This window comes from Callithrix jacchus, chromosome 5, assembly GCF_049354715.1.
Source record: "Callithrix jacchus isolate 240 chromosome 5, calJac240_pri, whole genome shotgun sequence".
Classification (NCBI taxonomy): Eukaryota; Metazoa; Chordata; class Mammalia; order Primates; family Cebidae; genus Callithrix; species Callithrix jacchus.
The window spans coordinates 29,983,952-30,056,040 of NC_133506.1; positions in this window are offsets into that span (position 1 = coordinate 29,983,952).

Consider the following 72,089-nt stretch of genomic DNA (forward strand, 5'->3'; position numbering starts at 1 on the left):
TGTTTTCTTTAGCGCCTGGTTCTGTTCTCTATGGCTTGTATAAAGCTTTGCCTCATAGTAGTAAAATGGCTGCAGCTGCCCCAGCCCTAATCTCTTTACACCATCCTGTCCAAAGGAGAGAAAATCTTCCTTCCAGGACCTCTAGAAGAGTAATCACTTGCCATTTCTCAGACAAGATCACATGGCCATTCTTACGCCTATCACTGGCTTAAGCCAGATGGATTCCAAGGTGACCAACCTCACTTACAATTTATACCTGCTTGGCTGAGGGAAATAGGGATATGTCGGTGGGAGACAGGAGAATAGGTGCTTGGTAAGCATCTCAAATTGAGGTGCACTACACACTCCAACCCTGAAGTCTTTTTTGCTTAACCCATTGAGTAGAGAGACCAGTGGTGGAGCTGGAAAGGAGCGGGGAAGCTATGAAAGAAATTGGCCTTCTGAAACAAGCGGTCTTCAGAGAGCAACCTCAGGAAGGAAGAGACCTCCAAGGGTGTCTAAAGTTCTCCTCAGTCCAAGAACTCTGACTGTGTGTGTCACCCACAGTAGTGTGGGAGGCGCTGTGGGAGGGGTTTCACATGAGGACTCCGGATCTGTGTGTCACCTTCAACTGTGTGGGAGACGCTGTGGAAGGGATCTTATTCATATCGGTTCTTCAAACCCTCACTCCCATGCCATGAGGTGGGATGGCTGATGGCATTACCCTTGGAGAAGGGGCACTGGGCACTGGTTGATAAATCAATTGACCTCCACCACACAGCTGGAAGGTGGCAGAGTCCTAATCCAAAAACCAGGTCTGTCCGATGGCAAATCCCATGTCCCTAACCACTCTGCTCTTCATGAAAGCCTGCACGACAAACACTACATCATCTTTGGAAAATTAAAAAAATTAAAGCCTGGAGGATGTTCATTAGGAGGGATGGTATGGACAGCTGGGGCCACAGGGCTGTTTCTTCCTCAGCAAGCATCTTGTGTGTACCTACTCTGCACTCAGGTCTCCTTCGAAGAACGAGTCTTTCCCCTGGAAGGGGACCTGCCCAGTGCCTCAAGATTTACTGGAGCCTGGGCTGGTCTCTAGGTCAAGCCCTAGGTCTCCATTGTGCCAATGAGGCTTTGACAGTGTAGGTAACCTGCAGACCCCTTCTCAGAATGATACTTTTAACATACAAAACACAGAATTACAAAGGAAACCAATTATGTAAAAATATGCTTATTAAAACATAAAAACACTGTTATATAATAAGGATGATCTTCTTTAACAAATAAATAAAGAGCTAGTGGTAGATCTAATACTGACCTAATCTTAAGGTAATGATTTGTGTATGGGACGATTTCAGATATCCGTGACAGCAGTTATCTGTGATATGAAAATACTGATGATCTTTATGGGTGATAAAATAAAACACCAATTTTGCAAATACTACCATAACTTGCTGTCACATTCATAACCAAAGCACATGCTAAGTTTCTAAGGCAAGTGAAAGAAGAGATGTAGGTTTTTCTTCTCACCTAATTCATGGACCCTCTGAACTTAGATGGAACCTTGGCACAGAGGAGTCTCCACAGCAACAGTGTTCCTGGGGAGAAGCAATGCGGATTCCATTTATAAGAAAACTTTTCTATGTAAGGTTTTTCTTTCTTTCTTTCTTTCTTTTTAAAGAGTACCTCAAGGAAGACGCTCATACCATTTATTGCTTAGAGAATATTTCCTTCCTGTTTTCATTCTGAATGAAATTCTACCTGCCTCCTCCCCAAGAGAGAAGGCTGAGTTCAGCACATGGGTCTGTGTTTTCTCCAGCTGGCCCCAGACAGCAAATGCCCACACTCAATCCCTGAGGGGAGAAAGATATTTTTGTTGGTTTAAGCAGAGGGTAGAAATCTAATAATTTGCTCACATATGAAATGTAAATTATTAGTAATGTAAATTGTTAGTAAATTTAGTAGATTTTAGATCATAGTAAAAATCCAACTGAGAGACATTCTTTTAGAATCTAGAGGTCATATACATATGTATGACGAAAGGAAATAGCATTCTTCAAAGAAGATGTTTTCCAATTTAGCCTGTATTTCTCAGATGCATTCAATTGGAAAATAAAAATTAGCATTTCTGGTGTCTTGAACTTTTCCTAAGATAGGAAAACCACTCCAGCTTGGTTATAAAAGTGGAGTCACACAGCCTGACTGAGTCCTAGTGACATTTGTTTTTTAATCCAGAACAAGGAATCCAATTATTTTATTACATTCTTAACTCAGGTTCTCTACCAAGAAGGAGTGGAAGCTAGAGCCACACAATTTGAGTCAGGATCAGGCTGAAGAAAGGAATGCATCCCTCTCCTTTAAAATATTTCCAAACTCTTCTCTTTTGCCAAGAGGAAAAGCAACACAATTATTATGATGAGGAAGGTACTTTGTAGGCACTAGATAGTTCACAACTAAAGAATGTTGAAAAATAAGCTCTACTAAAACAAATCTTAAACTTTTTCGAGATGTTAAATTATACCGAGTCAGAAATAGTATGACTCAGGATCCCTACACACAGCGTTACCTTTCTTATTCAGTGACCAGAGCACTTGGTCCATTCTTAATCTCCCTCATTCTACCTGCAAAAGACAAGACAATGGGAAGTGCTGATGCCTCTGTTTGCAGAGATGGGAATTTTAGTGTTGGGTGCATCTGGGTTAGAAACCTGACTCCACCCCACATCCACTGTCATCAAGTTGATTTTATTTTCTTTTTTTTTCTCAAAATATTACATATATTCTTAAAAGTAGGTATTTAGGAATACGTAAACATGATCATTTTCACTTAGTACATAGAAGCAGAAAAAATTATATCACTTGCCCCCTCAAAAAATATGTACATTTATGTAGCATCTGCGTAGTCATTATATCCATTTCCCAATGTGACTGATTCCTCTCCTAGATAGGAAAAGAGACAGCTGGTGTTCCCATGTCTTGAATAAAGACATGGCAGCCCAAGCAATGAATGACTTCCCAGGATTTGACATCTAAATGGTAGATTAGGGCCACAGCAGAGTCACCGCGACTCCTGGTCCGGCATTCTCCCCACACTCTATGCTAAAAGGAAAACAAAATGTAATTAAATAGCCCTTTTAACAACTGCAACTCGGAGCCAAGGCCACCAATGGCACAATCACTGAGAACCCACAGACTACGCCCAATCACACCACAGTCTGGGAACAGACCCCAGACAGCCCCTTGTGGGCCCAGGCTCTCTCTCAGTTTCTCATCCCTTTAAAGGGTTCTGTGAAATCTGACCATTTTTCATTTTCAAGGAACCAAAATTAAAGACGGTTTTAATACCACAAGTTGATTCTTACCATGGGCAGGGATGAAACTATTTCTCTTTCTCTCACTATATTTCTTGCCGAAATAATTGTGTAACAAATGTAAATTAAATATTAGCTAAATACATTGCCTCCCAATAATCCTGAGATATGAATCAGCCTTCCTTCTCAACAAAGACAGAGTTGATGCCAGAAATTAGCAAGGCAATTAGCTGCCTGTCAGTAATATTTGCCTAAAAACCATGTTCTAAATATCTGAAGCCCAGTGGAATATGTGAGAAGTGCCCCCTTTCTTAAGGAGCTCATAACACAAGCAGTAAGAAGAATCACACATGAAAAGGCCATCAGCACACACAGTGAACATCTGAGACCGGAGAGTCAGAGACAGCCCTTGACTCAGGAAGAAAAGCTCTGTCCTGAGCATCCGTTCTGAACTGGACTCTGCCTCAGAAATGCTACAAACATCCTCAGGTAACAATTTCCACTGCCTCCAGGTGAGTGTTATCATCTTCCCTGAGCAGATAGAAAACTCAGATTCTGCGAATATAAGAGACTTGAACTGGGATCTGAACAACAGTTAAGTTTTGTTTCACATCAGAGAGGATGAGGAGGCAGAGGTGTGGCCTCAGGATGATGGCCTCTAGTCCTGAGTAGACTCACTGTCATGCCAGAAACTGGAGTGCTGGATAAGCCTCAAAACACTGTCTTGCAGCTGGGAAATAGAGCTTTCTGCAATTCTTGCAACCAAGGAGGCAGCTGGCCATGCTGGAAGTGCTTAGAGAGAGTATTTCCCCGACCACACGCCCGTGAGCGCTTTCAGCTACATCTCCCAGGGCTCTGCACTGGCCCCAACAGGGATTCTCTGTCAAGAGAAATGGAAGTCGAGGAGAAGCTATAGCCTCAGTGTTTTCTTCTCTTGTGTAGGAATGAGGTCCCTGTACCATCTCAGCTGAAGCACAAGTGTGAGTTTAGCCCATCACCTTTCCGTCCCTATTCAGTGGATTAAATTTAGCCATTACGACCTAAAGCTGAAAAGGGTAAGTCAAAATTCCAAGAATAATCCAATGTTGAGTGATGTCTGAGTGGGAGGAAAAGAAGGTAAAAATAACAGATGCACAAAAAACACTCGGCTTAATAGAATAAATATATCCAAGTCCATGAGGCAAAGTGATTGAAATAAGTATCTCTCAGGATTGTCCAGGAGACCTTTCTGTGCTAACGCAACTCTTTTGCATCTACACTGCCCAGTATGGTAGCCCCCAGCCACGTGCTGCTACAGAGAAATTGACTAATGCCATTGAAAAACTCAATGTTTTACTCAAAAAATTTGAACAGATTGGACAAAATTCCAGAAAAAGTATAATTTCACAAAATCAATTCATGAAGAATTTTTTTAAAAAACTTGATTTCTGATTGTATTTAATTATAATTTTAAAAGATGTAAATAGCCACATGTGGCTAGTGTCTACAGTACTGGACAGCAAGACGGTCTAGAACTCTTCTCCCATAAGGAAAAGCACACCAGTCAGGTGACGGGGGGAGCAGACTGGGAAGCCAGGCTTAGAAGAAGTCGGGAGGGGACGGTGGAGAAAGTCATGAAGTGCTGCGAAGAAGATAATGGCTGGTGGATGAGAGTGGAGCTCATGTAACCTGCCAAAGCAAAGAGGAAGAACCTAGGAGGCAGTCCTCATTAAACATTTTAGAGGGCAGGGCCCCAAACCCCAAAGGTCTTCTCACCAGTTCACTTCACTTTAAAAACTAAGAAATCAATTTCCACATGGTAATAATTTGCCTGGTCAAATTAGCTTGGCAGAGGTTGAGCTGTGTCTGCAAGGTTAATCTCCTGATTCTGAGTTCAAATGGCTCACAATTGTTCTTCACCACTTTGGGGGAAAATAAAGACAATTTAAATTGTTAGTCCAAGAGGCTGTGTTAGACAAAAAGAGGAACGTTTCTGACTGCAGAGGCCCTAGGACCACTGGAGCCAGATTCCCCAGAGAGCTGAGGTTGCTCATTGTCCAACCTACTGCCTGGCATTACTGTCAGAAGCAGGGTGGGCACCAGGCAGAAGGTCCCAGGGAAGGTGACCACTCCATGTGGCCCCCTTTGGCTCTCTGCAAAAATTAGATGAGGCAAACCTACCACAATAGCTGGTCAGGTCTAGAAACTCTAGAACAGTGACTCTTGGCTGGGGTGATATTTCTCCCCCCAACCCCAAGACACTCAGCAATGTCTGGAGACACTTTCTGGATGTTACAAGGTGGGGAAGGGGAGCTATGGGCCTCTTATGGATAGAAAACAGGGATGCTACTACACATCTCCACAACACACAGGACAGCTCCTATCACAAAGAATTATCCTGCTCAAAATGTCAATAGTACCCAGACTGAGAAACCTTGGTCTAGAGTAATATGGGTGAATAACATTTAAATTCCCATCATGGCATTCTCTGCAATGTGGAATACAGCAAAAAAATCTTACTCTGCCAAGGACAGGAGTGGCTTCAAAGACCCTTCATATTCTTCTACCATCTCCTGTATCCCGTTCTAGCATCTGAAGGGGTCCAGAAAGACCTGATACAGAGGATTCTCTATTGGTATTGATTAGAGCAAGTCACGACATCAACAAGAGACAAACACACACATGAGACAGATTTGTGTCTCAGTCCAGAGTTCAGGTATGCCAGACGTCAGACTGCATTCCCTTCTTTACACCGACCCAATATGGATGCAGAGGCCAGTATACACCACATCGTCAAGAGAGTTGACTAAAACTGCTTTGCCGAAAGGGAGGCAGGAAAATGGAAGTGCAGCTGTAGAGAGTTTAAGAACACATAAAGGGATAATAATATTTAAAATCATGACTCGGATAAATATAAAATAAATATGTGTCAAAGATTTTATTCCACTTATTAATTAATGAAGAAACAGAGGTAAAATGTTTGCCTACACAGTTCAATAACTGAATCAGGAATGCTAAAATGGATTTTATAAATAGATGCCAAACTGGCTTTTCCACGGGGGCAGAAGAATAATTAATTTTCCTTACACAAAATATTTGTGTATTTATCAGTAAGAATCATTTTTATTTTTATTCAAAGAGTTCTTAGAATTAACATCAAAGTTGGAACATCTGATAAACAGAGCTTCATCAAAATTTAAAACTTTTGCTCTGTGAAAGACCCTGGTAAGAGATGAAAAAGAAAAGCTATAGGCAGGGAGAATGTAATTGAAAACTACATATCTAACGAAGGACTCACATCTAGAATATACATGGACCTCTTAGAACTCAACAGTATGAAAACCAGCCTAATCAGGAAACGAGCATAAACAGGCAGTTCTCCAAATGGATTAAACAGATGGAAAATAGAAATAGTATGATTCTATTTAAACCACATTCTTGTAAAGACAAATTTGAAGAAATGGAGAACAGATAAGTGCTCTCTTGGCCTTGAGGAAGTCATGCGGATGGAAGAGAAATGTGGCTGTAAAATAGCAGCAGGTCCCATGGCGATGGGAGGTGTTCTGATCGTGTCCCCGTCCCTGTCCTGCCTGCGGTATCCTTTGTTCTACAAATGCTATCTTTAGAGAAACCGGTAAAAGATACACAGAGTTTCTCGGTATCACTTCTTACAATGGCAAACCACTACAATTATCTCAGTTTTTTTCTTTAAAAACAAAGCTTAGTTAGTGAACAGTCGGCATGGATGTGGGCTCTGTCCTGGCGACAGGCCTCGGTTGTGCATGCTGGTTAGGAGAAGAATTAGGTTTCCCTCTGTTGGCTCGGAATTTGCCAGGTGAGAATAGTGAAAGGAGCTAAGGCAGGGAGAAGAGACTGCAGCCAGGACTGGGTGAGCAGGGAAGAGAGGAGGGGAGGAGAGGGAAGGGGAGGGGAGGGCATGAAGTAACTAGGTAATGGTTCAGTTGCTAGTGTCCCATTATGTGGAGTAAGGATGACAAAATGAGTGAACTGGAATAAGACAAGATGGAAGTTTGAGAATGGGATGCTCAAAATTGAGATCACAGAGATGATGTGACCATGGAAGGGGACTGCTGAAGCGGAGTAGAGAAAGGGAGTTAGACATGCGGAAGTCCAGGTGCTGAAAACCCAGGGCAATGGCTGGATGATTTCCTCGGATTTTTTAAATATGTTCAAGAGTGAAGACAAAAGAAGAGTCAGATATTAAAATACCCCTTAAGTGAGGGAAGGTGGTATAATCTTGTGGTATGTGCTTCAGATGAGCAGAGGTTTTGCAGGACAAGGGAAGTGTACTCTGGTCTGGAAGCAGCAGAAACAGACACCTACGTCCTTGCAGTCCTGGTGTGTGACAAGGAGGAAGGCTGCATGGAAAAGGTCAGGAGAGGCTCAGGGAGTGGCCAAATTTTAACTTAGAGCTGTGGCTCTCAAAGTGTGGCCCCCCCAGGCCAGCAGCATCAGTATCACCAGGGGATTTACTAGAAATGCTAATTCTCAGGCCTACCTCAATCCCAGCAAGTCAGAAGCTCTAGAGGTGGGCCCTGGAGTCTGTGTTTTAGCAAGATGTGGCACTATAGCTGAGTTTGGAATTTGGGGCTGCATATCAAATACCAAAGGCTCAGCAAAGAAATTCATGGCCTGACCTGACCTAAGACTAACACGAATAGCGGTGACAGCAAGCCACAGAGCACATGTCCTTCCTAACTGGGGCTTGGAGGACTGCAGTATCTTAGCTCTGAACTTCTTTTTTTTCCAAGAAAAGCTGATGCTCCATGTATATATGTAAAATCTCCGGACTTTTAAACGTTGGTGGCAGAGCATGGTGGCTTCAACTGTAACTCCAGTACTTTGGGAGGCTGAGGCAGGAAGATCACATGAGGTCAAGAGATCAAGACTGTCCTGTCAAACTGGTGAAACCCTGTCTCTACTAAAATACAAAAATTAGGCAGGCATGGTGAAGGCTGCCTATAATCTCAGCCTCTCAGGAAACTGAGGCAGGAGAATCACTTGAACCCAGGAGGCAGAGTTTGTAGTGAGCCAAGATCACACCACTGCACTGTAGCCTGAGCAACAGAGAGATTCTATCTAAAAAAAAAAAAGAGAGAGATTGGTAACTACATTTTAAAAATATATAAAACTGTACAGGCTATTAAAAAGCACCCCAACAGAGTGCCAGCATGTGCCTGAGGTATAGACAAACGGGGGAATTGGGTGAGGATGGGCATTTCAGGGGTGGGAAGCCCAAGAGCACAGGCCTGGCACTGGCCATCAGGGCCTCTGTGAAGGCTGTGCATAGCATCACTGGTAAGAGGAAAGGGTGACGGGAGGGAATTCCCTTTTGTAGCTAAACAATGAGGTGGACAAGATGGGCATACCTCTCTGGGAGCATCTGCATGCCAGAATGAGGAGATGATTTGGCTTTCTGGGCAGTAAGGACCCCTGGAGATGCTCCAGGAAGGGCAGGGAAACTCATGCCCCAAATGCCCAGCCAGCGTGGCCCCCATGAGCAGAATGGCAAGGTCACTCAGAAGATGGGCTCTGAGCCACACTCCCTGGATTTGTTGATAATAGGAATACTTAAGCCATAGGCCTTCTGTGAGGGTTAAATGGGTGAATACGCATAAAGCCTGCCAGTGCATGACACAGTAAATACTCAATAACGATCTGCTCTTGTTGCAAATTCCTAGCCTTTTATCAGTTGAAGGCTTCCTGGAAATTTGACCTTGCAACTTGTCATTGAAATTTTTCCTGGTGCCTCCAAACCATAAACTAACAGGATTTCGTTTTAACCCTAATGGCTAGGACCTGCTAAAGAACTAACCAAGAGGGGCTGGAGGTAAACAGAGGCATTCTCTGCTCCCCAAATTCTCTGAGTTTCCTGGGAAGCAGCAGAGTCAAGAAGCTGCCCCCAAGCTTGAGAGAATTTCCCATTCTGCTTTGAAAAGTGAGGGGCCTCACTGTCTTAGTTGGGGGTCAAGGTTCTGGAGGCAGGGAGTCTAGCTGAGAGGAAGCTCAGCTGCAGGGTGTTTGGTTGGGAGAGGACCCCCTACCTTTAAGCAGCACTGGAAGTAAGGAAGGAGACCCCCTTCTCTCAGCCTGTGGTTGGAGAAAAGGAGGAAATGAAAGTTAAAAGTCAGGCCGAGGAGGTCAGTGCCACTGATCAGGTCTGGAGGTTAAAAATTAACCCCCCTACTCCAAACCACAATCCTATCTGTAGATTACAGACACGGTGTGGAGGAACCTTATCCCAGAATGCACTGTTCTTACTCCGCCACTCAAGACCCCCGTCTAGTCTCGTCTTGCTTAATCATTCACCCCTCACATGAGCGCCTCTTAGATCCCTTAGACTGCAAGCCTTTGAAAGGGCCAGGGTTTTCCTTGTTGGGAGCTCTGTTGAGGCACCTCTGCCTGCCGCAGCTCCTGGCTGAATACAATCACCACTTCCTTCCCCGGTCGGTGTTAGAGAGGTTTGTTCGCAGCTCCTCCTGCTTCCGAAGCAGTTGGGGAAGTGGGACACAAGTGCGAGGCAGGTTACTGCTATGGGTGGCTGGGCTGGGCACTGGGGAATTTATCACTCTTGGGAGTGACGTGATTCCACGTCAACCGAGGAAGCTCCTAGTGGCACTTACTCACTCCCCTTTCAGGCCGCCCCTGTGCCCAGGTGCTGGAAAAGGTCCCCGCAGAGGCTGAGAGGGAGACAGGACCTGGGGTGGGCCAATGTTGGCAGGCACAGGAGCTGGCCCATCCAGCCTCAGGCGAATGCAAATGTGAGATAGAGGATCCAGAGCAGCTGGACCCCACATGCCCCCCCAAACAGACTCATCCTCATGAAATTGCTTCAGATGGGCCTCCCTCTGTTGGGAGGAGCAGACCAACTGCAGCAGCCTGCTGACAGAGTTGGGCAGGACACAGGCTTTGAAAGAACACAGCAGAGAATGCAGTGAAGCTGGGCCTCAGGAAGGCGAGGAGGATCAGAATGCTGAGTGACGGAGGAAGCCCCTGCCTCAGGCACCACATCTTCTGTTTCTTCATGCAGCTCTGTCCCCTCTTCCACTCCTCACCCCCACCCCGTTCCCAGACGAGCTTTCTCCATTCACCAGTTCGGGTCCGCTCACCCAAGGTCCACACAGCCACGAAGCTCAGCTCACTCAGGCCAGCTCTTGTTGCTATGATGGTGAAACCACAGGAGGTGAAATGTATTAGGCCATCTTGGGTGAATCAGCTCTCTGGGGTGGAGGATGCTTGAGTTGGCTGCTCCAGAAGAGGAGCCTGAAAGGAGACCTGTGGACTACGGGTGCACTATAAGGGAGCAGGGTAAGCAGAGCAGGATGGGGACACAGGAGGGATGGAGCCTGCAAGGCCGCATTTCAGGCAAAGGCTGCAGCAGGCAGCTTCACCCGATCCTGCAGGGAATTTGGGAGGCCAGGTGACCTCTCAGAGGTGTCCCGACCTGAGACTTTCACATCCCTGCATTGACACTGTTGGAGGCAACCCCTGGGGAAAAATAGACTCCCTGGCACCCCTACTGGATGTGGGCAGGTGAGTGGCTGCAGTTGCTCTAGGGCTGGCCTCTGAAGAACCACAGGTGAGTGCTGCCGAAAGCATGCTGAAGGCTTTGACAGAGGCACACAAATGCTAAAGGGAGCTCAGGTGATCTGGGCAGCACCCACATTATCTACTGAGGGCCAGGACTCAGGAGTTATGGAGCAGGGTGGAAACCAGTGCGTGGCATGGGCCACCACGTCTGCCCCTTCTATGGGATCCAGGTTGATGATGGGTCTAAGGGACAGGTGCTGTGAGAAGCCAGCCTCTAAAATCACACCCTGACAGTGATTCAGGACACAACGGACAATGCAGGAATCAAGCATGTCACACCACTTGGTGGCCATCTGCCAGGCATCACTAACTTGATAAAGTCGTGTTTGAAGACTGCTTGTTGATTTGTAGACTTTGCATGAAAATGCCAACACCCCCATCTTCTGTTGCATGGGTTTAAACCCCCTTTGGGTTTAAGGACATGGTACCTTCAAAAGTCACCTACAGAAACCACCGAGGTCCCAGGGGTTGCTACAGCTTCGCTTTGTTGATTTAGAAGGGGATTGGCTTGGGCTGTCGGGGTCAGGTGTAAGCGTTGAGGATGAAGAGGAGTCCTATTGGGGAACGGTATCACCAGAGCGTGTGACCTGAGCTTTTTGCTGCTGCTGAGCTGAATTCGCCACAGGTGTCAGGGGTTGCCGAGATGTCAGAAATCAGGACATTTTCTCAAGCTCTTTCTGAAGTGTGACCACATTTTAGGAAACCTTAAATACATACTCAGATAAATACTTGTTTTTCCTCCAGTTTGTGATTTCCAAAAGTCTTGACAACTCTTCACAAGCCCCACGGGATTAGGGGGGTGAAATTGAGGGTCAGAGATTCCGCCTGGAGCCCACACAACCCTGTGCTCCCTTTCCTCAGTGCCTCCTTTCCAGGTATTTTCCATCTGAGTCTCGGCTGCTGGCTCAGACATTTGAGGGGCCCTGCGTGCTTTGGTGAAGCTCTAACAGACTCATATCCTCCCTCCACAGCCATCATAAGGAGCTGTTCTGGCCACATCTCCTGGGTGGCAGAGGCAGCCACTAAAATGCACTCCTCTCTTCCCCCTGGAGGGCTCAGAGATAACCTCCTCCAACCCCATCTCAAAAGGGGATTTAAGGCAAGCAGAACACAGTTCACCCACTACAATGCTCCATCTTTCTGCAACTGCTCAACTCAATGGGATGTCCTGTTTTCAAATTGGGTTAACAGAAATGTACTCAAAATTATGTTTCCTCAAATATAAAGCTGTCTCTTGGGTAAACTCTACTCCCTTTAGGTTAAACCAGTGGTTCTCAAACGTAGAGCATTAGAGTTGTCTTTAGGGCTTCTTAAAACACATGGCAGAGCCAGCCCCAAGAATACTGGGGCAGGGAGCCTAGAATATGCCACCATGAAGTGCTGTTGCTTTGAGATAGGCTGGGTCAAATGGGAAATTCAGTCCAAACTCTAAGCAGAGCTTTTTCTCCCTTCTCTCAAAATGTTCTGCCCCTTTAATGTGGTTTGGCTGTGTCCCCATTCAAATCTCAACTTCAATTATATCCCAAGAGAACAGCCAAGTTGGTAGACCAGATAAAAGCTGCCAGATAAAATGATCTGCTTACTCTGAGAAGGGAAACTGTCCAGTTCACTCTGTAAGTGCCAAGTGGAGCACCCCAGATGAAGAAGCTGATATGCTTCACACGCAAGGACTAGCTTTATGATGAACTCAATATTCACCCCCCGAATCTGCTTATTACCTAGGCCATGGTAAATACTGTGGTTAAAGGGGGTCCCTTTTGCATGAGCACCTCATTATTGCCAGTGCACTGCTGTTAAAGCTATACAACATAGGTACGCTCCCTAAAGGTGCAGGGCACATTGCAGAAGAGGAGGGTTCATGATATTGTAAGAGCAAATTGGGGGGGGGGCAAAGAACTGCATTTTGGATGGTGAACTGCCATGTTGGCTTCTGATTAACCCTGTTCCAGGAAGCCACTAGGATGTCGCTCTTACCTATCACTCCTTGTGTAAGAGCAATTCCTTATAAATCCTGCCCTTGGATCAAACAACCTTAACGTCGTTATGCTATAAATGTCCTACACAACCCTTCTGAGCCATTCCTTTCCTATGGTATGTAAGCCCTGGGTCTGGGGGTGGTGGCGTGGGGAATCCACCATCTTTTCTCACTGCCACCTGAGACACAGACATGGCTTCTGTTTGTAAGTCCCTATTATTATTATTTTTTTTTTTTTTGAGAAACTGGATTCGTGAGTCTCTTCTTCAGCTTCTCAGCTTCCTCAGATTTGGGGGTGGGTTTGTATAGACTTGCCCGCTGCAGAGCACTCTGAAATTCACCAGTTAGCTAGGAAGATGTGTGTCTTCATCATTTCATTGCTGTCCACCATTCCTCTATAGGCATTGTAAAGATAGCAGGAAACATGGAGGATTCTTTACTCATTCACCACTGCCAGGTGGGTTTCCATACCACAGTTAACACCGGCCAAACTGCGCCCACCACACAGGTGTCCTTCTAACATAGACCAGCCAAAGGCAAAATCCCACAGGTAGGTTTCTAAAAAGGAACCCAGACAGGAAAACCCTAGCTTCAGCTTTCTCTTTCCATAGTAACTTAAGAAATACTCAAAACTTTGTGAAATTGCTCCTCATGTTATGAGAAAACTAAGATGCATCATCATAATTTACCACCCGCACCTGTCTGTTCAGGTGCAAAGATGATCTCGTTAGTTAGGCAAGATGGTACCGGGCCACTGGGCAAAGGTAAGCACAGGTATGGGAATAGTGACCAGAAAGGCCTCAAGGAGAGCACAGATGAGGCTATAGATCATAGATTATAGGCTATAGATTAGCTGTACAATTGCATTTTCTTCACAAAGCTCAGACAGTTCCTCTCTCTTCCTAGTATGCTGGGAGTTTGTATACCCAGTGGGTGTTGAATGCTGTCAGATGCTTTCTCGTGTCCATTTTTTTTCCATTGCCTGTGTATACAGTGGCTTATATTAACTGATTCATTTTCTTTTTATTTGAAGATGGACTCTCAGGATTCAGGGGATTATGGCGGATGGGAGGCAGGACTAGATTGCAGCTCCAGACAGAGTAGCTTGTGGAAGTTTGCATTGTGGAATTTTAGGTCCAGGTTAACCTCAAGAACAGACCAGCCATTCTCAGAGGACCCACAGACCCTCTGAAGGACGGAACTTCTCCTGCAGGACCCAGGAGATACCCCAAATACTTTGAGTGCCCCAGCAGCAGAAGTTGAAAAGGGAGACCTCCTCTTCCAAGCACACACCCCCACTGGAGAACCTGAAGGTCTGTTTGCAGGAGAAGTTTCTGATGTTACTTGGAGCTGAGACAAGTTAGACAGTCCAACAAACTAGAGGGGTAGAGTAAGCAGCAGAAAGGCCCTGGGAGCTCACCGGGTCCCCAAACAGCCCATTCTTGCCTGGCACACAGGGTTCCATTGGGAGAGTGGCCAAAGGAGAGGGGGTAAAACTCCACAGGGAGAAGGAATTTTCTAGCTGAACTTTGTATCGGTTTGAATAGGGTGAGAAGCCTTCTGGCTAGAACTCGAGGGAGGGCACGATCAGGCATGCAGACTTCACAGGCCAGGGAATAACTAAGACCTTTTCTCTCACAGATGGGAGGCCGATAGCCTTGGGCAAGTTTTCAAGCCTGTCTTGCCCTCCTCCTGGAAACAAACTTGAGGCTGCTGGGTGGGGGGTGCACACTGGGAGTCAGATTGGCCCTTCAGTTCTCATAGGAGCTGGGGGTGAGACCTGTGACTGCCAACTTTCCCCCACTTCCTTGCCAACCTGCATGACTCAGCAGAGGCAGCCATAATCCTCCCAGGTATACAATTTCAGTTACCTGGGAATCTCACCGCATCCCCAGTAGCAACTGCAGCAAGACCTGCCTAGGGAGAGTCTGAGCTCAGACATGCCTAGCCCCACCCCCACCTGATGGTCTTTCATATCCACCCTGGTAGTGGAAGACAAAGAGAATATAATCTTGGGAGTTCAAGGGCCCCGCACACTGCCAGTCCCTCTCCACACTACTACAACTGATGCTTTCTGGAAAGCACCACCTCCTGTTCAGGAGGCCAAACAGTACAAACATAGAGCATTAAACCACCAAAACTTAGAGCCCTCACAGAGCCCATTGGACCCTTGACCACCTCCACCAGAACAGGCACTGGTATCCATGACTGAGCGACTCATAGATGGCTCACATCACAGGACTCTGTGCAGACAAGCCCCAGTACTAGCCCGGAGCTGGGTGGCTAGACCCGGAAGAGAGACAACAATCACTACAGTTCAGCTCACAGGAAGCCACATCCATAGGAAAAGGGGGAGAGTACTACATCAAGGGAATACCCTGCGGGACAAAGGAATCTGAACGACAGCCTTCAGCCCTAGACCTTCCCTCTGATAGAGCCTACCAAAATGAGAAGAAACCAGAAAAACAACCCTGGTAACATGACAAAACAAGATTCTTAAACAACACCCCCCCATCACCAGCCATGGATACAAACCAGGAAGAAATTCCTGACTTATCTGAAACAGATTTCTGGGGGTTATTTGTCAAGCTAATCAGTAAGGAATCAGAGAAAGGGGAATCCCAATGCACTGAAATACCAAAAAAAAAAAAAAGTTTCCAAGAAGTGAAAAGAGATAGAGAGAGATATATTCATGGAAATAGATAGCTTAAAAAAATTCAGGAAAATTTGGACACACTTTTAGAAATGTGAAATGCTCTGGAAAGTCTCAGGAATAGAACTGAAGAAATAGAAGAAAAAAAATTCAGAACCCAAAAACAAGATCTTCAGATTAACTCAATCCACAAAGACAATTAAAAATGAATAAGAATATTTGAACAGAGTCTCCAGGAAGTCTGGGATTACATTAAATAAGCAATCTAAGAATAATTGGTATACCAGAGGAAGAAGAGAATTCTGAAAGCCTGGAAAACATATTTGAGGGAATAATCAATGAAAACTTCCCTGGCCTTGCAAGAGACCTAGATAGCCAAATATAAGAAGCACAGAAACACCTGGGCAAAAAGATCATTGCTGAGGCACATTGTCACCAGGTTATCCAAAGTTAAGATGAAAGAAAGAATCTTAAGAGCTGTGAGACAGAAGCACCAGGTAACCTATAAAGAAAAGCCTATTAGATTAACAGTAGATTTCTCAGCAGAAACTCTACAAGCTAGAAGGGATTTGGGACCTATCTCCAGCCTCCTCAGACAAAAGAATTGTCAACCAAGAAGTTTTTATCCAGCAAAACTAACCATAATATGTAAAGGAAAGATACAGTAATTTTCAAACAAACATGCTAAGAGAATTCACCAGTAGCAAGCAACCACCACAAGAACTGCTAAAAGGAGCCCTAAATCATGAAACAAATCCTGGAAACACATCAAAACAGAGCCTCTTTAAGGCATAAATCACGTAGGAGCTATAAAACAAAACTACAAGTTAAAAAGCAAAAACAGAAAACAAAAAAACCAAAGTACACAGGCAACAAAGAGCATGATGAAAGCAACGGTAACACACATTTTAATACTGACTTTAAATGTAAATGGCCTAAATGTTCCACTTAAGAGATACCAAGATACAGAACTGTGGAGTGGATAAGAACTCACCAACCAATTATCTGCTGTCTTAAGGAGATACACCTAACACATAAGGACTCACACAGACTTAAAGTAAATGGGTAAAAAAAAAAAAAGGCATTCCATGCAAACGCACACCAAAAGTGAGCAGGAGTAGCTATTCTTCATCAGACAAAACAAACTTAAAAGCAACAGCAGTTAAAAGAGACAGAGACAGTGTATAATGGTAAAAGGCCTTGTCTCACAGGAAAATATTACAATTCTAAACTTATGTGCACCTAACACTGAAGATCCCAAATTTATAGAACAATGACTAATAGACCTAAGAAATGAGATAGACAGCAGCACAGTAATAGTGGGGGACTTCAATACTCCACTGACAGCATGAGACAGGTCATCAAGGCAGAAAGTCAGCAGAGAAACAATGGATTTAAACTAACCCTTGGAATGAATGAGCTTAACAGATACATATAGAACATTTCATCCAACAATCGCAGAATACACATTCTATTCAACAGCACGTGGAACTTTCTCCAAGAGAGACCATATGATAGGCCATAAAACAAGCCTCAATAAATTTAAGAAAATTGAAATTATATCAAGCACTCTTTCACACCACAGTGGAATAAAACTGGAAATCAACTCCAAAGGGACCTTCAAAACCATGCAAATACGCGAAAATTCAATAACCTGCTTCTGAGTGAGCACTGGGTCAAAAAAGAAATCAAGATGGAATTTAAAAATTATTCAAACTGAATGACAAAAATGACCAACTTATCAAAAACCTCTGGGATACAGCAAAGATGATGCTGAGACGGAAGTTTATAGCCCTGACCACCCACATCAAAAAATCCGAAAGAGTACAAACTGACATTCTAAGATAACACTTAGAAAAGCTAGAGAAACAAGAACAAACCAAACCCAAACCCAGCAAAAGAAAGGAAATAACCAAGATCAGAGTGGAACTGAATGAAATTGAAACAAACAAACAAACAAAAATACAAAAGATCAATGAAGCAAAAAGATGGTTCTTTGAAAAGATAAATAAAATTGATAGACCATAAGCAAGATTAACCAAGAAAAGAAGAGAAAAAATCCAAATAACCTCTCTAAGAAATAAAATAGGAGACATTACAACTGACACTGCTGAAATACAAATGATCATTTAAGGCCACTATGAACCCCTTTATGCACATAAACTAGAAAATCTAGAAGAGATGGATAAATTCCTGGAAAAATACAATCCTCTTAGCTTAAATCAGGAAGAATTAGATATCCTGAACTGACCAATAACAAGTATCGAAATTGAATGGTAATTTAAAAATTACCAACAACAAAAAAGTCCAGGACCAGACCAATTCACAGCAGAATTCTACCAGACATTCAAAGAAGAATTGGTACTAATCCTTTTGACACTATTCCACAAGATAGAGAAAGAAGGAACCCTCCATAATTTATTCTATGAAACCAGCATCACCCTAATACTAAAACCAGGAAAGGATACAACCAAGAAAGAAAACTACAGACCAATATCTCTAATGAACATATATGCTAAAATCCTTAACAAAATACTAGCTAACTGATTCCAACAATATATTGGAAAGATAATCTACCATCATTAGGTGGGTTTCATACCAGAGAGGCAGAGAAGGTTTCACATATGCAAGTCAATAAATGTGATACACCTCATAAACAGAATTAAAAGCAAAAATCACATGATCATCTCAATAGATGCAAAAAACGCATTTGACAAAATCCAGCATCGTTTTATGATTAAAACTCTCAGCAAAATCAGCATACACAGGACATAACATAATAAAAGGCATCTATGACAAACCCACAGCCAACATAACACTGAATGGGGAAAGTTGAGAAAGCATTCCCTCTTTCGATACAAGGATGCCCACTCTCACCCCTCCTCTTCTGCTAGAAGTCCTAGCCAGAGCCTAGACAAGAGAAAGAAATAAAGGACATCCAAATCGGTAAAGAGGAAGTCAAACTGTAACTGTTTGCTGATGACATGATCGTTTACTTTGAAAATTAGCTAAAGGCTCCCCCAGAAAGCTCTTAGAACTGATAAAAGAATTTAGCAAAGTTTACAGATACAAGATTAATGTACACAAATCAGTAGCTCTTGTATACACCAACAGCGGCCAGAGAATCAAACCAAGAACTCAATCCCTTTTACAAGAGCTGCAAAAAGAATAAAATAATTAGGAATATACCTAAGAAAGGAGTCAAAAGACCTTTACAAGGAAAACTACAAAACACTGCTGAAAAAATTATAGAAGACACAAACAAATGTTCATAGATAGATAGAACCAGTATTGTGAAAATGACCACACTGCCAAAAGCAATCTACAAATTCAGTGTAATCCCATCAGAATATTATACCACCATCATTCTTCACAGAATTAAAAAAAAAATTCTAAAATTCATATGGAACCCAAAAAAGAACCCCCATAGTCAAACCAAAACTAAGCAAAAAGAATAAATCTGGAGGCATCACACTACCTGATTTCAAACTATATTATAAGGCCATAGTCACCAAAACAGCATGGTATTGGTCAAAAAATAGGCACATAGACCAGTGGAACAGAACAGAGAACCCAGAAATAAACCCAAATACTTACATCCAACTGACCTTTGGCAAAGCAAACAAAAACTTAAAGTGGGGAAAGGACACTCTTTTCAATTAATGGTGCTGGGATAATTGGCTAGCAGCCACTTATAGGAGAATGAAACTGGATCCTCATCTCTCACCTTATGCAAAAATCAACTCAAGATGTATTAAAGACTGAAATCTAAGATCTGAAACTATAAAACTTCTAGAAGATAACACTGGAAAAACCCTTATAGACATTGGCTTAGTCAAGTATTTCATGACCAAGAACCCAAAAGCAAATGCAATGGAAACAAAGATAAATAGATGGGACCTAAGTAAGCTGAAGAGCTTTTGCAAAGCGATAGGAACAGTCAGCAGAGTAAACAGACAACCCACTGAGTGGGAGAAAAACCTTCACAATCTACATATCCGACAAAGGACTAATATCCAGAATCTACAACAAACTCAAATAAATCAGTAAGAAAAAAACAATCCCATCAAAAAGTGGGCTAAGGATGTAAATAAACGGTTCTCAAAAGAAGATATACAAATGGCCAGCAAACGTATGAAAAAATGTTCAACGTGACTAACGATCAGAGAAATGCAAATCAAAAGCATAATGTGATACCACCTCACTCCTGCAAGAATGGTCACAATAAAAATAATAGAAAAACAGTTGTTATTGGCATGGGGTGCAGTGAGCAGGCAACACTTGTACACTGCTGGTGGGAGTGTAAACTAGTACAGCCACTACAGAAAACAGTGTGCAGATTCCTTAAGGAACGAAAAGTAGAACTACCATTTGGTCCAGCAGTCCTATTACTGGGTATGTACACAGAGGAAATGCCGTCATGCATACTTGTATGTAGTCATGCATACTGGTATGTAGTCATGCATACTTGTATGTAGTCATGCATACTGGTATGTAGTCATGCATACTTGCACATGCATGTTTATAGCAGCACAATTTACAATTGTAAATTCATTCCTTTTATGGCTTTATAGTATTCGTGTGTGTGTGTGTGTGTGTGTGTGTGTATCTCACAGTTTCTTTATCTACTTGTTGATTAATTGGCATTTGGGTCGGTTCCACATATTGGAAGAGCAGAGGATAGTAGGTTAAACGGAAAGAGCTTAAACCTGAGCAGACACCATTGTTTCCCCTGGGCACAGGCCATCCCCACCCCACACATTCATACTCACCTACACGTACCCTAAGGCTTTGTCCAAATCCCTCTCACAAAGCATCTGCCTTGCCTCTCCTTCCTCAGTCCCGAGTCATGAGAAACTTGAATTCAGGCTTCCCAGGGCAGTAAGAAAACCTTCTCAGCTTAATATGATCAACAGCTCCCCCGCAGTTCTGCACAGCCTGGATGGCTCCTTTGCAGAGCCAAAGATCCATTTCCCAAACAAAATGCCCTCCTCATCTTGGGGAGAATTCTGTTAGGAATAGGGATGAGATCTCTACCTTGAGGTCTGAGGATGGAACTCTGGTTAAGAAGAAATTACATCTTCATTTCCACTAGCCTGTAACTGAAATTTGGCATCTTCTTCTACCATGAATGGAGGCAACAAGCTAGAGTTTTATGATCAGGACTTTATCTCCAGTTGAAATTGAAGGTATTTCCATTTCACTTCATACATGTAACTAGCATTTGTGTTCCCCACTTCTTTGAAATTATGGAAGTTATCACACCAGCCTCTAGGACCTGTTAACTAAAACCACACAGATATGACTATACCTACATAGTCTGTGCTTTCTCTTTAAATCACACATATTTGATTTTCAACACTTGCCAGCTTTCTTCTGAGAAAGGTTTCATAGTCTCCAGCAGACTGCCAAAGAGGTCCATGGCGCACGCGCATGCGCGCTCGCGCACACACACACCCATATTCTAGACATATGTGTTTGGCTGCAGTCTACCTGTAGCACAACCTGTCTCCTCTTTAAACATTTCACAATGCAGTCAGCTGTCCATTACCAAATAAAGGTATAGCAAAGCTTTAGAGTGGAGAACCCACTCAAGGACTGCGCGGATTGGGAGGAGAGTCAGCAAGTAGGTGGGGAGCTACTTGTGCCAACACCCTATCCACATTGTTTTTGTCTTGCTTTTCCCATAGGCCAGAGTGCCCAAACCCGCCCTTCCCTGACCAGCTGACATGAGGATGGCATTCACATGCTCATCTAGGCAGAATTTGGTCCTAGATATCCTGTTCCAGAACCCAGAGACGGTGGTAGGCAAAGGAACAAAGTTGATGGAGGCACTAGGGGAACAAGAGGTAACAAAGGAAATATTTAACACATGAAGAGACAATTGGAAGACAGTGAGAGGAGGCAAACTGTCAATGGTCAGATGATCAGGGAGTCCCTAGCATGGGTGGAGCCCACTCCCAGTGGGGAAGGGCACTTGCCTGTGGTGTTAGCTTCTATGATGGAAAGTTCATGAAGAAGAAGGTCTACAAATGGGGAAACTGAGACAACACAAGCAAACCGAGAAACTTTGAACACACAGTAGAAATCTAGATGGTACTTTTAACGGATAGGCATTCTTTAAAGGAAGTCCCAAAGCTGTAGAGATCAGATCCTGCCAGGTTCACCATCCCATCTGGCAGGAAATACTGTGAGAAGGGGTTTAAGTACAAAGTGACCTTGTGGCAAGAGTGGCTGGCATCAGCCTAAGCAAGAGGCACCACAAGCAATTTGTGCACATCTAGGAATGTGGAGTTCCACAACTCTCAACTCGCTTGTGGGAAAGCGCAGGGCTGCTTTTGACTAAAGCTATGAAAGAACTGAAAAGGGTGGATCACCAGGAAAACACTTACTGTCCCCAAGGACACTAGCTCTGAGGACCTGAGAGGAAGCAACACCCTTGGATCTGCTGTCCCTTGTCTAAGAATGTCAAGCATCCAGTAACAGCTCACCCTTGGCTTTCAGGATAGCAGATTTCAGGCACTTTTAATAAGCTGCCCAACCATTGCCACTATCTTCTTACCCAATTGTCCCGCCAGTCACCTTGCATGGCTTACCCCCACTGGCTTTTCACATTTCAGAATTTAAAAATATCATACAGCAAATGAAGGGCTGAGTTACAAAAGCTTGTTTGAACATTGTTTTAGAAATTCAAAACACATTTCCCATAGGAACAAAGCAGACAAGCCACAAAGGCAGATGGTTCCCTTCCTTCAGCCCCCACCCAAAAGTTTAGCCTGTGGTGTTCTGAAAGCACAGTATTATTTCACCATTAAATGATTCCTGAAATAATGCATTTTGAGTCATAATTCAGAATGCCTAACTTAATTTTATGGTGGCTTTAAATGTGGCCGCAAATTTCTTTGCAGTCTATGTGCTCTCCCGTTATTGAATCTGGCTCTGATGACTTCACCAAAATAACAGGGCAGCAAGGGTGCTGTGCCGGTTAATTTTGTGACAATGGTGTTGCTCTGATACCAAACCAGACAGACAGTACCAAAAGACTCAAAGACAAGTATCCTTACTAAGTAAGAACGCCGTAATCCATATAAAATATTAGTAAATAGAATTCAGCAATACATAGCTACATACCATGATCGAGTGAGATTTTTTCCCAGGAATGCAAGACCGCTTTAACATCTAAAATGAATATAAACCACCATGTTAACAGACTGAATAAAAACCACATCATCATATCAAGGGGGAGAGGGACGCATTTGATGGAATTCAACACCCATTATGATCAAACTCTCAGAAAAATAGAAATAGAAGAAAACTTTCCCAACTTGATGAGCCTGCACAAAAAGTTCAGACTCCCTCCATGTTCCTCCTGGTAACAGGGGAGTTGGGACTTTCACAGGCTGGCAGGGATGGAAGTCTTGTGTACCTACTCAGTTTTCTCTGATGCCACCCCATTCATTGTGGGGGCTCGGCTCCTCGTTAGCCTCATGGACTAGGCTTCTCAACCTGGCCCTGGTGGGTGGAGATGGGGCCACAGATTTTCTGTTGTGTTTGGATGGAGTAAAGCGGATGTTGCCAACAGACTCTTTTTCAGTTTGTATAAACTTAAGAGATACAATTTTTTTACATCAATATATTGTATCTTCGTGAAGTCTGGGCTTTAGGGCGTCCATCATCCAAATAACGTGCACTATACCCAGTAAGCAATTTCTCATCACCTGCCTCCGTCCCATTCCCTACCCTCCTGAGCCTCCACTGTCCATCATTTCACACTATTTGTCCAAATTTATACATTATTTAGCTCCCACTTATAAATAAGAACATGTGGTGTTTGATTTTCTGTTTCTGCATTATTTCACTGAAGATAATGGCCTCCAGTTCCTTCCATGTTGCTTCAAAAGACATGATTTATTTTTTTTATCGACCAAACAGTATTCTTCATGTATATGAGCCACACTGTCTTCATCCAACCATCTGCTGACGGACATGTAAATTGATTCCATATCTCTGTTATTGTGAATAGTGCTGTGATCACATATGAGTGCAGGCATCATTTTTATATAATGGTTTCTTTCCCTCTGGGTAGATACCCAGTAGTAGGATTGCTGGATCAAGGGGTAATTCTATTTGTAGTACTTTGCCCTATCTCCACACTGTTCTCCATAGAGGTTGCACAATTTACATTCTCACTGGCAGTGCGCCTGAAGGTTTTATGTCTTGCCAAGGCTTAGTTCTTGGGCCAGAGAAAGCAGGCTTTTGGGGGAGGCTTTCTTGCCCCCCAGTCTGGTACTTCTAGGTGGCTCACTTCTTTAGCTTTGACTCTGGAATCTGAATCAAAAGGAGAGTCCCGGGACTCACTGCTAGGCCATCCTGTGGGTCCTGGGGCCCCTGGCCCATCTGCCTCGTTCTCTCCACCTTTCAGAGGCTTCTTACATTTGTTTTGCACCCAATGTCCCAGATTTTAGTTGCTTTTAGCAGGAGGGATAGGAAAGTCCATCTATTCTATCTTCCTGGAAGCAAACACCTGATATTTCGGGATATCTGGGTTCTGCTCACACTTTATTACTGGGATGGGTGTGGAATTCCAGGATGCACATCAGACTTTGAAGGTTTTGCTGCACTAATCTCTTCCCGCCCAGCGCTGCCTTCTGATTTTTTTTTGATAGGATCTTCTCTCCCTCCTACTCTCTCTGTGTCACTCTCAACCTTCAGGACATTTTTTTCTGTCTAGAATCCCGAAACCTCATGAAGGTATCCTTGCTATGTATGTTTCTCCTGTCTTTTGCTGGGGTACTTTTAAGGCTCCATGAATCTGGAGACACATGCCTCAGGGGTAGAGAATTGGTCCACTGCTTATTTTACAGGTTCTTTTCCTTTCTGCTTTTCAGCCTTCCTGGATCTCTGAAGAGCCAGTTGTTGCATCTTCTGTTCCCGAAGATGACTCTAGGCTTCTTTTCCTGTGTTTATGCTTCTTTCTTGTTTAGTTTGCTTCCAAAAAGAGTCCTCTAATCTTCTAATCTTTCTCTACAGTATTGACAGGGTCATCCCGTACATGCGACCCCACAAATTCCTATGTTGAAATCCTCTCTTTTAAGATTATAATATTAAAGGCAAAGTCTTTGGGAGGTAATTACATCGCAGAGGAAGAGACTTCGTGAATGAGATTAGGGTCCTTAATTAAAAACCCAAGGGAGACGCCTCTTCCTTTTCAACATGGAGGGCACAGCAAGAAGACACTGCCTGTGAACCAGACAGAGGGTCCTCACCAGGCGCCGAATCTGCTGATGCCTTGATCTTGGATTTCCCAAGCTCCAGAACCGTGGGAAATACATGTCTGTGGTTTATAAGCCACCCAGTTTCTGATATTTTGTTACGACAGCTCAAACTAAGTTTTTGAGTATCACATTTGCCACTTCTGAGACTTCCTTCACCTGATCTGATTTTTTCTGTTTTGCACAGTATCACGTGTTTAAAACGGAATAACTTGCCTCGGGCCACCTCTTTTCCGGTTTGCTACCTTGTTTTCTCTGGGTTCCTTTTTAAAACACTCTCTTTACTGCGTTTTCTGCCTCCTTCGGTTCCTTTGTGTTTGCTTGTTTGGCATTTGTGTGGTTACCTGCTCTTGGTCTATCTTTCATGTTGAAGGATTCTACCTACCTGGTCATCCTTAGCCACCTGTTCACAGTGGACAGGGAGGAACAGCAGAGCTGGCTGGAGAGTGAGCTGTGTATGTTGTACCTGTCCTTCCAGATTCCATCCTCTTTGCTTTGCTCTGCCCTGGAGGCTGATCTGCGTGGCAGCATCACCAGAGCTCCCTCACACTCTGGACTCTGGTGGATGGATTCAGCCAATGAGGGGCACCTCTTTGGCAGGAAGTCAGACATGGAGAAGACAGAAAGTCTGCAGGATTCGTGTCCCGGAACCCTCCCTGCTGAGCTGCCATTTGGCAGTGGTTGCATTCCTCTTCTGAAGGTGACGGTCCCTGTGGTTGTCCCTCTCTGATAGCCACAGCCTTTCTTGGGTTCTGGGAAACAATCACAGCTCTGCTCTGCTGCTCACCACAGGGGCTTCAAGGGGCCTTGCGGGTTCTCTCACCACACCTTTCCTATACAAATAGCCTCCTCATTAAACTCTTTTCTCTCCCCTTGTGAGCCTGCCATCTGTATTTCTTGCCAAGCCCTGATCATAACAGAAAGTCATGTGCTTGCCTGTCAGCTAGTGGACTTCATGGCAGCGTGGCTGACCTCTTCGCTGGCGCACACCAGAGTGTACCTGTATTGGTCTGCTGGGGCTGCCAGAGCAAAGTCCCTCAGACTGTGCAGCTTAAGTGACAGAAACTTACTTTCACACAGTTCTGGGAGCTAGAAGTCTGAGATCCAGGTGCCAGCAGGGTGGGTGTCTTCAGAGGCCTCCCTCCTCGGCTCACAGATGGCTGCCTTCTCCCTATGTCTTCACACGACGGTTCTTCTGTGCACATCTGGTGTCTCTGTGTCCAAATTTCCTCCTCTCGTAAGGACAATGGTCATGTTGGATTTCAGAGCTCTTCCTCATGGCCTCATTTAAAGAGGTTTAGGAAATGGCCCCACTGTTCATGATGAAAACTTTCAAAGTCTCCCCCTGTAGTCAGCCCCCAGGCTGGTCTGCACCCTCCTATGTGTGTCCAGAATCCCAAAATAGCCTGGTCAATGTCTTCAGAGAATACACTCCCGTCTTTGGGGAGAAAGAGACCTGGGATCAGAGGCACCCACTGCATTCCCTCTCAGCCTGTCCTTCAGCCCTGCCCGTGGGCACAGAGGCTATTTTGGGTTTCTGCAGGACGCACTGGCTGACTTCTTGCTGCTACTCTCCTCCATAGCCACCTAGTTTATGCTTTTTTCTGCCTTTCTGCCTGTGCGTGTGGCCACCAGTTCAACCATAAATTCTGGTAGGGAGAGAATTTAGACTGGTAGACATGCAGTCGATATTAGCTGTTTCTCTGTTAGTCCATTCTCACACTGCTATGAAGAAACACCTGAGGCTGGGTAATTTATTTAAAAAAAAAAAAAAAAGAGGTTTCATTGGCTCACAGTTCTACTTGGCGGGGGAGGCCTCAGGAAACTTGCAATTATGGCAAATGACACCTCTTCACAGGGCAGCAGGAGAGAGAATGAGTGCCAGCAGGGGAATGCCTGACGCTTATAAAGCCATCAGATCTCGTGTGAGAACTCACTCAGTGTTGCAAGAATAGCATGGGGGTAACTGCCCCCAGGATTCATTACCTCCCACCAGGTCCCTCCCATGACACCTGGGGATTATTGGAACTACAGTTCAGGACGAGACTTGGGTGAGGACACAGGCAAAGCACTCAACATTATTCTAGGAGTGGCTTCTTCGTTACGTTCTTTGTCCTTATTATTCTTGTTTCTTTCTTTACCATCATCACGGCAGTTTGGGACGGAAGTAAAGACAAAGGTCGGGGTTGATCGCCATGTTTCATCAGAGGGTCAGATAGAATTTACTCTGCACAGTCGCACAGTCCCTTCCACCCAGTACCAAAAATGGCCTCAGCGGGGCCGGGAACGGTGGCTCACACCTGTAATCCCAGCACTTTGGGAGGCTGAGGCAGGTGGATCACGAGGTCAAGAGATCAAGACCATCCTGGTCAAAATGGTGAAACCCCATCTCTACTAAAAATACAAAAAATTAGCTGGGCACGGTGGTGCATGCCTGTAATCTCAGCTACTCGGGAGACTGAGGCAGGAGAAGTGCCTGAACCCAGGAGGCGGAGGTCGCAGTGAACCTGGATCGCGCCATTGCACTCCAGCCTGGGTAACAAAAGCGAAACTCTGTCACACACACACACACACACACACACACACACACACACAGGCCTCAGCTTACTGGTCTCTAAGCCAATGTAACAAATTCTAACAGAGAGGCTGAATTTCAGGTTCGTTCAGTATTGAGTGTTTCTGTTCACATTTTTTTTTTAGCATAAGACAAGTGATTTTTGCTTGAAGAATTTCACTTTTTAATAATCAGCTCCCTTCAAAACCCTCTTTCTATTGTAAGCTGGAAAGCACTCAGGACCTTTAATTCCTTGCAGGCATAGGCACTGTACACCTCCTGCTCAGGACCACCCCTTCTTCTTCTTTTTATAATGTAAGTACCGTTTTTGTTTTAGAATAGCATTAGATTTACAGAAGAGTTGCAAAGACAGCACAGACAGTTCCCGGATGCCCCTCTTCCCAGCTCCAGTACCGGGTACACTGTTGTCACAACTAGCAACCAATATCAGCACTTCACTTCCAACTAAATCTGCGTGTTATTCAGATTGCAACAGTTTTTCCCTCCCTCGCGTCCTTTCCCTGATCCAGGATCCCACCCATGATACCAGATCACATCTCGCCTTTGTGCCTCTTGTCTTGTTTGAGACGGTCTTGCTCTGTTGCCCAGGCTAGACTGCAGTGGCACAATCATGGCTCACTGAAGCCTCAAAATCCTGGCCTCAAGCAATCCTCCCACCTTGGCCTCCAAAATATCTGGGACTACAGGTATGCGCCACCACACCAAGCCCCTCAGGCCTCCTGAGGCTTTGTTGGTCTGTGACCATTTTTTAGACTTCCCTGGGTTTTGATGAGCGTCACAGTCTTGAGGAGTCCTGGTCAGGCATTGTGTGCAATGTCCACCCTTTTGGGTTTGTCTGACATATTTCTGATAGTTAGACTGGGGGTTTGGGGGAAGATCACAGAGGTGAAGTGTCGCACCCTCACAGCATGTGAAAGGCACATAATCAGCGTGACTTCATGCTGGAGGGTGGTAAGCTTGATCAGCCAGCCCTTCTAAAGCTGCCATCTGCTCTGTGGAAGTGAGAAACTCCGTGCCACCTCCACTCAAGGGGCAGGGAGTTAAGGCGAAACCTCTTTGAAGAGTCGCTCCCTGTTTTTATTTTTGCAAAATGACAAATGACTCCAATGTCCCAAGCCTATCTATAGATGCATAGATGCTTGTCTGTATGTTTGTGCAAACACATCCTCACTTAAAGACCAAAGCCAGCTTGTCCTCCGCTCCCCTCACGTCCTTCCTCCTCAGATAAAACAGCTGGCTCCTCGTCTCAGAAACCAAGTCTCTGACCTCATGGCAATAGGCTTTTTGTAGAAGAAACCAGGCCCGTGTTAGGAGGTCTCTCTGGGTGTCTAAGGGCCAAATGTGTACTTAGATGTGGATTTCAGAAAGCAATTATGTGTGCGGATGTGTTTGTTTGAACTAAGCCGCATGCTCTGACGTGAAGAGCCGAAGATGGCACACTGGAGGCCTGGCGCAGTGCACAGAGGAGTGAAGGCGCCCTGCGTTGATCCCCCTTTTTACCCTGGCAGATCTGTTTTCAATTGTGCAGCACGTGAAAAACATTTCTTGGCACTTCCGTCTCCCCAGGCTCTTCAGTGGCCTAATGAAACAAGTGTGCAGAAAGTTCCGCACCCTCCTCAAGAGAAAGAAAAAGCCTGATGCTGAATGACTGCTGCTTCTCATGATGCCGGCCACTTCTCCCTGAGCCACATCCCCAGAGCCTCAGTTTCTAGGCATGGGAGGAAACCATGAGCTCTAAGTAAAGGAGTGGATTGGTCGGGCGCGGTGGCTCAAGCCTGTAATCCCAGCATTTTGGGAGGCCGAGGCGGGTGGATCACGAGGTCAAGAGATCGGGACTATCCTGGTCAACATGGTGAAACCCCGTCTCTACTAAAAAAAAAAAAAATACAAAAAATTAGCTGGGCATGGTGGCGTGTGCCTGTAATCCCAGCTACTCGGGAGGCTGAGGCAGGAGAATTGCCTGAACCCAGGAGGCGGAGGTTGCGGTGAGCCGAGATCGCGCCATTGCACTCCAGCCTGGGTAACGAGAGCGAAACTCCGTCTCAAAAAAAAAAAAAAGAGTGGATTTTCGTCTCACGCCAGCCAGTGTGGGTGTGAAAGGCTGCAGGGAAACCGCAGCGCCGCCTGCGCCCACTCAGCAGCCCCGGGAGCACATTTCCCCTTCACTGCACACCCCGGAGCTGCTGCTTCCCCAACCACCACCAGCGTGCAGAGGCTGTGGCTCCTTTCTTAATTTCCTTCATTTTGCTGAAGGAAGTTGCGGCATGTGAATATCTGGGGTGTCCTTTTGCTCTTTGGCCTGGTTTATTACTATTCCACACATGTGCAGTACCAAGAGGAATAAGCAGAATATTTCTTAAGTTATTCTTGGAATTATACACAACATTAAGATGTTTTGAATGTCCTGGTTGTGGTGGACCCACTTAGTTTGAATTAAATGCTCACTGACTACAGGAGCACTGCTGGCTCGTGGTGAAAATGATAAACGACAAACAGATTAAAAGGAGCTGGAATCCAATCTCTGGTTCATTCACTCGCTCGCTCACTCATGAAAGATAAGCTGAGCTTGCCTACTTGTTCAGGAAGCCTGCGGACTTTGGGGACAAAGGAGAAAGGAGCAGGCAGCACCGCAGAGCTTATTTCACAGGAGGCCAAGCAGGGGACAGTGCGCGGGGGCTCAGTGCATGCAAATGGTTAACACTCAGGCTCCCCATGTTGCTTCCAGAAACACACCCAGGAAAAGGCGAGGCCCACCGCTGAAGTAACTAACAGTTGGCCCACTTACAGAAAGACTGGGGGTTACTTTTATAAAGAAAGCAAAGAGGCTGCCCCTTCCAAACAAATCCCAGATGGGCCGAGACCCTTTTCTGTAAAGTAAACATGCCCAGAACTTAGGAAGCCAAGGGGAAGCATTTACAGGGAGACCCGAACCCGCAGGAAGGGAGGAGGCAGGGGGCTGAGCACCACATCACCCTGAGCTATCGGACGTTGGCCTGTGTGCTGGCCTCCTTTGTGAAAATTGCTGTGCCATTAGAATTTGGAACACTAGAATTCCGGACACAATAGGATCTATTTTCTTTTTTTTGAGATGGAGTCTCCCTCTGTCACCCAGGCTGGAGTGCAAGGGTGGGATCTCGCTCACTGCAACCTCCGCCTCCCGGGTTCAAGCGATTCTTCTGCCTTGGCCGCCGGAGTAGCTGGGACTACAGGCACACACCACCACTTCCAGCCAATTTTTGCATTTTTAGTAGAGATGGGGTTTCACCGTGTTGGCTGGGCTGGTCTTAAACTCTCGACCTTGTGATCTGACTGCCTCGACCTCCCAAAGTGCTGGGATTACAGGTGCGAGCCACGGCGCCTGGCATGTAATTTTATTAAAAGTATATATCAACCTACTGCCATGACATTTGCTTTTTATTTCTGCAGTCGGGGCCCCCATTTATATTATAATAAGCAAATAAACACTATACAATTCAAATGAAAGTGTGTATATGTGCGAGTCATGTGATCGTGTTTGGGTATGTGGATGATTATGGGAAGAGTAGACTTTCCAGGACATTCCATTAAATCTGAATTTCCAAATAAACAACAAATAGTTTTTTTAGTATACTTACTGTCTAATTACTTATACTAAATTTAGTATACTAAATTTAGTATAAGTAATTAGACATACTAAATTTAGTATAAGTAATTAGACATTAAGTACTTAATTTCGTATAAGTAATTGCGGGGGTCATGTCTAGACTCAAAAAGTATTCATTGTTTAAGTGAAGGTCTATTCGACTGAGCACCTCACACCTGGATTTTACCTGGCAATCCTCATCAATGTGTGTGTGGAGTTGTGTCAGCGTTGTGTGAGCGTGTGAGTGTGCGCATGCACATGGCAGAGCCAGGGGAGGGCAGGAGGCATATGTGAGGAATGCGGGTGAAGGTGACACTGCCAATCTGAAAGATGTCGCCAGACCTCGTTCTTCATCCTAGCCTCCCAAAGAAACAAGGCCAACCACAAATCATACACTGCAAGTTGTGATCATTTCCAAAGGTTTTACACATATTAAAAGTGTAAGCTTCAACAATGTTTATGACTTTGATTTAAAAAATCAGCATCAAGAAACATCTGGTCTAGTGAATTTTCAGCTCAGGGATTGATTGACTCTGACGTTTCCCCTAGGCTCAGGGTCCCCGAAACGTCACTTTCTCTCTTACTGTATATATGAATAACTATTTTTAAATAATAACTTTCACTTCATTAGTTCAACACCTGGAGCTGGGCCTGGTGGCTCACGCCTAGTATTCCAGCACTTAGGGAGGTTGAGGCAGGATTGCTTAAGGCCAGGAGTTTGAGGTCAGCTGGGGCAACATAGTGAGGTGCAGTCTCTACAGAAGTAGGCTGTGGTGGGAGGGTGGCTTGAGCCAGGAGGCTTCCAGAGTTTGGCTTCTCCACTTACCACCTGAAGACTTAGGAGAATTTCACCAAAGTTCCCTTTCTGACCTGCTGACTCCACGTGGGACTCATGGCCATCCCTCAGCCATCCTTATGGGAGGGAGTGGCACAGACCCATTGACAAGAAGAAACTGACTCATTCACTGTGGCAAATGAAGGGGAACTGTTACCCCAATTGGCGCAGACGAACCTTTTAAGAACAGAGGGCCTGGTAAGCGCCACCCTCTTGAGGGCTGGCCATTGTCATTTTTGCTTCTTAGCCACGTAGACAGGTTGTTTTGTTCATGTCCTATCTCATATTGGATTATTGTCATTTCACATCATTGATGCATATTCAAATGAAAATTGACAGTAAGGGTGCGGCCTCCCCATTTGACAATATCTTTGGTAGTAGGAACTGGAACCCTGGTCTGAGGAGTGGAGAGGGTCTCTTTTATTCTTTGAAAGGAGAAAAAGAAATGGAGATCAAGTGACCAGAACCTGCCCTCCCAAATATTGTATCTCATCCTGTGGGTTGTCCCCCCACTTTCTGGCTTGGTTCCTTTGCTGTGCAGAAGCTTTTCACCTTGACGTGATCTTGTTTATCCACTCTTGCTCTGCTTGCCTGTGCTTGTGGGTAGGAAGAAACTTTTACCCTGATCAATGTTCTGGAGACTCTAATGTTTTCTCATAGTATTGTCATAGTTTGAGGTGTTGGATTTAAGTCTTTCATTCACTTTGATTACATTTTTGTATATGGCAAGAGATAGGCACCTAGTTTCCTTCTTCTGCATATGTATACGCAGTTTTCCCAGCACCATTTATTGAAGAGGCTATCCTTTCCCCAGTGTACAGTCTTGGCATCTTTGTCAAAAATTAGTTCACTCGTAGGTGTGTGTGTTTGTTTTGGGTTCTTTATTTTGTTCCATTGGTCTCTGTGTCTGTTTTTATGCCAGTGCCATTATGTTTGGGTTACTATAGCTCTGCGGTGTAATTTTAAGTCCGGAAATGTGATTACTCCTGTGTGGTTTTTTTTTTTTTTTTTTTTTTTTTGGTTTTTGCTCAGGACAGCTGTGGCTATTATGGGTCTGGTATGATTCCATATACATTTTAGAATTGTTTTCTATTTCTGTGAAGAATATCATTGGTATTGCACTGAATCTGCAGATTGCTTTGTGTAGCATGGACATTGATTCTTCCAATTCATGAACATGGAAAACCTTTCCATTTTTGGGTGCCCGCTTCAATTTCTTTCATCCGTGTTTTCTAGTTTTCATTGTAAAAATCTTTCATTTTTTGGTTAATTCCTGGATGTTTAATTGTATTTGTGGCTGTTGTAAATGGATTTTTTTTTTGCATTTCTTTTTGAGATTTTTTATTGTTGGCATGTAGAAATGCTGTTGATTTTTGTGTGTTGATTTTGTTTCCTGCAACTGTACTGAATTTGCTAACCAGTTCCAATGGCTTTTTGATTGTATCTAGACTTCTCCAAATAGAAGTTTGGAATATATTTTCATATTGAACCAAGGGTAATTGGGCTTCTTCCTTTCCAATTTGCATGCCATTTCTTTCTTTCTCTTGTCTGATTACTCTAGCTAGGACTTCCAGGACTATGTTCAGTAACAGTGGTAAAAGTGGACATCCTCGTCATGTTCCAGGTTGAAGAGAAAAGGCTTTCAGTTTTTCCCTACCCGGTATGATACTGGCTGTGGGTCTGTCATACATGCCTTATATTATGTTTAAGTATTTTCCTTTTATACCCAAATTTTATGATGGTTTTTATCATGAAAAAAATGTTGAGCTGCATTTTTAGTATCAATTGAAATGATCGTATGGATTTTGTCCTTCATTCTATTTATATAATGTATCACATTGATCGACTTGCATATGTTGAACCATCTATGCATACCTGGGATAAATCACTTGATCATGATTAATGATCTTTTTAATGTATGGCTAAATTTGGTACGCGAGTGTTTTGTTGAGAATTTTTGCATCACTATTTGTCAGAGATATTGATGTATAGTTTTCTTTTTCATTTTCTTTTTGTGTTTTTTTCTGGTTTGGGTATCAGGGCAATACCGGCTTTGTAGAATGTATCTAGAAGTAGTTCCTCCTCCTCTATTTTATGGAACAATTTGAGTAGGATTGGTATTAGTTTGTGTGTGTGTGTGTGTGTGTGTCTGTGTGTGTGTGTTTCTTTTTAATGTCTGATAGAATTTAGCAGTGAAGCGTTGGATCACAGACTTTTCTTTACTGGGCGACTTAATTATACCATTGATCTTGTTACTTGTTGTTGGTCTTTCCGGGTTTTGTATTTGTTCATGGTTCAACCTTGGTAGTTTTTATGTGTCTAGAATTTTATAGATTTCTTCTAGATTTTCAAATTTATTGGCAAGTAGTTGTTCATAGAAGCAACTCATTATTTTTTGAATTTCTGCAGTATCAGTTGTAATGTCCACTTTTTCATCTCTAATTTTATTTGGGTCTTCTCTCTTTTTTTCTTAGTCTAGCTAAAATTTGTCACTTTTGTTTATCTTATTTTTTAAAACAGCAACTTGCTGTTTCATTGGTCTTTTGTATTGTTCTCTTCATTTCAAATTCATTTATTTCTGTTCTGATCCTCATTATTTCTTTTCTTCTCGTAATTTTGAATCTGGTTTGCTTTTCTAGTTCTTTAAGATGCATCATCAGATTGTTTGAAGTTTTTCTTCTTTTTAGATGTAGGCACTTACAGCTGTAGATTTCCCTCTTAGTACTGCTTTTGCTGTATATCATAGGTTTTGGTATGTTGTGTTTCTATTATCATTTGTTTCAAGAAATTTTTCAATTTCTGTAATGTCTTCATTAACACACTGATCATTCAGGGGCATATTATTTAATTTCCACATGTTTGTATGGTTTCCCAAGTTCCTCTTGCTGATTTCTGCTCACTTTCCACTGTGATCAAAGAAGGTGCTTGATATTATTCCCAATTTTTGAAAGTTAGAAGAAAACTACAAGCCAATATCACTGATGAATATTGGTGCAAAAATTCTCAACAAAACACTAACATACCAAATTCAACCATATATTTTGTGACCCATCCTATTGTCTATCCTTGACAATGATCCATGTGCTGAGGAGAATGTGCATTCTGCAGCTGTCAAATGAAATTTCCTGTAAATGTCTATTTGGTTCATTTGTCTCTAGTGCAGATTAAGTCCAGCGTTTCCTTGTGGATTGCTGTCTGGGAGATCTGTCCAATGCTGAAATTGGGTTGTTGAAGCCTCCAGCTTTTATTGTACTGGGGTCTCTCTCTCTTTAGCTCTAACAATATTATCTGGGTGCTCCAGTATTGGGTGCATATGTATTTACAATTGTTGGATCAACTCCCTTACCACTACATAATAACCTTCTTTGCCTCTTCTTATAGTCTTCAAGCCTATTTTTTCTGATGTAAGTATGGCTACGCATGCTCTTTTTTGGTTTCCATTGGCATGGGATATATATTTCCATCCCTTTATTTTCAGTCTGGGCATATTTTTGTGAGTGCAGTGTGTCTTATGCTGGAAATAGAGCATTAGATCTTCTTTTTTTTATCATTTATTCAGCCACTCTATGTCTTTTAATTGGAGAGTTTAGCTCATTTACATTCAATGTTATTATGATAAGTAGAGACTGACTCCTGCCATTCTGTTACTTGCTTTCCGGTTGTTCTGTGGCCTTCTCTTCCTTCTCTCTTTCCTTCCTGTCTTCCTGTTAGTGAAGGTCATTTTCTCTGGTGATGTGCATTAACTCTCACTTTTTTATTTTTTGTTTGTCCTTTGTATGTTTTCTTATTTAAGACGACCATGAGGTTTGTAAATACTATCTTATGACCCACTATGTTGAACTGATGATCATTTAACACTAATAATCACATACACAAAAAGAAAACTCATAAAAACTTCACACTTTAACCTTACACACTTGCTTTGTGATTTTGTTTCTCTTGACGCTTTGCTGTACTATCTATGTCTTGAAAAGTTGTCGTAGTTATTATTTTTGATTGGTTCATCGTTTCCTCTTCCTACTTGAGTAGTTCACACACCACAGTTAGAAGGTTATATTATTATGTGTTTTTCTGTGTGCTTAATATTACCAATGAATTTTCTACCTTCAGATTATTTCTTCTTGTTCATTAACATCCTTTTTTTTCAGACGGAAGAACCCCCTTTAGCACTTCTTGCAGGACAGGTCTGGTGTTGATGAAATCCCCCAGCTTTTGTTTGTCTGGGAAGGTCTTTGTTTTTCCTTTATGCTTGAAGAGTGTTTTTGCTAGATATTTTTTTCTAGGGCAAAAATTTTTTGTTGCTGTTGTTCCTTGAGCACTTTAAATGTGCCACTCTTCCCAGGTGTGTACAGCTTCCACAGAAAAGTCTGTGCCACTCTTCCCAGGTGTGTACAGCTTCCACAGAAAAGTCGGTGCCACTCTTCCCAGGTGTGTACAGCTTCCACAGAAAAGTCTGTGCCACTCTTCCCAGGTGTGTACAGCTTCCACAGAAAAGTCGGTGCCACTCTTCCCAGGTGTGTACAGCTTCCACAGAAAAGTCTGCTGCCGGAGGCACTGGCACTGCATTGTATGTTGTTTCTTTTATCTTCCTGCTTTCAGAATCCTTTCTCTCTCCTTGACCTTTGGGAGTTTGATCGTTAAAAGGCTTGAGATAGTCTTTCTTGACTTAAATCTGTTTGATGTTCCATAACCTTCTTGTACTTGAAAGTTGATAGCTTTCTCTGGGTTGGGGAAGTTCTCTGGTATCATCCTTTGGAATACACTTCTTACACTATCTCCTTCATTACCTTCTCTAAGACAATAACTCTTAGGTTTGCCCTATTAGAGCCATTTTTTAGATCTTAAAGGCATGTTTTATTGTTCTCTGGTTTTTTCTTTTGTCTCATCTGACTGTGTATTTTCAAATAGTCTATCTTCAAGCTCTCTAATTCTTTCTTCTGCTTGATTAATTCTGCTATTAAAATGCTGTTTTCTTCAGCATGTCAACTGCATTTTTTAACTCTAGAATTTCTACTTGATTCTTTTAAGCTATTTCAATCTCTCTGTTAAATAAATCTGGTAGAGTTCTGAATTCCTTCTCTGAGTTATCTTTAATTTCTTTGAATTTCTTCAAAATAGTTATTATAAATTATCTGTCTGAAAGGCCGTGTAACCATTTCTCTAGAATGGGTCCCTAGTGCCTTATTTAGTCCATTTGGTGAGGCCAGGGGTTTTGGAGGCTGCTGATGCCTTGCAGATGTTAGGTGACGTCTGGGCATTGAAGAGTTACGTGTTTATTGTAGTCTTCACAGTCTGTGCTTGTTTGTGCCTGTCCTTCTTGGGAAGGCTTTCCAGGTATTTGAAGGGAGTTGAGCCCCAAGCCCAATAACACTGCCATGGTTTGTAGACTAGCAGAGGTATAGCCTTGTTTGTTTGGCATAAGAGCTGGAAGAATTCTCTGAATTACCAGGCAGAGACTCGCTCTTTTCCCTTATTTTCTCCCAAACCAATAGTGTCTCTATCTCTGTGCTGAGTCATCAGAAACTAGGGGTGATGCAAGAACTTCTGTGGCCAACATCCCTGAGACTGCTCTGGGTCAGACCTGAACTGAGTGCAGCACTGGGTCTTGACCAAGGCTCTTCCCAAGTTCCCCAGACCCCAGGCATATTCAGAGATGCTGTCTGGGAGCCAGAGATTGGAGTAAAAACTCTGAGCAGTTAACCTGACGTTCTACCCTATTGTGGCTAAGCTGGCACTCCACCACAGTACGAAGTCCTTCCTGCTGTGCCTTCCCCCTTCCGCAGGCAGAGGAACCTCTCTCTGTGGTCACCAACACCTGTGGTCCATGGGGGTTCTGCCAGGCCACCACCTATATTCATTTAAAGCCCAAGGGCTCTTCTGGCAGCTCATGATGAAGGCTTCCAGGTCAGGGACTCACCCTTCAGGGCAGTGGGTTCCTCTCTGGCCCAGGGCAGGTCCAGAAATGTTGTCCAAGAGCCTAGGCCTGGACTTGGGGACCCCAAGTGCTTGCTTGTTGTGCTGCTCTCCTGTGGGCAAGCTGGCAGCTAAGGTGTAAGAAAAAATCCCTTTTACTGTTTTCTCTGCTTTTCTCAAACAGAAGCAGTCTTTCACCTGCTGGGTCTCCCCTAAAGCCAGCACATCTCAGAGCTCAAAGCCCACTGCATACTCCCTGGGTATCACCCACTGGTGCTTGTTCAGAGCCCAGGCTCTCTTTAGTCAGCAGATGATGAATCCTGCAAGAGCTGGGCTCCTCCCTTCAAAGCAGATTCCCTTTTGGCCCAGGGAGTGTCTAGAAATGTTGTCTAGGAGCTAGGGCCTGGAATGGGGGCCTCATGATCCTGCCATGCCATATCCTGCTGTGGCTGAGCTGTAGTCAAGATGCAAGACCAAGTCTTCTTTACTCTTCTCTCTTCTCTCCTTAATCAGATAGAAAAAAATCCTTCTGTTGCTGCAGGCTGTAGTGCCTGGGGTTGGGGGAGGGATGGTTTAAAGACTCTCCTAGCCATGTCAGCTGGTGTCTTCCTAGGTTGCATGCCACCCTAGTCGACTGCCTCTAAGCTCAGTGTAGCCTAGGAGCTGCCTAGGCGTTGCAGTCGTTGTGTCTTAGCCTGTCTTTCAAGTTTACCTAGGACCCCAATGCACTTCAGCTCACGGTGGTGAGGCTTGCTGAGAAACTCAAGTTTCAACGCTGGGATGGGCGATTCCCCTCTGGCTAGGGCTGGTCCAGATGCCCCTCCATGCATGAGTGCTGCTGGAGCCCAGCCTGGCTTTATATTCAGCTATGACAGGGCAGCTCTGGGTTCAGTGTAAAGTCCCTCAGTCACTGCACTCTCCCTCCCCAAAGTGCAAAGATTCTCTCTGCTGCCAGGGGCTGGGAGAGGGGTGGCATCAGCAGTTCAGGACTGCCTTGCCTCCCTGAATACCTCCTTTAATGGTACGAGCTTAAAACCAGGTGTCGTGAACAACAGCAACCGCAATCAGGTCCTTGTGATGGTACTTTTCTGTGTGCGGATGGTTGTTACAACTGGATGCTCCTGCCCAGAGGACGAGCGGTGTAGGCGTCTGTCCTTCCATCTTGCTCTGCCCCTCTCAAGTTCAAATAGGAGACTAGGTGAGTGTTCCTCCCCTAATGCTGCTGTGACCACAGTTCTAAGCAAAATTGGGAGCATGCGGTTTAACCATGAGACAACAGATTTGAAATCTATGACAGTCACAAAATGTTCCAAACGCAGGAGGCCCTCTCTATACTCCTGCGGGGATGGTCACTCCACACTCACTGCAGACCGGGTTGCCATGATGGGGGAATGTCTGGAGGTAAAATAAATTCATCCTCCATGCTGCGTGTCAACAGAGGAAGAGGAGGCGCAGGGAGCAAAAGGAAAGACGTGGGATGTGTTTCCAGTTTAAGAGTAATCCAAGTCCCCAAGTTCAAAACCAGGGAATTCTGCCTGGGTGAAAACATGATCATTTCACAAATTTTAACAAAACCTATAGCCCATTAGGCCTCAATTACCGTAAATAATGTAGTCCTACAGTCTGTCGGAATAAACACCAAGACACATTTTTACTGCCTTTTTCAGCTGACACGTTAAATAACACTAAAAGAGACCTGAGATTAATTGTGAAGAAATGTGGCTCGTGATGAATAGCCGATTAAGCAAATACTCATGAGATTCATCTTAGGAAAACTTGATACTTAAGTATATTTCCATCTAGGAAAACTAATAGTTTAGGAGTAATTTTTAATACAGCATATCTTCTTAAAAACAATTCAGGCTGGTCATGGTGGCTCAGACTTGTAATCCCAGCACTTTGGGAGGCCGAGGCAGGTGGATTACTTGAGGTCGTAAGTTTGAGACCAGCCTGACCAACATGGAGAAACCCTGTCTCTACTAAAAATACAAAATTAGCCGGGCATGGTGGTGCATGCCTGTAATCCCAGCTACTCAAGAGGCTGAGGCAGAAGAATCGCTTGAACCTGGGAGGCAGAGGCTGCAGTGAAATCGCACTGCACTCCAGCCTGGGCAACGAGTGAAACTCCATCGCAAATTAAATAAAAAATTTTTTTAATTCAATAGAAGGTTTATTTAAAAGATGTACCATGAAAATGAACCGAAATAAATGAAATATTGGTTCCAGGAAATCTCCAATTTTCAAATTTCATTTGTATCAACTAGGATTCCTCCACTATGAGCAAAGAGGACTTTTCTCACAGGCACAAACAGTGAGACAATGTATTCTATCTGTTCCGAGAAAGTTCAGGGCACGCTGGGGTTCTGGGCTCAGTGATTCAGCCTCTGGCCATGCTGGCAGGGACAGTCCTACCTCCTTCAGTGACTGCATCTGCTCCCCTTGTAGTCGTGAGACAGCGTCAGAAGTTCTGGGTCTCAAATTCAGACATTTGACATCCAGGGTCCAGGACACAAACAGACCATCCCTTCACATAATTCCTAAGAATGAGGAAAGCTTTTTGACATGTTGGTCAGCACTGGGTCAGTTCCCACCCTGCCTATTCGCAGGACTTCATGGGTACAAGGTCGGTGTAGCCTGGACTAGCCACGGGAAGGGGTGAAGTTGTGAGCTGTGGCCTCTGGATCACCTACGAAATGAGTGGGCAAGTGAACAAAACCGAGGTTTGATTAGGAATCTGTTCTAGTTCCATCATTCTAGCTTAGCAGTTTCTGAAAAGACGTGAGTTCAGTTCTGGCTTGAATAGATTGGCTGAGACTTTGAAACACTTTTAAATTCAGATGAGAGTGTCAAGGTCGAATGAACTTAGGGGCTAGCAATTAAGGCGATTTTTTTCCAGCTGTGACTCAGATTTAGTCTGCTGTTTCGAATGTGTGGTAATTTACTTCACAGACATGCTGAACACACAACTTTTGAAAGTCAATCTATTGTGAAAATAAGGATGATTTATGTTTGCATTGGCATATATTCTGATAGAAAAATACTGAGGTAATCCAATGGCAGTCCTGGGAGGTGCTTTGGAAGTCAAATTTCTGTTGCTTCTTATAAAGTATTAAATGTCATTTTAAATAATACATTCTTGAATCTATATCTGATACTAGAATTTTCATAAAGACATGATAATTAAATTTTAGAGGTAACTGAAGAATACAATTAATGAAATTCTGAACATGTAGAAATTTAGTTTGATTGGCATTGAATATGGAAAAAAGAAAACTTGAACTGCTTGTGTCTAAATGTATGTGGGAAATCATCCTCATAAAAAAATTCCGCCTTCCCAAAACAGCCTATTTTAACCTAATTTGGTGAATGTAGATTTATACGATAATGCTTTGATGTTTATCTGGAGGTATCTGGGGATGGAACCAGTTTTAGCCAACTCCCAAACAAAAATTAATCCAAATAGCATTTCTGGCAGTTTCTGAAACTGTTAAGCTGACTCGTCCCGCTGTGGCTTGGCATGATGACCGTGTTAACTGAGGCGGGTCAAATGGCTTCTTTATATTCCATTTTACTTATAAAAGACGTTATTTGGCAAGATGTTTCTAGAACACAAACTTAGACTCGAAGAAATCTTCTTCCATCCGCCTTTCTTGCTCCCCTCATGGCAAGGGGACTTCAGTTGCTAATCCTGCAATATTCTGAAAGGCTGACTTGCTGCTATGCCTGTGGAAAAGTAACAGTTTTATGTTCATTCTTATCTGTAACCCATGGGTGACATTCACATTGTTCCTAGCTGAGAAACTCTCAGGCGCTGGCCTTTTTCTCAGCATGCCCTTTGGTGCGGTGGGGAAGGAATGCTGAGGTCTCGCAGCCTCATGCAGCTGTGTGGGTTTGCTCCAGTGGGACAACCACGGTGTCACCGGGAAACTCACTAGAAACGAAAGAGCCACCTGGGCCTGGCCCACGCGTCTGTCTGCTGAGGAGTCCTCAAGGGTCCCTGATGCGCTCTCAAACTTCAGAACCACTGGTTTCGATCAATTTTTATTCTTTCTTCCCTCAAAGAGCTACAACTTGATAATTGTGAAAAATAGGTCTTTATTAATGGTGTGTCTGTGTGTGTGTGTGTGAGAGAGAGAGAGAGAGAGAGAGAGAGAGAGAAGAAAGATTTAAGGTTTGCAGGGAAAATTGTGAATTCCCCCCTGCTACAACCAACAATGTCCACAGTGCTTATAACCCAGCACCTCAGATTCCTGGCCTTGCAGTGTGATTGCCTGGCCCCAGGAGGAGCACAGTTATGGCTGCTCATGAATAAGTCACTGTAGGAGCTGCCTGGGCTGAAGCTCAGTCCCAAGCCAGCACTCAATGGACTGAATGGCCTCTGCCTGGAAGTTTTTAGCAATGTGCACTATGATTTGGGATAAAAGAGTTATGGACATTTAACAAATAACCAGTGTGTGCCTGCTCTACGAGCTGCACCATGCACGGATGTCAGGACATTTAATTATTAACAACCTTTGCGCAAGGAGTGGATACCGTGTGATGTGGGGTCCACCCGAATGGTGCACTGTCGTCTCACTACAGCTGAGTGGTCCTCCCTAGGATCCCTGAACTGAGGAAAAGAGTTTCCCAGAGACCAGGAGGTTCTGGCTCCTTCTGCAGTTAGAAGCTTCCTGAGATATAAAGAATGGATTCAAGTGTGGGAGGAGACACAGAGAAGGTCACTTGCTTTTTATAACACAGGCAATCCTTGTAAACCAGCACCCCTTCAGGGAGTCATGGGGCTTAGTGGCTTTTTATGCTCAAGAATTCAGGGGGTGCCTCTCCACCTTTATGAGCTGGTGTGGGTTTATGCAGAAATGTCCTCTAATAGTTTTCCTCCATAAAATTCCATTGACTCTAGGGAATTTAAAAAAAAAAAAAAAAAGCCTTGGAAGCACCGGCCTGAACCCTTCTAGAAAGTGTGTGGAGGTCAGATATGAGGGGCACTGTGAAATTACACAACCCCCTCAAAATTTCTGTTATTTCTGAGACCGTGGGGTGTTCTTCTAAAGAGCAACTGAGGGTAAACAAGTTCAGTCTGGCTGCAGAGACACCCTGCGGTCCAGGGCAAGTGGACAGAGGCTTTGACTTCTCGGAGACGCGACTGAGAAGGGCACATCCTGCTTTCCTGGGCCATTTTGATTTGGTTATTCTGAGGTCTTGCTATCTTGACACTTTAAACACAATTAAACATTATGTTTTTTTTAAATTATCAAATATTAAGCACAGAAGACCTTCAGTCCATTACCAAGAAACCATGGGAAGACCCCTATGAAATCTACAGCCCTGGAGCCAGTGAGAAGGTGGACTGAGCATTGTGTGGGTGGAGACTTCCCCCAGGGTCTAAGCGCATCCTCCTGACGGTGTTGCCACTGCCGTTAGAAAACCAGTAAGAAGAGCACTAAACAGCATGGTTTTATAAGCAATCATTGCTAATCATGCCTTCTCAAAGCAGCTGATATCCAAAATGTTGTTTTTTTTTCCCCAGTTGCACCGTTGTAGAACCTTGTATCTTAGGAGAGAGGGTGACTCCATGGAGGGACTCCCACAGAAAGAGGCTGGTCACGAGAAGAGCAATTGCCCAAGTGTGGGTGAGGGCCTTGTCCCTGAACGATACCAGCTCAGTTACCTCTGGAATCATTGCAACAATTTTCCTGCCCTTTGGGGCTGGCTGAGTTGAAGGTGACCCTGTCGGCCCAGCCTGGTGGTAATCCATCAAGCTCTGGACACACACCTGCTGAAAGAGATGTGAACTAAGGGGCAGGCATGGTGCTGAGGCCAGTGAACCCCAACAGCCAAGACAGACTGAGCAGAAGAAGGAGAGGGAGCAAGTGTGAGTGCAGACACAAGACAGGCAAAGTGGGGCCCAAGCCCCTTAACTCCACAAGTGCAGAGGCTGCCTCGCTGGCCCAGGACAGACAGGGACGTAGGCAAATGTGTTAAACACCTACATAGACTTAGAGTTACATGACTGGATTCAAACTCTGGCTCTGCATAGACCTCAGACTGAATCAAGTCACTGATGTGTTCATCTGAGAAATGGCCATTTCCTCTTGCCCCACTCCTTTCCCAAGCAAGATCTGTGGGCAGGAGAGAGTGCCTGGAAAGACATTTTAAAGAATGGCACAGATGTTATGCTTCATCTTCAGAACAACTGGATCTGTTTTGCCTGAGCATCACTAGAAGTGTTTCCTGAGATGTCCTCAGTAACCAGGAAAAGGGCCTCCAGGGCATCTGTGAGCTTTCAAACAGAACCCCCTGCTGCCCGGCAGGTCTCCCTGCTAATGCCGATCTGTGATCTTTCTGTGGTGGAAAAACAAAAACTAAACAGCAATTCAGCTCAACAGCCAGACATGTACGTGGTGTAGACAGAGTGCTGGCAGCGTCGGGCTGCTAACGTTCACCACGCACTTTTTGGCCTGTCATCCTCTTGAGCATGTTTACCTTTTCTATAAAATGGGGATAAAACAACTTACACAGGGTGCTTCTGGGCGGTTGTCACAACTGACCACCAACTGGGCGGCTTCTAAACAACAGAAATGTGTTGCTCACAGTCCTGGAGGCTGGGAAGTCCAAGGTCAAGGTGCCAGCAGATTAGATATCAGATGAGAACCTGCTTCTTCTCAGACAGTGTCCTCTCTCTAACCTCACATGGCAGAAAGGGAAATCACTTTCAGGACTTCTGCTAGAAGGATACAGATCCCGTTCATGAACACATCACCCTCGTGACCTCATCTCCCGAAGGTCCCACCTCCTAATACCATCACCTTGAGGCCAGTGTTTCAACATATGAATTCAGGAGGTTCACAAACATTTAGTTCATACAACACCCTTTGCCTACGGTGAGAATCAGATGCGAATGGTCCTTGAAGATCTCAGCAAATCATAAGAGGCATGCTAACGGAGGGAGTTGCTGGTCTTTCCCATACAGGCAAGCTGAGTTCCAGAACCGTCCACAAAGCTGTGCGGAACTTCGTATTTAACATTTCTTTCCCTTTGCCTCAGATCCCAGATGACCACAAATTCTTCCAACAAGGCATGTAAAAGCACCACTTCAGACGGAACAGCTGGGCCAACCTCTCCCTCTGTCCCATCCGCAGAACAGACCCAAGCAGTTTTATCTTAAGTGCTGCCTAGAAATACATCAGACTCAAAGGCAGCTTTACAAACACCCCATAAAGATAACTGTGAAATGGAGACCGTGTCTCTGTGCTGCCCTCAAATGTTTTCTCCCCACACATTTTTCAATAAATCCTTCATTGGAAACTGGACATTCTTTGAAGTGAGAGGCTGTCCTTGGAGTGGCTCCTGATGAGTTCTACTTCTGAGAACCCACCAGGGTGTCTGAAGCCAGCATCTGCTCCAGTCAGCACCATGAACTGGTGCTGGGGCATTTAGCTTTCCCCGCTGATTGCATTGCCCGGGTTTGCCTCAGGCTGGCTCCGCAGCAGGAAAACACTTGTAGGAGGCAGAAGGTAGGAGTTGGTGGAGTTGGTTCCCTGCCCACCTTCCCAAGGCCCTCACCCTTCCAGCCCTCACCATTGAAGGCATCCACCTCCCACAAAGAACCTCCCCCCTGCCCATGGAGACAGGCTAGATGTGCCAGGGAGCCAACACTCCCAGGGGCTGCCCGTGGACAATGATGGACAGGACTCGGTGGGTGAGTAGCCGCGCTGACCTCCTCAGCTCAGGAGCAGGTGTGGCTAACCCCGCAGCATGCTGCACGTGGTCTCCTAGAGCCCTCCCACAGGCTCCAGTCCCGGCCGCCCACAGTGGAAGCCTGCTCACCTGCACCCTGCACTGGCTTGCCCCCTTCCGTGTCTCACGTCCCCACTTCCCTGACAGTGCCTCCTGGGCTCACCTTCAGAAAAACCACTTCCCTCAAATCCTTGTTTCAAATGTCTTCGAAAGTTCTCTCGACAAGACCGAAAGAAGTTTTGGGGATAAGAAGTCACTGCTGGAGCTTCGTTCTCTCCTAAAGCGATTGAAACAACGTTACCTTCTTTCAGGGGCCCTCTGCCCCTTAAATCACCACTGGTGATGCCGAAACCTCCTAAGAATCCCATTGTGGTGATCACTCTTTCTCCATCTGAAAACTGACTCAGAAGGTTCATGAAGGCTCGCTGTCAATCCCAGAGCATGGCCTTCGGGCACGTGGAGGGGGAATGAAAGCGTGAGGGCCTGGCCTGCAGTCTCTGTACTAAGGGAGAGTTTAAGGGCAAATTGAGAGCATGAGACGGGCCAGTGGAGTCACTTTGCTCGTCAGAGCTGTGTCATCCTGTGCCACCTCTAATACGGCTGTCTTCATCACTGGCACAGAGATCTGCGCCCCAGGACCATGGACCAAGGCCACCTTGCTCATCACGGGGTCCCCAGTGCTACACAGAGAAGATGCTCAAAGCAGTGTGAGTGCGGACACAAGACAGGCAGAGCGGGGCCCAAGCCCCTTAACTCCACAAATGCAAAGAGGCTGGCCCAGGACAGACAAGGATGTGGGCAAAAGTGTTAAACACCTCCTGTGTCAAGTGCTCAGGAGAAAGCAAGGCCATGGCTGCAGCCGGACTGGCTTGGCTGGTCAAGATAACATGAGCCATTTTCATATTCAGTTTTGGGAACTTATATACAGAAAGAAGGAATAAATAGCCAAAGGTGCCAGCTTCCAGGTCCTCACCCCACACACCAAACAGGATAACTTCAAGACAAAAGGGGCCAAAGACTGCCACAGGCATTGCTGGGCCAATCCCATGCTGAGCTGAGTGAGCGGAAGACTCTGCACCTGGAGGGAGTGAGGGGGTTACCTCATGTTGCATCTGAAACCAGGAGGCCATGAGAAACCATCTCATGACAGCCTCCCAGGGGGATGGGGGGCAAGATGAATTCGAGGTCCTCACAGGACTTCCAATACCTTGGTGTTCTGGGAGATCACAAAGCGTTCTGCCGAGACTCAGATTCAGTCTGGATCATGCGTTTGCCTGTGTGGCCTATGTGGATACATACAAGGTCACCAGGATGCCACAATAGAGTTATTCTCCTAAAGTTTGGTGAACTAATAAATGAATTATGAGCAGAAATCAGAGCATTCTAAACGTCATTCTTCTCCACTATCATATTTGAGCAGCTACTTACACCAGCTGTTACATTCAACTGTGGGGTGCATTGTATCTGTATTACCCAGGGTTCTTCAGAAAAGCAGAACCAACAGAGAGATTTATTATAAAAAATTATATAATGAGATTCATTATAAGAATAAATGTCTAATGCGATCACGGAGGCTGAGCACTCCCATGATCTTCCGTCTGCAAGGTGGGAACTGGAGAAGCTGGTAGGAAAGCTGATGGTGTGGTTTAAAGTAAGAGCTGGAAAATCGATGGTGTAGAATCGGGTCCAGGTCTGAAAGCCTGAAAACCAGGAGCTCTGAAAGCAGGCGAGAGCTGATGTTCCAATTCAAACAGTCAGGCAGAGCTGAAGCAAACCTCCTCCACGTTTTTGCTCTATTCAGACTCTCAACAGACTGCATGGTGCCCACACACATTGGAAAGGGCCATCCTCTTGACCCAAACCACCTACTAAAAATCCTAATCTTTTCAAGAAAAACCCTCCCAGGCACATCTAGAACTAATGTTCAACCAGATATCTGAACATTCTGCAGCCCAGTCAAGTTGACATAAAATTAACCCTCACACGTCCACCCCTTGTCAGTTTGACACCCTATAAATCTCCTTAAACCAAAGTTCATCTCCAAGGAAAGACAAAAACAAGGGCATAATTCCATCTGACATGATATAACCAGCTTGTACACAACCAAAGATACGCTACCTCCTTCCCTAGAAGGGGAGGTCAAGTCCTTGAATGTTCACTCTTCTCCTTGACATCCCATCATTTAAATAGTATGACGTAAAACTAACAGTGACTAAATTCTATAATTCAAAGTCATTACAGCTTATGCTACATGATAAAGAAATAACAGAGAAAAGAAAACAAGGATTTTTTTTTTAACCTGGTTACATGATCATAGCTGGTATATATAACTACCTTCTTTCACTGCTCATTCTGTATTCCCTCAGCCTTCAGGAATGACCTCAGGTCATGGGGTCATCCAAACCTTCAATTCTGAGTGGTCTGCACCATTATTAGTCCTGCCTGGATTGGGTTGTGACAGTTTTCCGTTGATCTTAATCACAGGGCATAAGAAGAGGAAGAAACACTCTCTGGATCTCTCGTGTCCAGACATCCTCTTTCTCGCCTCCACTGTGAAGAGATAAGGGAGTCCCACTGTCCAGTGGCAGTCAGACTCAATCACCCCACTCAGCACAGTAACTCCCTCCTTTGTCTGTTCACTCAGAAGCATGAGGAACCTGAGGAGGTCACGTGGCAATCTTCCTTTCGGTGTAATCATTTTTGTGTCTCTTTAGTGAAAGCATTCCTCCTTCTGGAACTGAGAACTGTAAGCCATCAGAGAATAAAGTTTCTGAGAACAAGAAGCAAACATTTTGTTAATGGGTTACTCCAGGGGGTAGTGAATGGTACCATTCTGTTTTCTCTCTTTGGTTCCTGGACCCATGAACCCTGGCTATGTGTGAAATAGAACCATGTATTTTCACCACACTCTTCTGGAGAATGTTGCCCAGCCCTGCGAAGTGTAACCCTTTGGATGGCACATTGTAACTGAGTCTTCAAAAAGCCATTTCACCATTCTGGATAGTCGGCTGCTTCAGGATGGTGGGGAACATTTAAGACGAATGGCCCCTTGCCACACTTGTTTTGTTAGGACATGAGTTCCTTTGCTATTTAGAAACCATGACAATGGATATGGCACTGCATAAGTTCACAGATGGTAGTTTTGTCAGAAGCATTGTGTGAGAGATCGAATATGTATTTAGAGTCTAATGTCTACTCCATCAGAATGAAGCATTGCCTCTTCCACGATAGAAGCATTCTAATGTAATCAGTCTACCACCAAGTAGCTGGCAGGTCACCCCAGGGCATAGTGCCATATGAGGGGCTTAGTGACAGTCTCTGCATATGATTGATGGGCACTCGGCAGTGGCTAGAGCCAGGCCAGCCTTGGTGAGTTGCTGAGACCATGCATGACTTCCACCCCTGCCACCACTGTGACTTTGCTCATGAGCCCATCGGGTGATGACAGGGTGGCTAGGGAAGGAGGCTGACTGCTACTCACACAGCAGGTCTTTCTAACCATTTGATTATTAAAGTCCTTCTCTATTGAGGTCACTTTTTGTGAGCATTTACATGAAACAAATATCTTCATGTCTTTGACCATTCAAAGAGCTCTGTCCACCTATCTCCTCCACCAATTTCCTTGTCATCAATTTTCCCATCATGTTCTATCCAAGTCTCTGACCACCAGCCAAGCTATTAGCTAGAGCCCATGAATAGGTATATAATTACACATACGGTCACTTCTCCTTCTAAGCAAAGTGAGCCACCAGGTGTACTGCTCCAAGTTCTGCCCATTGGGGGGACTTCCCTTCAACACTGACCTTCAGGGATGTCCCAGAGAGGGTCTGTGGTACTGCAGCCTCCACTTTCAGATGGTGCCTGAAAATCATGCAGAACCATCCATAAACCGGGCCTGAGTCTTCCTCTCATCTTATTGTAGGGAACTCCCCACGAGGCCATAGGTGCAGAAGAGCGAGGGCAGCATTGTACGGGTGAAAACCATGGGCCTTTGGGCCACTTCTTCATGTAGTTGATTGGTTCCTTTCTGAGGGCACATGGGTGTCATCACTGACATCCCACTTCCCTTTGGTAACAGAGAGCTGCTGTGTACTCCAGCTTTGGCTTGGTGGATCAGACAAAACCCAGCTCATGGTGGGCAGTTCCGATTGCAGCTCAGTGACCCATGGTTAGGTGTTCAGTCTCCACTAAGGCCAAGAGCTACTTCTCAAAGAAACAGCAGTGATCTGCAGGGGATGACAGAACTTCGATCCAAAAGCCTTCGGGTCTGCGCTACGATTCACCTACGGGTGTCTGCCGAAGACTCCACATAGCATCCGCATCTGCCACAGCCACGTGAGCACCGTCAGATCTGCTGGGTCACATGGGGCAACTTGCACAGCAGCCTGGACCTGCGGCAGAGCCTCCTCCTATTCTAGGATCCACTCCACATTAGCAGCTTTTTAGGTCACTCAGTAAATGAACTGGGGAAGCATACCCAAATAAGTAATACGTTGCTTCCAAAATCCAAAGAGGCCCACTAGGCGTTGTGCTTCTTTATGGCTGTAGGAAGGGGCAGATGCAAAAACATAACCCTCACCTTAGAAAGAATGTCTTGCCATGCCTCCAAGCCATTGGGCTCCTTAGAACTCTGACTGAAAGAATCACTACAATCACTATTTTAGAACATTTTTATCACCCCAAAAAGAAAAGCCCTAAACTCATTAGCGGTCCCTCTCCATCTTTTCCACCCCCCGCAGCCCGTGCACCCCACCTCCCCAGCCCCTGGCAGTCACTAACCTACTTCATCCCTCTACATATTTGCCTCTTGCGGACATTTTATATAAACAAAATCATTCACTATGTGGCCTTTTGTGACTAGCTTAATGTTTTCAAGGTCCATCTTGAAAACCCAATCACAAAGACGTATGTTTTGTTTTGTTTTGTTTTGTTTTTGTAGTGACACTTGCACAGCTCTGTGAATGTATTAATACTTACAAAGCCACTGAACTGAAGACTTTCAAAGGGTAAATTTCACATATGTAAGTTAAATCTTAGGAAACTGTGACTTCAAAAGTGTTCATGCAACTTTCATAAAATGTAGTAAAAACATACATTCCTACAATATTAAAATAAGTTCACTTTAAAAAAAAAAAAGAAAGAAATTTCACTGAAGTAGAGGCTCCTAAATTTTTGTTAGATTTATTTCCCACATTCAGGCATGCAAATGCTTTACCAACAAGCCCAGAGTAGTTGTTAACTCTTGATCACTGGGTCCAATCAGCATAATCTTATAAATGTAATACACTGAGGTAATATTTCGGGGAAGGAAAAGGTGATCGAGATCTCTGTTAACCAAATTATGACACAAGTCAGGATTGACAGCCTCTGAGATAGAACAGTGAGGGCATATTGCTGGCCTAGCCAGCGAAAAGCAAACTGATTGGTCTTTATTAAGAACGATGTGGGGGGAAATGCCGGATCAATAGCTGCATAACAGGTACAGGTTGAGCATCCCTAATCTGAGAACCCAAAATCCAAAATGCTCCAAAATGCAAAAGCTTTTGAGGGGAGGGGAAAGGAAAGGAGGGGAGGGAAGGAGGGGAGGAGGGGAGGAGGGGAGGAGGGAAGGAGGGAAGGAGGGAAGGAGGGAAAGAGGGGAAAGAAAAGGAGGGGAGGAGGGGAGGAGGGAAGGAGGGAAGGAGGAAAAAGAAAAGGAGGGGAGGAGGGAAGGAGGGAAGGAGGGGAAGGAAAGGAGGGAAGGAGGGAAGGAGGGGAAAGGAAAGGAGGGGAGGAGGGAAGGAGGGGAAAGGAAAGGAGAGAAGGAGGGAAGGAGGGGAAAGGAAAGGAGGGAAAGAGGGAAGGAGGGAAGGAGGGAAGGAGGGAAGGAGGGAAAGAGGGAAGGAGGGGAGGAGGAAAGGGAGGGAGACCTTCCCTGAAACAGGAGGCAGCGAGTCCACACTTAGCCTTCGGGGACCGTGACTGTAACCACCTGACAGACACAGTGGGAGAAGTCGTCCTTCGGCCTCAGGAAGAGGCAGGGGTGTAGAAGGCGGCTTTGTTTTTGAACGCTGTGAAAGGAACATGAAGCGTGGAATGGAGCTTCCTTTTAGTTGCAGTGAAAAAAGTACCTACTCGTAACTTCCTATTTTAATTTTTTTGGGGGGGGCATTTTTTATTGCCTTTTAGGTTTGGGGGTACATGTGGAGAACATGCAAGATAGTTGCATAGGTACACACGTGGCAGTGTGATTTGCTGCCTTCCTCCCCTTCACCCACGTCTGGCATTTCTCCCCATGCTATCCCTCTCCAACTCCCCATCCCCCGCTGTCCCTCCCCTATTCCCCCCCACAGACCCCAGTGTGTAGTGTTCCCCTCCCTGTGTCCATGTGTTCTCATTGTTCAGCACCCACCTATGAGTGAGAACATGCAGTGTTTGATTTTCTGTTCTTGTGTCAGTTTGCTGAGAATGATGGTCTCCAGGTTCCTCCTTGTCCCTACAAGGGACACAAACTCATCGTTTTTGATGAAGACAGTGTGGCGATTCCTCAAGGACCTAGAAATAGAAATTTTTTTTTTAAGTTTGCTGTAATGTATTGTTTTTAGATTAGGATTTTTTTAACTTCTCAACTCAACTATTTCTTCTTTAAAATTTAATTGACAAAAATTTTATATATTTATCATGTACAACATGATGTTTTGAAATATGTATGCATCGTAGAATGACTAAACCAAGTTTATTAACATCTGCATTACCTCGCATACTTATTTTTCTGGGTGAGAACACTTAAAACCTACTCTCAGCAATACTCAAGAATGCAATACATTTTTACTAATTACAGTCACTATGTTGTACAATGGGTATCTTGAACTGATTCCTGGTATCGAATTGAAATCTCATATAGTTTGGACACCATCTCCCTACCCCCTCCACTCAACTGCTTCCTCATTCTGCTTTGATAAAATCATAAATGAAAAAAAATGTCAGTGTCTTGCAGGCAACCACATTTACTGAGCCCCTGAGGGCACGAGCGCAGAGAAGACACACTGCAACCCCCAGGCCGGGGCTTCCTGGATGGACAAAGACCCTGATTTTGTATTCCAAGGCTGAGGGAGATGAAGAAACACCACATTCTTAACAATCCTACTCCAGTGAACTCTGAGGCCCCCGCAGGCTTGGTCCAGTCAAAAAACCTGCCACACACACGGGCCCTCAGTGGAGAATCTCACCATGGGAAGATTCTGAGAGGGGTGGTTCCAAACCAGTGGGAACAGAGACTCATCTGTCTCCAGACCTGTGAAAGAACACAAAGGGTGATGGGGTCATGTAGGTCAGGAGCCTGACATTTTAAAAGAAAAAAAAAAATCGCTTAAAATCCATAAAATTGGGGGAAAAGAAGAATCACCTAATAAACTACTTCAGGGTGAAAAAGCTTCTGTATAACATCAAACACCAAAACAAAATATAAAGATAAACAATATTTTTAACAAAGTCATGACCTTCAATACATTAAAAGCTCTGACAATTTCAGAAGGAAAAAAAAAAGCCGCTAAGCAAATTATGTGACAAAAAGGAAAAATTTACTAAAGAAATCCAGGTAAAGAATATGTATGTAAAATGTATAAGTGTGTTTAATTTCTCTAGTTTTCATGAAAATAACAATTAACTGTGCAAATAAAAACTGTAAGTAGGTATTATTTAATCAGATAGAGAACATTTAAAAATTACTAATATATACGGTTAGCAAGAGTATAAGAAATAGCCCCTGCCATACTGCACTAGTGGGTATGTTAATTGCTGAAGGAATTTTGGGAAGCAATTTGGCAATATTTATTAAAATGTAAAATGCACCTAACATTTGATACAGCAATCCATTTTGAGATTTCTATATTCAAGAAATACTTAAACAGAGGTATAAAGGAGTAGTCAGTATAACTCTGATATAGTATGAAAAATGGAAGTGTCCTAAATTCCCATTCTATAGAATACTATGCAGCTATTCAGAAGTGTAAAGTGAATGATATGTACTGCAATGAAAGAAGCTACGATTAATTAAGCAGGAAAAGCAAGTGTAGGATGATACATTTGGTCTGCTAGTCCTGCAAACCCAATCAATCAATCAACACAGAAACCACTAAAAGTGTTGTGTGATGTGGCTTAGAACGTCTGTAAAAGAGTAAAATCTGATAGCAGTTAGCCCCTCCTCGAGGAGGACAAGTGGCCCCGGCAGGTCATGCCCTGGAACGCTGGAGCTAGGTGTCTTGTGCAGCGCGGTGTCAGCAGGAGTCAGATGTCAGCTGATGTCAGCTGATGGCAGATTTGGTTGTCAGCCGTAGCGCTGTCATCCTCCCGCCACATGACTAGCAGAGAAGTGAGTCTGAGAAGCATAAAAAAGTAAACAGGAACAGAGGCAGGCCCGGGAGGTGGAGACACTGCTGCCCGGGCTTTCACAGCCTTTCATCTGCATCTGTCCTTTTCCAAGATTTGGTAACATTCCTATCGGAGAGATTCACTGCCCTGAGCCAGCTCAGAAACTGTGGGGTAAGTTCCTTTCTATGTATGGGAGATGCTGTTTCAAGTTCTTTCTGTTTCATGCAGGCAAATTAGTACACATGCCAATTTCATTCCCTGAGGAACAATTCCCATTGACAGGCCTCTTGCAGATATATGGACTCATTGATTATTTCAGATATGCAACGTCCACAGCAATCACACCTGTCACCTCCATTTTCACTCCAGAGATGCTTACGTGATGGCAGCTCACATTGCCACCCTTCGGAAAATTCTGCGTTGCCCAAACCCTCGGGGATTCATATTCAATCTGCAAAGGAAGAGCGAAGCTTATCTTCATGTAGAGTGAGAGAGAACCCATTCTTCAGGGTCATCACATTCTATTTGAAGATCTTGCCAGAAACTTGGTTTATATAAACAAGAGTCTTGCGATCAGAGTCAAGTTTTCCTGTTAAACTTCCCAAATGTCACATCACAATAACAGGCACTGTTTAGCTCCGAACCGAGATGCTTTGGGAAATTATTTCAGTGGCTCTTTTGGATGTTTTTATTTCCCCAGCAGGCCAATAAACACGAAACCCTCTGTTCTTTCCTTTCCACCCTCTCTGCGTTTATGACTTTTGTCTTCTGGCTGTTGCATGCTGCACATGCAATCCTAAACGTACACACAATTGCATGACTTCCCTGATATTAAGTCTTTTGACAAAGGATTGCAAGTGTCTTTAGTAAACGGTCACCATGAAAATACTGACATGGAGAACATGACTCTTCTTGCACACCTAGGATGTTTACAGCGGAATGAAGATTGCATAAGTTATCATTCCTAAATCTTTCATTGCAATTGAGAGTCACCTGTTAGTCATGCCTCTTTAATTTTTATCTGTTTTCCTAGCTTACTGTGGCTTGTCATTTCCTATTCTTTCCCGGAGAGCTCCAATTTTTTTAAAAGGGCTTGAAGATTTTGTTCCTGCATATAAGAGTTAATGTGCATTCCAAGACAATTCTAAACAAAATAAAACAAAGCTAGAGGCATCACACAACCTGACTTCAAACTATACTGCAAGGCTATAGTAACCAAAACAGCATAGTACTGGTACCAAAACAGATATATAGACCAATGGAACAGAACAGAGGCCTCAGAAATAACGCCACACATCTACAACCATTTGATCTTTGGCAAACCTGACAAAAACAAGCAATGGGGAAAGTATTCCCTATTTAATAAATAGTGCTGGGAAAACTAACTAGCCATACACAGAAAGCTGAAACTGGATCCCTTCTTTACACATTATACAAAAATTAACTCAAGATGGATTAAAGATTTAAACATAAGACCTAAAACCGTAAAAACCCTAGAAGAAAACATAGGCAATACCATTTAGGACACAGGCATGGCCAAAGACTTAATGGCTAAAACACCAAAAGCAATGGCAACAAAAGCCAAAATAGACAAATGGGATCTAATTAAACTTAAGAGCTTCTGCACAGCAAAAGAAACCATCATCAGAGTGGAAGAAAATGTTTTCGGTCTACCCCTCTGACAAAGGGGTGATATCCAGAATCTACAAAGAACTTAAACAAATTTACATGAAAAAAACAAACAACCCAGTCAAAAAGTGGGCAAAGGATAGGATCAGACACTTCTCAAAAGGAGACATTTATGCAGCCAACCAACATAAAAAAATGTTCATCATCACTGGGCATTAGAGAAATGCAAATTAAAACCACATTGAGATAATATCTCATGCCAGTTAGAATGACGATCATTAAAAAGTCAGGAGGCAACAGATGCTGGAGAGGATGTGGAGAAATAGAAACACTTTTACACTGTTGGTGAGAGTATAAATTATTAGTTCGACCATTGTGGAAGACAATGTAGCAATTCCTCAAGGATCTACAACCAAAAATGCCATTTGACTAAGCAATCCCATTACTGAGTTTATATCTAAAGAATTATAAATTATTCTATTATAAAGACACATGCACACATACGTTTATTGCAGCACTGTTCACAATAGCAAAGACTTGGGACCAACCCAAATGCCCATCAAAGATAGGCTGGATAAAGAAAATGTGGCACATATACACCATGGAATACTATGCAACCACAAAAAAGGATGAGTTCATGTCCTTTGCAGGGACATGGATGAAGCTGGAAACCATCATTCTCAGTAAACTGACGCAAGAACAGAAAACCAAACACTGCAAGTTCTCACTCATAAGAGGGAGTTGAACAATGAGAACACATGGACACAGGGAGGGGAGCATCATGCACTGGGAACTGCTAGGAGTTGGGGGACTAGGGGAGAAATAGCATTAGGAGAAATAACTAATGTAGATGTTGGGGTGATGAACTCAGCCAACCATCATGACACGTGTATACCTATGTAACAAACCTGCATGGCATGCACATGTACCACAGAACTTCAAGTACAATAAAAAACAAAGAATTAAGGTGCATTCCAGTTGGGTGTTTTCAAATTTGTAACAGGAGTAAGCCACGTCACCTGGGGCAGCGCCATCTTCTCCATGTGCCCAGCTTTCCTGTCCACACTCAGCGCACTGCCTTCTCTGTGGCTTCTGTTTGCATTTCTGCCATTATTCCTTCCTGAACTTCCAGAACCCTTGGCTATCTGTCTCTCTGACTGGTTGCTCACCTACTATGATTAAAGAAAGGGAAAAACACATAGGTAAAGAGTAATAACTAAATAATTAATGCAATAAGTTTTGCTCACTCAACGTGGTGCAATTAGGCACTCAATAAAAGCAGGTTAAATCAGTGATTAAAAGCCAAAAATTTGAATGAACTTGAGTGGCCGTAAAATTTATTATCCCGTATTTGCTAGCTGTCTCATCTTCTTTTTTTTAATGTATCTTGGATATGTGTTCTTAAAATAATGTGGCAGTGGTGCAAAGATAGACAAGGACAATGAGAAACACTAGGGGGTCTAGAAGCAGACCCACCTGATTTACAGTGCAGGAACCACGGAAAGGCAGTGGGGAAATCGTGGTGTTTTCAATAAAACCCAGCTGGGTTCACTGGGTCTTCATGTGAGGTAAAATGAACTTGACCCCTACTCCATATGCAAAAATTATTAGCGGATAAGCAGTGAATGAAAATGTGAAAAGTAAAATAACAAAGTTTGTAGAAGAAAACAGAATATTGTTATGACAGTAAATAAAAGGCAGCAACCTTGAAAAAAAGAAATTCAGATTGAATGTCCCTATCCGAGATGCTCAGGACCAGAAGTATTTCATGTTTTGAATTTGGGGTCTGGGGTGGGATATTAGAATATTTGGATTGTATATTGTACTTAGAGTCAAGCATCTCTAATCCAGAATTTTATGATCTAAAATGCTCCAGTGAGCATGTCCTTTGTGCATCATGTAAATGCTCAAAAAGGTGCAGATTTTGTAGGATTTCAGATTTTGGATTTTATGATTAGGTATACGCAATTAGTACTGAGAAAATAAATTATCTTAAAAATTCGCATTTTTTAAAATATGTCATTAAGATAGTAAAAAAAACAGTATATAGACTTAGAAAGGAATTTTCAATACATGTATCGTGTGTGATTTCAAAGTTACCTGAAAACTTCTTTGGAATAAAATGGAGTAAAGCAAGAATAACTGGCATTAATTGATCAATTACTGTGTATCTAGCTTTATCCACCACTATCTAATTTAATCCTTATGAAAATCCTCAGTGGTAGCTGTTACTAAATCCATATTTCTTCTTTTTTTTGAGGCAGAGTTTCACTCTTGTTACCCAGGCTGGAGTGCAATGGCGCTATCTCGGCTCACAACCTCCGCCTCCTGGGTTCAGGCAATTCTTCTGCCTCAGCCTCCTGAGTAGCTGGGATTACAGGCATGCACCACCATGCCCAGCTAATTCTTTGTATTTTTAGTAGAGACGGGGTTTCACCATGTTGACCAGGATGGTCTCGATCTCTTGACCTCGTGATCCACCCGCCTCGGCCTCCCAAAGTGCTGGGATTACAGGCGTGAACCACCACGCCCAGCCCACTAAATCCATATTTCACAAGGTGAGAAGTCAGTGGTGATGGTGCAGGCAGTTGTATGTAGACGGGTTAAGTAACTTAACCAAGCCCACAAAGATAACGAATGGCAGCGGAGTCAAACTCAACCCCACAGCTCCTGCATGATTTCAGAGGCTGAGCTCTGAACCAGTGCCAACATCTTTCCTCCCGTCTTTCCATCTGTGTGTCCTTCCTTCCATTCATCCTTTCATCCATCTATCCATTCTTCCTTTTTTCCTTTCATTCATCCACTGTGATGCAAGGTCTTAAATTTAGGTCCATTACTATGTGCTGTCTTGACAGCTGGTGGAATTGAGAAGACCTCAAATGGCCTAATTCCAAGTTTCCCTCCCTACTCTGTTTCCATGATAGAGCCCCCTAGCCAAATAACACTACTCAAGGGGGCCAGGGGCAGTTCCTGCTTATGCCTGAGTAACAGGTTTCAGTTCTCTGTCAGTCCACAGAAATATTTAAATAAGCCCACCACATCCCCCTGCCGGAACCAGAGGACACCCTACTCTCTCTCTCTCTTTCTCTCTCTCTCTTTTCTCTTTTTGGTTTTTTTTTTTTTGATGCAGAGTCTCACTCTGTTGTTCAGGCTGGAGTACAGTGGCTCAGTTAAGGCTCACTGCAGCCTTGACCTCTCCGGGTTCCAGCAGTCCTCCCATCTCAGCTTCCTGAGTAGATGGGACTATAGGTGTGCACTACCACAACCAGCCTTGTGTGTGTGTGTGTGTGTGCATGTGCGTGTGTGTGTGTGTGTCTGTGTGTACGGGGTTTTGCCATGTTGCTCAGGCTGGTCTGGTCTCTGACTCCTGGGCTCAATGATCTGCCCTCCTCAGCCTCCCAAAGTGCTGGAATTACAGGTGTGAGCCACTGTGCCCGGCCATTCTACCCTCCTGACACTCCAAAGCCTACCTCCCACAGCCTCTACTTATTCACCTGGTTCCCAAGTGCAATCCCCTGTGTGGCCCTGCCCAGTGTGACAATGCCTACAGTTTTGCTTGAACTTTTAAATTGATATTTTGTTTAAATTTACTATGAAAATTTCTCCTCTACACATGGAGACTTAAGGTCTCTGACACACTTAACAATGCAAAAACGGCAGGACTGTGCAGGGAATGTATGTAACGTTCCGACAAGGCAACAGTGAAGGCTCACCGGGCCGGCACGGTGGATGACACCTGTAACCCCAGTCCTTTGGAGGCCGAGGAAGGAGACTCATCTTGATCCCAGGAGTGTGAGACCAGCCTGGGCAACAGAGGGGACCTGCTCTCTACATAATATAAAAATAAATTCTGGATATCAGCCCTTTGTCAGATGGGTAGACTGCGAAAATTTTTTCCCATTCTGTTGGTTGCCGATCTGCTCTAGTGACTGTTTCTTTTGCCGTGCAGAAGCTGTGGAGTTTCATTAGGTCCCATTTGTCTATTCTGGCTTTTGTTGCCAATGCTTTTGGTGTTTTGTTCATGAAGTCTTTGCCTACTCCTATGTCCTGGATAGTTTTGCCTAGATTTTCTTCTAGGGTTTTTATGGTGCTAGGTCTTATGTTTAAGTCTTTAATCCATCTGGAGTTAATTTTAGTGTAAGGTGTCAGGAAGGGGTCCAGTTTCTGCTTTTTGCACATGGCTAGCCAGTTTTCCCAACACCATTTGTTAAACATGGAATCCTTTCCCCATTGCTTGTTTTTGTCAGGTTTATCAAAGATTGTATAGTTGTATGTATGTTGTGTTGCCAGTTCAACCATTGTGGAAGACAGTGTGGCGATTCCTCAAGGCCTTAGAAATAGAAATTCCATTTGATCCAGCAATCCCATTACTGGGTATATATCCAAAAGACTATAAATCGTTCTACTATAAGGACACATGTACACGAATGTTCATTGCAGCACTGTTTACAATAGCAAAGACCTGGAATCAACCCAAATGCCCATTGATAATAGACTGGATTGGAAAAATGTGGCACATATACACCATGGAATATTATGCAGCAATCAGAAATGATGAGTTTGTGTCGTTTGTAGGGACATGGATGAATCTGGAGAACATCATCCTCAGCAAACTGACACAAGAACAGAAAATGAAACACCGCATATTCTCACTCATAGGTGGGTGATGAAAAATGAGAACACATGGACACAGAAAGGGGAGTACTAAACACTGGGGTCTATTGGGGGGAAAAGGGGAGGGCCAGTGGGAGGGGGAGGTGGGGAGGGATAGCCTGGGGAGAAATGCCAAATGTGGGTGAAGGGGAGAAGAAAAGCAAAGCACACTGCCATGTGTGTACCTACGCAACTGTCTTGCATGCTCTGCTCATGTACCCCAAAACCTATAATCCAATAAAAAATTAAAAAAAAAAATAAAATAAAAATAAAAATAAATTAACCAGACCTGCTGGCTCACACTTGCGGTCCCAGCTACTCAGGAGGCTGAGGTGGGACGATTTCTTGAGCCTGGGAAGTCAAGCCTGCAGTGACCCATGACCACACCATTGTGCTCCAGCCTGGGTCACAGAGACAGACCCCATCTCAAAAAATGGGAAAAAAAGCACATAAAAGTCAGCTGGATTTCCACCAATAAGGAGAATATGCTCATACAAGTGATGAATGTCCTTCTCCTAGGGGCAGGACGGGTGGATCACGAGGTCAAGAGATCGAGACCATCCTGGTCAACAAGGTGAAACCCCGTCTCTACTAAAAATAAAAAAATTAGCTGGGCATGGTGGCACGTGCCTGTAATCCCAGCTACTCAGGAGGCTGAGGCAGGAGAATTGCCTGAACCCAGGAGGCGGAGGTTGTGGTGAGCCAAGATCGCACCATTGCACTCCAGCCTGGGTAACAAGAGCGAAACTCCGTCTCAAAAAAAAAAAGAATAAAAAGAAAAAATATATAGACAGAATGAATGAATCATGAAACATTACTTGCAGATGCTTAGGACTAAAGAAAATAACATCTAAATATTTATTAAAGGGAATTTAATTAAATATATTATGAGGTGTCCATACTATGCCGTCAGGAAAAATGAGGAGGCTCTTATGTAGTGACATGAAGTCATCTCCAAGGCAAATGAAGTCAATACACATTCAGACCACAGCCCGCACCCTGCTGCTACTCTTGGGAGAAGAGACCCCAGCAGCCGCGGAGGCCTCAGGGGAGGGAACCAGGGTAGGCAGAGATGCGGAGCTGACACTCATGATTCACCCCTTTGTGTGTGTGTGTGCACGCGCGTGTGCACATATATGTACATAGGTATATATGTATACACACATACACATGTGTGTATATATAGACATACGTATATATGTGTACATATACTAATTTCCAATTTCTAAAATAAAAACAACAGTAGGGCTAGTGTTTAAAAGAGGTATATGTAATTTTCAGAAAAGTAGAAATCCAAGACTGAAAAAAATAACTCAAGAACCCCGAAGACCTTAGGCTCCCAGGTAAATAATTTTAAATTTTCCTTCCTGGCCTATGAATATAAGGGTGGGAAAGAAATAGCTGAACTCAGGAAAAGCCATCTGAAGTGAATACTCGGGGGTGATGTCCCCAGTCCTCGTGTCTGGGCTGCTCAGGCGCACAATTGTGTGGGTGACAGCATTCTCTCTGCACCCCCAGACACTGGAACACTTTCTCCTTCACTCCAGGAACGTGGGGTTTCAAGCTGCTGTCTCTGGGCACTGCCCAGCTCCGGCGAACACACTCTCTTAGGGCAAGGTCCACACCCACACAGCCCGCCCAGGAATTCCGCCTCCTCCAGTGTCTGCCAGGACGGACTGCCTCTTCTTTGGTCGGACGCCCACATGGTGCTGACGACAAACAGTGCCTGATGTAAGAGCTATTTCCTGGAGATAAAATATGTCCTAATGCTGGAGATAAAGTTCTAATGCACATGTTAGGCAGAACGGCACTCGGAATGATTCTAAACTGTAGAACCTTCCAGCAGACACCCTCGAATCACGCCATCTAACTAAACTTCGAGTCTGCCCCTTGGGTTCGTTCAGTAGGTCCTCTGTCATGATCAGTCTGAGACCACTGACTGCTGGATTTCCCCCTGGCCTTTCTCTCTCTGACTCTCCCTGTTTAAGCTGCTAGACGAGCTGCTTCCTTACCTTGGAGGAGGCTGTGGAAGAGAGAAAGAAGAACTTGTCTGCAACGAACTTCACTTTGTTTGATTTGTGTTTTCTCAAAGCCTGCGCATGTTGGGAATTGCACCTGGTGGCTGGAAGAGGGTGGGCAGAGCTGTCAGGACAGTGCCCTGGGTGGCTGGGAAGGTGATGGGCAGTGTGAGTCCTGGGGTGGAAGGATGGTTACATGCTCAACTGTGGGAAACCCAGATGGGTGGCAAGGCCTGAAACCAAGGCTGGCAGAGATCAGACACCTTCTTCCTGAGGCCCTGAAGGGAGGCACCCCTCCTAATGCTGAAGATGGCAGTTCACAGGAATTTAGTCGGGTGAGGGGAGTTATGGGTCAGAATGACACTGATGTAAGGACGCAGAGATCAGTTTATTCCCTGCATACCTGAGTATGTGGGCGGTAAGTCCTGGACAACCACTCAACTTCCCGAGAGCTGTTTCAGAACAAATCTGATGTCCTCTTGTACACTTATGCTCATGAAGCAGAGTTAGGGAAAAAAGAGAGATTTTGGAAGTGAGTCCTCTTTAGCCTCTCAGCATGCTTCCCAAGGGGGCAGAGCCACACTCTTTTCTAAGCCCTCACGTCTGCTGTTGTCCAGGGTTTGATCACTCTCCCTATAACCTTTTGTTTTGATCTGTTTCTTTTTTTTAATTTCTATTTTTAAATAGAAGAAGCTTGGCCAGGTGTAATTCCAGCACTTTGGGAGGCCAGCGCCAGTGAATTGCTTAAGGCCAGGAGTTCAAGACCAGCCTGGTCAACATGGCAGAACCCTCTCTCTACAAAAAGTACAAAAATTAGCTGAGCGTGGTGGTGCACTCCTGTAATCCCAGCTACTCAGGAGGCTGAGGCAAGAGAATTCCTTGGACCTGAGAGGCGGAGGTTGCTGTGAGCTGGGATCACGCCACTGCACTCCAGCCTGGGCAACAGAGTGAGACCTTGTCTCAAAAAATTTAATAAATAATTAGGAGAGGCTTCAGGCAGAGTCCAGAGGGGTCAAATGAGAGCCTGTGAGCACCTGAAGGGCAGGGTCCCGGCCTCACCCTTTGGGTCCCTATGTTTGACTCAGGCTCAGAGGAGAGCGGGCGCCACCAGCATGGGGGACTTGGAGGACAGAGAAGCTTGTGCTTTCTGGCTTCCTGCCAATGTGTTGTATCTGCAAGGCCACAACAGTCCTGGAAGAAACAGTAGGTCTTCCAGACAAATGCAACTGTCCTAGAGCAGAGGACTCACTGGGGGCTTGTGCAGTGCCCTTTATGAAGGGGAACCCCAGAGTTCCTGGTGAGAAATAGCCGTAGGTAACAGACCCCCCCCCCAAATGCCCCCTGCTGACCACAGGGGTGGGTGAGGTCCCAGAGAATGACATGCTGGGACTGGAAAGGTCCCACCCACAGCCTTGGACTGTTTCTCCTCAAGAAGCTGCCAAGACCTGGGATACACTGCTTAAAGATGGCAGCTGGAGATACGGCTGGCTCCTCACTGTCCTCCTGGCTACCAAAAACGTGTGACAAAAAGCTGGCTGGCTGAGAAAAGGGGGAGATACTAACTGCATCACCCACTAAAAAATGCAAACATTTTTCCATGAAACCCACAAATAACTTCACAGCAGTGGATGCTGCAGGCAGGATTCTGGGGGAAGCTGGACTGGGGCAGGTGGTGGACTCAGAGACAGGGAACCTCGTGCATCTGTCTGCCAGGTTAATGGGATTAACTGTTGTCATGTTTAACTCTCCCTTCAAGGGAAGTGTGACTAGAAAGCCTTTCCCCAGCTCCATAACCCAGACTCTGCAGTAAAAATGGGACAGGCTGGCTGCTGAACACAGGGCACAAACCACTGGCAGTGCCCCTCCGGGCCCACCCCGCCCCATCCAACGCTCTTCCTGGTGGAAGAACAAATACCACCATCTGTGGGCTGAATATCAACTAAAAATATGTTTTCTTTAGCCTGGAAGCTTTTTTAAAAAGCAATTGCAAGTAATTTCTCGTCAAATGAGAATTTTTTTTAAATGGTAAATTTTGGTAAAACCAGATGAAGCCAAATAGGCCCCCTAATACTACATGTCCGTGATCAGATAGGGCTAAGATACAATTGTTCTTTTAGCTGGGGAATAGCACCCACCTGGCCGTGGTCCTCACCACTCCCTATTGCCCCACCACCTTGGTCCACTTCATTAACTTTTATGATTGGGACTATAGGCGTTTGGGACTGTGACCTCTGGGGTTCTGGAAGCAGAAAACCTTTCAAGACCCAGCTCTGTTGTGGTGTGGCAACATGGCTCTCCAGCAAGCATCTAACCATCAATGGCAGGCTTCCCAGCTCTCTCAGCAGCCATGATTTCTCCTGCTGATACCACTCAAGGCACTAGTGACACTAACTGGGATAGTGCCTGAAATGGTTTTTGAAGATCGCAAACAAGGTGATTCTGGAAGTAGGCAGGCAAGCACCTTTTGCCACCTTCCACTAAGTGTCCTGCGGATGTGGCCCCAGGGCACCTTCTACTGATGAATAATGCTGTTCTATTCCTCCAGATTCACTCACAGAATGGCCTGGGACACACCCAGGTAAGTCAGCCCCTCCCTCACAGGCCTTTATGCCAGTGGTCTCTGCTCAGAGAATTCAAGGTGATCATTTGAAGCCTGCTGAGGATGAAATTGGTAACTTCCTTTTTTATTTGAGTTCACAGACTATGGCCCTTTTATGTGAAACTCCGAAGTGGATTCTGAGAAAGCTTTCCAATTATTTTTTTCTCCAAGAAAATTCTGAAACTTACTTTGAAAAGATATAAATTTCCAAAGACAGGGCAATGACGTTCTGAGAGTAGTTGAGGCTGGCGAACATCTCCATTTGAGACAGCTGTCTGCCTCTCACACTCATGTGAGGTACCCCAAGCTCTGCTAACCCTCCGTTTCATGATCGCAAAATCAACACCTTAAGAAATAAATATACAACAGCTCTCCCCTCGAGCCCTCCCCAACTCCCGTCCTGGTCCAGGGCAAAGGTCAGCAGAAGCTGAGAGTGAAATGATGGCTGATGATGGCAGTTGGGCTGACACTGTCAGTGAAGCTACTAGGTCCCGCTAGTTGATGGGCATGGCTTTCATTGCTGATAAGAAGGTTTACTACAGCTGATGTTTATACCACTCGCATTTGGACTTAACAGTGCTGCTCTTGAAGTGGTACAGCATATAATTAATTGAAAATTCCAGACTGTGGGACATCAATGTGCCATACATAAAAACATATATAACCTGTATATAAACAAAATCTCAGTTTAGCAAACATATCATTTTATTTAAAGTTCCAAAATGAGTTAGCAAAACAAGATTCATTTGGTCCTTATTTTATGTATCTAGGATGGTTAGCTTTTCCTAGGAATGATTTTAGAGAAGGAGGGGAAATTAAGAAAATAACGAGGACATTGAAATCTAGTAGCTGCTCCCTCGCCGACCACATATTTGACAAACCAGTTTATGTTCATCCCCGGGGACAGAGCAGTGTACAAGTAGAGGAAGTTTCTGCTGTCCCGCAGCCAGAGACAAAAGCAGGTCAGTGAATGATTGCACAGCTCTCAGGATAGTGCTGAGTCATCCTAATAAAATGATCAAAAGTTGGGTCCAGCCTCTTCTGAAAGATGGGAAAGGTGGTCAGACCAAGAAACACACTGATGGCTTGTCAAATCAGCAGAAACTGCCAGGTGAAAATTGGGAATTGGGAGGAGCACCCAGATGTGAGTTAGAGAAAGTACCAGCCAGGCGCGGTTGCTCATGCCTGTAATCCCAGCGCTTTGGGAGGGCGAGGCAGGCAGATCACCTGAGGTCAGGAGTTTGAGACCAGCCTGGCCAATGTGCTGAAACTCCATCTCTACCAAAAATACAATAATTAGCCGGGTTGGGTGGCAGGTGACTGTAATCTCCGATATTCGGGAGACTGAGGCAGGGGAATTGCTTGAACCCGGGAGGCTCACTGCAACCTCCAGCCCAGGACATGGCAGGACCTGCCATGGGCAGCCTCAACTTGAGGGCCACACACCTGAGGCCTGAGGAAAGGGAGCCTGAGAGCAGATTCCGGAGAGGCCACTCACAGGACGAACCTTATCAGGTCAGAGTCACAGAGCCACTAAAGACACCCAGGATTTGCATCAGCATCGTGTTCCATGCTTCCCAAAGTCTGTGTCCTTTCTCTACCATGTGGGTCTCTACCAAAACCCACAAACTTTTAGATTAATCACACCCCCCTCCACCCACCCCTACCCAGACCTCCTGTTCAGTGAGGGAGCAGGCTTCAAGTGTATCTCAGTATGGCTCAATTGCTGAGCGTGTTCTGTCAAAAATAGTTCAGGAGAAACTCAGTTTCACAAAGACCGGCTTCCTCATAGTCAGTGATGTCTGAATAACCTATTTTTATCCAAGGGTATGCTGTATTCTGCTGTAGTTCCCTCCTGATAAAACTGAGTGTGTCTTCCATTCTACGTGGCTTTGACATCTACCTATTTATTGCCTGCCATTATTCTAACAACTTTACTCCAGGCAACGTATTTTTAAATTTCTCCAATTCCCATTTTTTAATCGTTTCTCTCTCTCCACCAAGAATTCCCATCTTTTCATTTATTATAAGCATGTCTTCCTTTACTTCATTGAGCATACACCCAATAGTTACTTTACAATCCTCACCTGCTGATTCCAATGTCTGGGTTCGCTCTCCTCCATCGTCATTTACCTGGTGCTTCGTGTACTGAGTAGTTCTGTATTGTCTCCTGCAACTATGGTCAGAATGCTGTGGAGTGAATTATTGTCTAAGAATGCTAATGGTTGTTTATTGGCCTGCTTGTTTGTTTCAGCTGGGCTCAAACTGGAAACCCTCTTTTTCAGGGAAGAGAGCAAATGCAGTCAGCTCCCTGATCTTCAGCCTGGGTGCCTGGCATCTGATCTGCCCCTGCATGGCTGAGGGGTTGGCAAGGGAGGTGAACAGAGTTTCTGCACCCCCTCTCTGGACTCCCCTTCTCAGGATTCTCCCTCCCTAGCAGCTGCGGTACTCTTAACTTTGACCTCTGGCTCTTCAGGCCAGTAAAGAGGCACATCATTGATCAGGGTGTCAGCTTCCCAGAGTGGCACAGACAGCGGCCTGCCCTTGGCTGGAAGCCTGAAAAACTGAGCAGCTCACAGCAGGCTATTCCAAGTGTTGCCTCTTCCAGAACCGAAAGCTCCTTTCCAGAGCCTTCTGCGGGTTCCTGCTGACCACTTAAACATACCCCTCATTTCTAATTTCAGCCTCATTGCTACCCTGCAAGCAATGGGTGCCTTAATGATCACACCCATTTTACCGAAGGGGAAGCATAGCTCAGAGAGGAGAAGTTATTACTTCAAGATCAAGATGACAGCTGGCAAATGTCAGCCGGGAATCAGACCTGGGGGAGCTGGACTCACACATCTATGTTCTTGTTCTTTCAGCTGTGAAACCATCCTAAGTTGGGATCATAGTTGCCGTTTCTCAGCAATGGTTTTGAGCAAGCCATCAACAGAAGCTGTGCTCTGGGTTGCAAAGTTAAGAGAGATGCTGAGACATGGGGTGGGGGTGGGTGCTCGGAAGGCTCTGAGCCGTCTTCATTCAGAAGGGAACACAGCCGCAGCTCCCCAATTAGTTCTAACTGGAGAGCAAGGCAGAGACCCTTAGCAGGGGCTGAGAGGGCTAGGAGGGCTGGCCAGGCCACCAGTGACCTTTTTAGATTTGCAGAAAGCAGGAACAGAGAACATTATTCAGAGAGCTTGGAGGAAGAATGCAAACCTCCTTAACTGGTAAGTGTTGAAGGAAGCTGGGTCTGAGTACTAGAGACTACCACAGTTCCCTGGCCAGAGCGAGCCTCTTCCAGCACCAGAGGGGAAACCAGCAGCGCCTGCAACAAACCCAGAGCCCAGGGAGTGGGCCAGACAGGGAGCCGCAGGAGAGGCTGGCTGTGCTGGTGCTCATGACAAGCTTAGATTAATTTCCCAAGAGACAATAGAGGAGGACATGCCTGCATTGTGTGTGGGGCAGGATTAGGACGAGAAACTGGCCACACTGCAGAGAGAAGGGGTCAACTCCCTGCCCAACCCCATTCACTCCAAAAAGCTTCCTAGGCCTTGGTCAGGAAAGAATTTCACTCTTCTGGGAAATGCATGCAATCTGACTTTCCTAAGAGACTGCACGAACCCTGGTTTGTCTGAGTTTGAAGCCCACTTGCTTTCAGCTGTGTGGCTTTGGAAAAATCACTTCCCCTCTCAGGGCTTCCATTGTGTCATCTGTAAAATGTGGATCATAATAGTCCCCGACTCACAGGGGAAGCGGGACGTTGGAGGATTAAATCAGTTAATATGTGTAACACTCTCAGAAGACTGCCTGAAATAAGCGTGCACTAAATACACGCTGGCTCCTACGACTGTGAGTACTCAGTTCTGTTACCGCTGCTGTTAATATGCCGGCTATTGCCGGGACTACGACCGCCGTTAATACGCCTGCTATTGCGGGGATCACGACTGCCGTTAATACGCCTGCTATTGCCGGGACCACGACTGCCGTTAATACACCTGCTATTGCGGGGATCACGACTGCCCTTAATACGCCGGCTATTGAGGGAATACGACTGCCGTTAATACGCCTGCTATTGCCGGGACCACGACTGCCGCTAATACGCCTGCTATTGCCGGGACCACGACTGCCGTTAATACGCCTGCTATTGCGGGGATCACGACTGCCCTTAATACGCCGGCTACTGAGGGAATACGACTGCTGCTGCTGCTATTACTGCTACTATTACTACTGCTGCTGTGGCTCTGATTTTAACTAGTACTATCGCTACTGCTGCTGTGGCTGTTACTCCTACTGTAATTATTACTCATGAGGGGAAGCTGAGTGGCTGCAAATGCTTTCTTAAGCTCTGTATCAATTCAAACTAGACGCAGACTCAAAAAGCACAGTGGTACATTTGTCAGTTTAGCAAACACAAACACAGAATGCCCAGTTAAATTTGAGTTTTATATAAGAAGTGTTTTTTTAGTTTATGCAATAAACTAAGGATAAGTAAGCTCCAAATGTTGTCTCGTCCAATATTTGGGGCTTATTTATCCCGGAATATTATTTATTGTTTATCTGAAATTTAAATTCAACCAAGTATCCGGCAGTTTGACAACCCCCTACTTGGGAAGTGGGTAGTGACCTGTTCCTTGGATTCCATTGGCCTTGTTTTCTCAGCACACACACAGACACACACACACACACAGACACAGACACACACACAGACACAGACACACACACACAGACACACACACAGACACACAGACAGACACACACACAGACACACACAGACACACACACAGACACAGACACACAGACGCAGACACACACAGACACACACACACAGACACACACACACAGACGCAGACACACACAGACACACACACACAGACACACACACACACACACACACACACACGCTGGCATGAGGCTTCACTGGACTCATCTTTATAAGGTCAGTGTTCTGGGCTGGGTTTCTGGAATCATAGATTCAGAACCCGGGCAGCGTTCTTGTTCGTTGGACAGTAAGGGAAGAAGGTGGGGAAGGGAAGCAGAGCTGAGCCAGGATGAGCCCTACCACATGACTACAGCATAAATGACACCCAGAGTGGGTCTCTCTAGGAGACAGGAGAAAAGGACTCACTGTGGGTCCATGTCAGTCATTGCAGGGAGCTGGGGATTCTCTCTGGGAAGGTGGCTTTCCTTGGTCTGAAGCATTGTGGTAACTGCAAGCTGGCTTCCTCATCTACCCAAGTAACATCCAAAGGCACCCCCAGAGCTGTGGGGCGCTCGGGAGCCAGGCACCACACCATGAGTGCCCCGCAGTGGCTGTGAGTGCAAACACCCAGCAAGACCTCTGGGACTGGACACAGCAGCTGCAGTCTGGAGCCTGCTTCCTCTTGTGACAAGGGGCAGCCTGCATGGAGGAAACAGCCCGTCGCTGCAGAGCCTCCTTGCCTAAGTGATGCCAGCGACAGTCGGTCCCCAGAGCTGGCTGAGACAGTCGTTCCATGCAGGGGTTTGGCTGAGGCAATGCTGACTCAGGTAAACGGGCTTGACGCTGCTCAAGGGCTCTTGACAAATCGCCTGTATCTTTTTTAAATTCCTGCAATTCATCAGCACAGGTTGTTTTGACAAAATTGTCTTAGTGTCTTGGTTGTCAGATTCAAGAGAAAAAGCTCAAAACTAAGGTTTGTTGAAATCTGCAGAAGGACACGTTGTCCAAGGCCTGATCACTGCCAGCCAAGAGATGCCTGTGACAGATGAGAAAGCACCTGGCATTTTATGTTTGATTTTTGAGGGAGGCTTATTTCAATGGATTACCTCTTTAAAAAAAAAAAAAAAAAAGATTCGTATATTTTGCAGTAAAAAACACTAGACGTTACCTGCAGTAAAGCACTAGACTCTAAAGCTTCTCCCTCCCCTGACCCACACCATGGCAGTCAGATGATCAGATGCTCACAGACAGGTTCCTGCAGTCCCACAGTCCACATCTATTCCATCCACAGCCGTCACGGCACCCTCCTACCCGGGAGCACCTGGAGAATGTCCTGATGCCATATGGGCCTGAGGAAAATACCTGCAGAAAAAGGACACATTTCCCCAGAAAGCTGCAGAGGTCTCTGCTACTCCATGAAATCCTAGAACCCCAGGTCTGCGAAAGGAACTGAGGCCTGTGAACAGCTCACAGGAGCCAGTTAGGCACACAAGGATTTACGTAGACAGTTATTTAGTGAACAGATGGGCTACTGTCAGAGGCACCCAAACCAGAGCGACTCCATCTTGAATAGGGGCTGGGTAAAAGAAGGCTGACACCCACTGGGCTGCATTCCCAAGAGGTTAAGGCATTAATCGTCATGGGGTGAGCTAGGAGGTTGACACTCGGTACAGGTCGCCTAGACCTCGACGATAGAGCAGCATGCAGTGAAGAAGCCGGCCACATTCCACCAAAACCAAGATGCTGACAAATGTGAACTTTGATTGTCCTCACTGCTCATTATGTGCTGATTATAATGCGTTAACATGGCAAAAGATGTTCCCACCAGCGCCATGACCGTGTACTACAGATGCCATGGCACTGCTCATTATGTGCTGATTATAATGCGTTAACATGGCAAAAGACGTTCCCACCAGCGCCATGACCGTGTACTACAGATGCCATGGCACTGCTCATTATGTGCTGATTATAATGCACTAACATGGCAAAAGACGTTCCCACCAGCGCCATGACCGTGTACTACAGATGCCATGGCACTGCTCATTATGTGCTGATTATAATGCGTTAACATGGCAAAAGACGTTCCCACCAGCACCATGACCGTGTACTACAGATGCCATGGCAGTGTCTGGAAGTTACCCAATACGGTCTAAAAAGGGAGGAACCCTTAGTTCCAGGAATTGCCCACCCCTTTTCCAAGGAAACTCATGAATGATCCACCCCTTGTTTAGTATATGATTGAGAAACAGCCATAAAAACAACCAACCGGAAGCCCTCAGGGCTGTTCTGCTTATAGAACAGGCATTCTTTATGCCTTCGCTGTCCTAATAAACTTGCTTTTACTTTACTCTATACCTTCGTCTTGAATTCTTTCTTGCATGAGATCCAAGAACCCTCTCTTAGGGTCTGGATCAGGACCCCCTTTCCGGTAACACTAGGGGCCAAGCAAGGTTGTAGGCATCAAGTCTCATGACGAAAAGATCTCGGGTTTATTAAACAGAGTGTGGTTGAGAGCTGTCATTACTGAGTCTTCTCTTGAACATGGTCACAGAGTTCTAGAAACTTCCCACAGGTATTTTTAAGAAATTGTGTTATTGCTAGCAACTAGCAAAGAAGTAGTAAACATATTTCAAAAAAATATATACATGGGAGAAGTCAAATGTGACCAGGAGGGCCTCTACTGTGGCCCTTTAAGGCAA